General features: G+C 44.8%; 2 protein-coding genes across 2 annotated transcripts; both read right to left on the bottom strand.

Moving 5' to 3' along the window:
• Positions 1–24,660: 24,660 nt before the first annotated feature.
• On the bottom strand, positions 24,661–33,337 carry LOC311431032 (ovalbumin-like; the record flags this gene model as incomplete). The annotated part of the gene is made up of 8 exons (XM_084508152.1): positions 33,253–33,337; positions 29,422–29,606; positions 28,735–28,785; positions 28,032–28,160; positions 27,114–27,231; positions 25,992–26,134; positions 25,518–25,673; positions 24,661–25,056 (listed from the first exon to the last, which is right to left on the bottom strand). The coding sequence occupies exons 1-8, from the start codon at positions 33,272–33,274 to the stop codon at positions 24,661–24,663; spliced, it is 1,200 nt and encodes a 399-aa protein (XP_084364278.1). The 5' UTR covers positions 33,275–33,337.
• A 9,295-nt stretch (positions 33,338–42,632) lies between these two features.
• Positions 42,633–47,052, bottom strand: LOC311431035 (ovalbumin-related protein X-like; the record flags this gene model as incomplete). The annotated part of the gene is made up of 7 exons (XM_084508156.1): positions 42,633–43,034; positions 43,744–43,899; positions 44,116–44,258; positions 44,456–44,573; positions 45,330–45,458; positions 46,098–46,148; positions 46,885–47,052. 7 exons carry the CDS (start codon positions 47,050–47,052, stop codon positions 42,633–42,635), a joined length of 1,167 nt encoding a protein of 388 aa, XP_084364282.1.
• Positions 47,053–50,812: the final 3,760 nt, after the last annotated feature.

Raw genomic sequence — 50,812 nt, 5'->3', positions numbered from 1 at the left:
TTGAACCTGCTGATCCAAGCATCAGGCTCTACAGCCAGTGTGCATGCCACAATCCTGCTGTGTCCCACCCCATGGCCTGAGGTGTCAGTGCAAGTGTCTCCAGCATGGCTTAGTCACTCTCCTCTCAAAGCTCTTGGTCCTTGCAGCCCTTTCTTCTGCAGCAGCAGCAATGAAAGGAAAATGGGGTCCTGCTTGGAAAAGAAGCCCCTTCCAGCTGTGACTGGAGCCTTCCCACCCTGTTCCTGTGGCACTACCATCAGTGGGTGAGGGTGGCAGAGGCTTTCTTGGACAAACCCAGCCCTGCCAGAAGAGCCTTCAGGCAAGGTACAGGCACAGAGGAGGAGAAGTGGCTCGGAGGCAGTGTTTTACTCCACGCCCTGTTCTTCCCCAGCCTGAGTGTCTCTGGTGCTGCCCAGTGGCCACGTGCCACCAAAACCTATTCATTTCTGCACACTAGCCCTCTCGGGTGACAGAGAGGACAACCGACTGCTGCTACCATCAGCCACCAGTTTTGGAATTTGTTCTGGTCAGTGTGAACAGAATTTGCTCTGTTGTTGAGCAAATCTGAGCCGAGACAGCTCCTCGGGTAGCTCCTGGCAGCCCACGCCAGTCTCATCACCCCAGCCAAGAGCAGGGCAGCAGCAAACTGGACATAGTGCTCCAGACTAGCTCTCACAAGTCGTGCTTAGAAAGGCAAAGCAGTGCTTCCTTCCCTCCCCGTGCTTTTTTAGCTGATGCAGCCCCATACATGGTTAGTTTCAATAGCTGCAGGGGCACCCCACAGACTCTTGTTCGCCTCTCACCACCTAGCAGGACTTCTGCGGAGTTGCTTCCAGCCCGTGTGTCCGTGCTTATTCCTCTGCATAGGTGCTTCCTTCTCTGGTAAAAGCCCTTACTGCATTTGAAATACTACAAACGAGATGTGTTTGCTTAAACATGTTTTTATTGAGATTAAAGTAGTAACAGAGGACATACACAAGACCCATGACATGCGAATACAAGAAAAACAATTTGAATAGTAACATGCCATATTTGGTCACGATGATTGAGCCAAAAAAAGTTGAAGGAGAAATGTGAATTATAAGATTTCTATAAGGCATCTTAGAAAAGTGAGGAAGAGCCCTGCAGCACCAGGAGCACAAAGGAAAAGCAATTGCCTTGTCAGCATAGGAATGGTTGGTGACAATCGATAGTTTAATCTGAGAGCTCTCACGTGACTAATTCTGGAGGAGTCACCACAAAGCCTGGTCATGCTTCATTGGAAGGCTGCATTTTTCCCCCATAAGACTTCTGCTGGTAAATCAGGCTGTATTTTTCAGTGTGATTATTCCGATGATTCAGTACTACTACTGAAATGTAAGTTTGCACCAGGAACATCACTGTTCATGATTGTGCTTTCTTTGGGTGCAGCTTGCATTCCGCTAACCCTTCATCCATGATGCATAAAGGAAAGGCAAAGGGTGCACATTCTCATATTGTAATTTCTCCCTCCCCTGGTACACCTTCAGGTTTTTTGTTCTTGTCCTGTCACTTGGGGCTTGGGAGAAGAGAACGATCCCCACCTCTCTGGAGCCTCCTTTCAGCTTACTGTAGAGCACAGGAAGGTCTCCCCTGAGCCTCCTTTTCTCCAGGCTGAACAACCCCAGCTCCCTCAGCCGCTCCTCACCAGACTTGTTCTCTAAACCCTTAACAAGCTTCAGAGCCCTTCTCCGGACACGCTCCAGCACCTCGAGGTCTTCGCTGAACACAGTGCTCGAGGCGCGGCCTCACCAGAGCCGAGCACAGAGGGACAACCGCTTCCCTAGTCCTGATGGCCACTCTATGTCTGATACGAGCCAGGTGTATAGATATTTATATGCATGGATATACAGCACTAGTACATGTTCCTTGGAAAACCGGTCAAACTCTCTTCAAACCCTGTAAATTGATGATTTCCTCTAACTTGCACTGACGCTTCAGCTGGACCCTCTAAATCCCATTTTACTGCTTCTGCTTCCTAAGCAGGTGACAGAAACTCCTAACCGGAGAGCAGAGGAGTTGTAGTCCTGTATACAGAACCACAGAATCACAGAATTTCTAGGTTGGAAGAGACCTCAAGATCATCGAGTCCAACCTCTGAGGAAATATTTGCAAGTTTTGCAGATGCTTCCCTTGCTCAGCTGCCATCCCTATGTTAATCAATCACGCGATCTGGCAAGTCTGTGTCTTGCATCCCTTCAGCAACACAAAGATTTGGCTCCAGATCCAAAATGTCATGTAATTGGCAATTTTATTTATGGTAGCACTCCCCACCCCTCCCATCCCCTATTTTCCCTTCCCTCCACTCCCCTCCCCTATGCTCCCTGTCCCTACACACTCCTACGCTCCCCTCCCCTATACTACCCTACACTCCCCTTCGCTACAATCCCCTTAGCTCCCCTCCCTACCCTGTGCTCCCCTCCCTACCCTATGCTCCCCTCCCCTACGCTCCCCTCCCTTATGCTCCCCTACACTGCCCTCCCCTATCCTACCCTACACTCCCCTAAACTCCGCTCCACTACACTACCCTATACTCTCCTACGCTCCCCTCCCCTATACTATGCTACACTACCCTATCCTACCCTCCCCTAACCTCCCCTACACTATCTTCCCCTCCCCTCCCCTGCTCTACCCTACCCTCTCCTGCCCTCCCCTCCCTCCCCTCCCCTGCCCATCCCTGTCCCCGTCCCCATCCCCGTCCCCGTCCCCGTCCCCTGCCCGTCCCCGTCCCCTGCCCGTCCCCGTCCCCGTCCCCGTCCCCGTCCCCGTCCCCAACCCCATCCCCGTCCCCAACCCCCTCCCCTCCCCTCCCCTCCCTTCCTTTTATTCCCTCCCCTTCCCTCCCCTCTTGTCTTCTTCTCTCCTCTCTTCTTTCTTTCAGGTAGCTTCAAGTCGCTTCAGCCGTTCTCGTAGCTCCTATCCCTGGCTGATTCACGGGAACCCATCAGCAGCAACCAGAAGCGCTCCAGCTGCTGTGTCAGGAGGTGAGCAACAGTCTCCAAGTGGGAATTGCTGACTTCGTTCTGTGGCTCAGACAGGTGCCTTTCAGTTCCACCGTGGCCTGGACGTGTGCTCTTGCTGTGTCCCCACCTACAGCGCAGTTCTGCTTAGAAGCAGCAGCAGGGTTTGGAAGTAGTCCCACTCCTTCCCTTTTCAGTGGTTTAGCTTGGCTAGCCGGGTGGTGTCTGTCAATAGAAGACAACAACGAGCTTTGGGTTCGAAACAGCTAACTGAGTAGTTCCTTTCCACAAGGGCGAGGAATATTTACCCCTTCCTACTGGAGGCTGCAGTGTCAGAGATAATGACAGGTCCTTCAGAGAGCTTTGAAATATCCCTTGGGGATGCTGAGTCCAGAGGACCAGAGCAAACCTGTCTAAAGTACACCGTGGAATGACTCGGAATTACTTCCTAGCAGAAGCATGTGTCCGATACGGCTTCAGCTGGTTTCAGCGTTCTTCTTCACCTCATACCTAAATTAAGATGAGAGATCTCAGTGAAGATGGAAAGGTTGAGAACTAGAGAAATCCCTGATGTGCTTTGAGAACTTCTAAGAACTGAGTACTGAATCAATCCAATGTTGTAACATTAAGGATTGGTTAGAAAAGCAAACGTTAAAAACAAGGAAAGGGGAAGAACAAGTCAGCTTTCTTAAAGTATCTATTCTATTTAAGGTATCTTTAAAGAAGTAAATAAGTACTGAAATATATGTGCAGATAGAGCGAGAGAGAGAGAGAAATATACAGAAACCTAAGAAACTGCTGTGCAGGTTAGCTTCTTGCTCTCTTTTCTAAAAGTCACAGTGAATACAGCATCTGTGTGCATTACAAGCATTACCCTCAGTCCACCAGAGGTACACACGAGAGGACAGCCTGCAGGTTCCGGAGGCAAAGAAACTGCTCTGGCTGGCTGTGAAGAGCCAAGACAGAAGTTGCTGTCAGGGAAAAGATACACAGAGGGGATGAAAAAGACGGAGTGTGCTTCCGACCTTCACAACTTCTAAGCAAGCGGAGATGAGGTTGTGGAAGAACCAAATAAGCTGTTGATCTAGAAGCAGCCTGAAGATTGTCCTTAAGCAGGGCCTTGCATTCTCCATTTTTACAGCATTGCTTGCCTTCAAGTGCACGATCATGATTTTATTAACTTTCTACCTCTACAGAAATGCACCGGATTCTTTCACAAAACTTACGGGTGGTACTTGGAAATATTGGTCAGCATTCTCTATTTCCTTCTTCATCTCAATTCTCTTTTGGCCTGTGAAGCTTTCCAGATCAGAGGAGAAGATCCACGGTAATACGGAGTTTTAGATACTGCAAAGGAAATGAAGAATCTTACTGACAACTCTTGTCAACCTCACCTGCAACCATCACAGAAAAGAATACCGAAAGAGCACCGCTTTATCATGGGAAGCATAAATTGGAGCATAGGTGTCCTATAGCTGAAGCGAGGTGAAGCAGGTTCCACACAAGGTGAAGGAGCACACCCATAAGCATTTCCATAAAGCTGTGTTTTCAAACAAAGGGTTTAAAGACTTAGATTTTCTTACAAGTGAAGAATGAAAAAATAAAAAGAAAGAAAATTACCAGGACATACCGTTTTCCTCTAGCTTGCTTTGCTTCCTTCAGAATCTGAGTCTGGAGTGACAATCAGGGAGCAGCATTGTGCAGAAATGCCAAAGCCTCCCCAGCTTGCTGTAGCTTCATCAACAAGGGCTTTGATACTGCTGCCTCCTCAGCAACATCAGCAATTTCCGAGGAAAGCCGGTGGCCATCAGGTCAAATAGGACTGGGAAATCCCTCTTGCCACAACTTCACACTCACACCAGAGTTGGCAGGCAGGCCGATGGACAGAGAAGCGTCTGGAAGAGTGTTAGAAAACAGACTTTAGAACAGATTTCCGTCAACCCAGGAAAAATTACTTGCTCATCCCTTCAAGCTGAACTCTGAGTAGTAGAAGTAGGGGATCCCAAGCCGCATTCCTGACATCTATGCTGCAAAGTCATCCAATGTGACATGTTACTGTACCAGCCTGTTACGAACAGAAACAGGACTTTGAGGTCATGCTGTTTGATTCGAATTAAGCTCAAAGAGTTAGTCCTTTGACGTGTTTTTGTCTGCAAGTGTTTTCAGTGTTTCCCAGACAATGTCTCCAGCAAGCTAGCTGCTTGCTTCATTTGTTCTGTTCTGTTCCGTTCTGGTTTGTTTTGTTTTCTCAGGAAGGTTTCTTAGAGAAATGAGATTAAAGTGATCATATTGTATGTCCATCCCTCCCTCCCTCCCCTTCGCTTGTCCAGAGCTTTTACCTCGTCCACCAGCTTGCATGAACTCGGTCATAGGCGCAGTTGTGTCCAAGCCATTCTGTTCCTAGACGTGTTATGAGAACAGACAGCTCAGTAGTGGGGAGAGGACGTGCTGCTGTCTGCAGTGTGACCTCAGCGCTTACCAAACAGTAGGGAATACACAGAGAAGGGCGTTAGCAGAACTTCAAGCACCAGATACGTTTTATGTGGAAACCGTATCTCCCAAGATAACCCTGGACACAACTCCATAATCAAAATGGATTCATTTCTTGGTTCATTCAACTCTTAGGTTTTAGTTTTAAAACATTTCTGTCTTGGCTTAAAGCACTCTTCCAATCTCTATTTCCAGTTACTATGATTTCCTGAAATAGCGAATCCCACTTTTTCCTTTTACAATCTCACAGTCTCTTCTTTTTGACCTCTCCCCAAGAAACTTAGCACTGCTCTCTTCATACTTGACAACTAGATATGGAGCTGTATCAAGCAGAAGGAAGGTTCCTTCACACCTTCCGCTTCTTACGGTATCTGGGCTCTTACCTGTACTCTTACTCGCCCTTCCTACATTAGCACAAAGACAGCTGTTTTGGAGATCTGATGTCTTGTTTTCCAGAAGCTGTCCTGAATCACCTTTACGAGAGCTGTCCCACGCTGTGAGCATAAGTCTTGCAGTCTGGCCAGATATTTGCCTTCTAAGTCAATAACCAGATCTGTTACAAAGTTAAGAACATGTAATTAATGGAAAGGAAATCCTTTTATTTGGATCCCAGTTCACTTTTGTGGGTTTTTTTTTTTTTTTTTTTTTGATTTGTTTTATTTTGTTTCTGTTTTTGTTTGTTTGTTTGTTTATTTCTAGACCAACAATGAATTGTGGAGAACCAGCAAAACTCAGGTGACAAATGAAATGAAAAATGTTAAGGTCAGGCAGCTTGCCCACTGCCATTGCTACCCTGAAAGCAGATGGAGTGCATCTTCATACACCACAGGCTGAGACACTACTCGACAGGCCAGCCCATGTGATGAAGTCCATTGCTGTCCTGAATTTGAACGTGACAGGGGGACTCTTAAGCCTCTTGTTTATGCTTTAGTACTTGCGGTCTATGGGAGGACCACAGCACACTCTTCTCTGTCTACCCTTATTTGTTGATCGTCTGTAGGAAGGAGAGAACGTGCAGAGGCCCTCACCCGTACATTGGGTCTGTTCTCACTCTGTGCAGCTCCATCATTGAGCAAAGTACCAAACTTGAGGCTTCTGTAAGGACTTTACACAAACTACAGAATACTAAAATGAGGCATTCACAACAAAACCACATTTTTTTCCTCAGCCAAGCATCACTTACAGAAGGGCATGGGCCCTCTCTGTGCGCCTCAAGGGGAGATCCACAAGTCCTCACGTGGTTTCATCGCATCCAGCACCCTTCTCTGTCCCTCCCAGCTAAACGTGCACAGAGGCAGCTGTTCCCAAAGTGCTGTGGTGACGTGATTCAGTTCTGTTTCTGAAGTCATCACCGCAGGCGCCTCGCAATGACAGCACAACACTCTCAGTTGCTAATGCGTATGTCTCAGAAACAGCTGGAGAAGTACCACTGTGCCCAAACTGACTTTAATTAGAGTAGTTCCGAAATTATTCTCTGGACCCATACATCTGTGGAAGGTGTGTGATCAATCTTTTCCTTGAGAAAGGACTACAGACAAAAAGAGCTTGATTCTGATACGTTGCCCGTACTTGTAGAGCAGCTCACCTTTTATTTCCATGTAAGAAAAAAGAAGGTGAAATCAACAATTCCCTTCCTCTGCTTTGGGAATAGGAAAGAACCCCAATTCTCCAGGAAGCCTGAAAAAGGAAACTGTGCATTTCTTTGTTAAACACCTTGTTTAATTCCTTTAAAGAAATCTTTCCCAGGACTTTGCAACTGCGGTGGTCTGAATCGGGTGGGCAGCCGAGTTCCACCACGGCCGCTCTCTCACTCCCCCTCCTCAAAGACAAAGGGGGAGAAAATACGATTCAAAGGGCTCAAGGGCTGAGATAAGGACGGGGAGATCGCTCAACAGTTATCGTGACGGGCAAAGCAGACTCAGCAGAGTGACCCTCAGGGTCCCTCCCTGCCCCTGCTCCCCATGGGGTCCCTCCCACGGCATGCCGTCCTTCCCCAGCTGATCCCACACGGGCTGCCCACAGGCAGCAGCTCCTCAAGCGCTGCTCCCACACGGCTCCGTCCCACGGGGTCCATCCATCCATCCCCCAGGAGCAAACTGCTCCAGCACGGGTCCCCCACGGCTGGGCGGCAGCTCCCCCCAGACCCCCTGCTCCTGCGGGGGCTCTCCATGGGCCGCAGCCTCCTCCAGGCCACATCCAGCTGCTCCACCGGGGGCTCCTCCACCCACGGGGGGGCTGCAGCGTGGAGATCTGCTCCATGGGGGACCCATGGGCTGCAGGGGGACAGCCTGCTCCACCGGGGGCCTCTCCCTGCACAGCCCGCAGGGGAACTGCTGCTGCCTGCCTGCAGCACCTCCTGCCCTCCTGCTGCACTCACCTGGGGGGGCTGCAGGGCTGCTTCTCCTCTCTTTCTCCCTGTGAAGCAGCTTTTTTTTTGTTATTTTTTTTCTCCTTTCTTAAATATGCTCTCACAGAGGAACAAACGACATAGTTTCTTGGCTTGGCTCTGGCCAGCAGTGGAGCCCTTATCTAACATGGGGCAGCTTCTAGATTCTTCTCACAGAAGCCACCCCTATGGCCCCCTGCTACCAAAACCTTGCCACGGAAACCCACCAGAGCAAGTCTTTCGGTGAAGAAATTTTTCGTAATAACCAACCGAAACGTCCCCGGTACAACTTCAGGTTTTTTGTTCTTGTCCTGTCACTTGGGGCTTGGGAGAAGAGAACGATCCCCACCTCTCTGGAGCCTCCTTTCAGCTTACTGTAGAGCACAGGAAGGTCTCCCCTGAGCCTCCTTTTCTCCAGGCTGAACAACCCCAGCTCCCTCAGCCGCTCCTCACCAGACTTGTTCTCTAAACCCTTAACAAGCTTCAGAGCCCTTCTCCGGACACGCTCCAGCACCTCGAGGTCTTCGCTGAACACAGTGCTCGAGGCGCGGCCTCACCAGAGCCGAGCACAGAGGGACAACCGCTTCCCTAGTCCTGATGGCCACTCTATGTCTGATACGAGCCAGGTGTATAGATATTTATATGCATGGATATACAGCACTAGTACATGTTCCTTGGAAAACCGGTCAAACTCTCTTCAAACCCTGTAAATTGATGATTTCCTCTAACTTGCACTGACGCTTCAGCTGGACCCTCTAAATCCCATTTTACTGCTTCTGCTTCCTAAGCAGGTGACAGAAACTCCTAACCGGAGAGCAGAGGAGTTGTAGTCCTGTATACAGAACCACAGAATCACAGAATTTCTAGGTTGGAAGAGACCTCAAGATCATCGAGTCCAACCTCTGAGGAAATATTTGCAAGTTTTGCAGATGCTTCCCTTGCTCAGCTGCCATCCCTATGTTAATCAATCACGCGATCTGGCAAGTCTGTGTCTTGCATCCCTTCAGCAACACAAAGATTTGGCTCCAGATCCAAAATGTCATGTAATTGGCAATTTTATTTATGGTAGCACTCCCCACCCCTCCCATCCCCTATTTTCCCTTCCCTCCACTCCCCTCCCCTATGCTCCCTGTCCCTACACACTCCTACGCTCCCCTCCCCTATACTACCCTACACTCCCCTTCGCTACAATCCCCTTAGCTCCCCTCCCTACCCTGTGCTCCCCTCCCTACCCTATGCTCCCCTCCCCTACGCTCCCCTCCCTTATGCTCCCCTACACTGCCCTCCCCTATCCTACCCTACACTCCCCTAAACTCCGCTCCACTACACTACCCTATACTCTCCTACGCTCCCCTCCCCTATACTATGCTACACTACCCTATCCTACCCTCCCCTAACCTCCCCTACACTATCTTCCCCTCCCCTCCCCTGCTCTACCCTACCCTCTCCTGCCCTCCCCTCCCTCCCCTCCCCTGCCCATCCCTGTCCCCGTCCCCATCCCCGTCCCCGTCCCCGTCCCCTGCCCGTCCCCGTCCCCGTCCCCTGCCCGTCCCCGTCCCCGTCCCCTTCCCCGTCCCCGTCCCCAACCCCATCCCCGTCCCCAACCCCCTCCCCTCCCCTCCCCTCCCCTCCCCTCCCCGTCCCCAACCCCCTCCCCTCCCCTCCCCTCCCTTCCTTTTATTCCCTCCCCTTCCCTCCCCTCTTGTCTTCTTCTCTCCTCTCTTCTTTCTTTCAGGTAGCTTCAAGTCGCTTCAGCCGTTCTCGTAGCTCCTATCCCTGGCTGATTCACGGGAACCCATCAGCAGCAACCAGAAGCGCTCCAGCTGCTGTGTCAGGAGGTGAGCAACAGTCTCCAAGTGGGAATTGCTGACTTCGTTCTGTGGCTCAGACAGGTGCCTTTCAGTTCCACCGTGGCCTGGACGTGTGCTCTTGCTGTGTCCCCACCTACAGCGCAGTTCTGCTTAGAAGCAGCAGCAGGGTTTGGAAGTAGTCCCACTCCTTCCCTTTTCAGTGGTTTAGCTTGGCTAGCCGGGTGGTGTCTGTCAATAGAAGACAACAACGAGCTTTGGGTTCGAAACAGCTAACTGAGTAGTTCCTTTCCACAAGGGCGAGGAATATTTACCCCTTCCTACTGGAGGCTGCAGTGTCAGAGATAATGACAGGTCCTTCAGAGAGCTTTGAAATATCCCTTGGGGATGCTGAGTCCAGAGGACCAGAGCAAACCTGTCTAAAGTACACCGTGGAATGACTCGGAATTACTTCCTAGCAGAAGCATGTGTCCGATACGGCTTCAGCTGGTTTCAGCGTTCTTCTTCACCTCATACCTAAATTAAGATGAGAGATCTCAGTGAAGATGGAAAGGTTGAGAACTAGAGAAATCCCTGATGTGCTTTGAGAACTTCTAAGAACTGAGTACTGAATCAATCCAATGTTGTAACATTAAGGATTGGTTAGAAAAGCAAACGTTAAAAACAAGGAAAGGGGAAGAACAAGTCAGCTTTCTTAAAGTATCTATTCTATTTAAGGTATCTTTAAAGAAGTAAATAAGTACTGAAATATATGTGCAGATAGAGCGAGAGAGAGAGAGAAATATACAGAAACCTAAGAAACTGCTGTGCAGGTTAGCTTCTTGCTCTCTTTTCTAAAAGTCACAGTGAATACAGCATCTGTGTGCATTACAAGCATTACCCTCAGTCCACCAGAGGTACACACGAGAGGACAGCCTGCAGGTTGCGGAGGCAAAGAAACTGCTCTGGCTGGCTGTGAAGAGCCAAGACAGAAGTTGCTGTCAGGGAAAAGACACACAGAGGGGATGAAAAAGACGGAGTGTGCTTCCGACCTTCACAACTTCTAAGCAAGCGGAGATGAGGTTGTGGAAGAACCAAATAAGCTGTTGATCTAGAAGCAGCCTGAAGATTGTCCTTAAGCAGGGCCTTGCATTCTCCATTTTTACAGCATTGCTTGCCTTCAAGTGCACAATCATGATTTTATTAACTTTCTACCTCTACAGAAATGCACCGGATTCTTTCACAAAACTTACGGGTGGTACTTGGAAATATTGGTCAGCATTCTCTATTTCCTTCTTCATCTCAATTCTCTTTTGGCCTGTGAAGCTTTCCAGATCAGAGGAGAAGATCCACGGTAATACGGAGTTTTAGATACTGCAAAGGAAATGAAGAATCTTACTGACAACTCTTGTCAACCTCACCTGCAACCATCACAGAAAAGAATACCGAAAGAGCACCGCTTTATCATGGGAAGCATAAATTGGAGCATAGGTGTCCTATAGCTGAAGCGAGGTGAAGCAGGTTCCACACAAGGTGAAGGAGCACACCCATAAGCATTTCCATAAAGCTGTGTTTTCAAACAAAGGGTTTAAAGACTTAGATTTTCTTACAAGTGAAGAACGAAAAAATAAAAAGAAAGAAAATTACCAGGACATACCGTTTTCCTCTAGCTTGCTTTGCTTCCTTCAGAATCTGAGTCTGGAGTGACAATCAGGGAGCAGCATTGTGCAGAAATGCCAAAGCCTCCCCAGCTTGCTGTAGCTTCATCAACAAGGGCTTTGATACTGCTGCCTCCTCAGCAACATCAGCAATTTCCGAGGAAAGCTGGTGTCCATCAGGTCAAATAGGAATGGGAAATCCCTCTTGCCACAACTTCACACTCACACCAGAGTTGGCAGGCAGGCCGATGGACAGAGAAGCGTCTGGAAGAGTGTTAGAAAACAGACTTTAGAACAGATTTCTGTCAACCCAGGAAAAATTACTTGCTCATCCCTTCAAGCTGAACTCTGAGTAGTAGAAGTAGGGGATCCCAAGCCGCATTCCTGACATCTATGCTGCAAAGTCATCCAATGTGACATGTTACTGTACCAGCCTGTTACGAACAGAAACAGGACTTTGAGGTCATGCTGTTTGATTCGAATTAAGCTCAAAGAGTTAGTCCTTTGACGTGTTTTTGTCTGCAAGTGTTTTCAGTGTTTCCCAGACAATGTCTCCAGCAAGCTAGCTGCTTGCTTCATTTGTTCTGTTCTGTTCCGTTCTGGTTTGTTTTGTTTTCTCAGGAAGGTTTCTTAGAGAAATGAGATTAAAGTGATCATATTGTATGTCCATCCCTCCCTCCCTCCCCTTCGCTTGTCCAGAGCTTTTACCTCGTCCACCAGCTTGCATGAACTCGGTCACAGGCGCAGTTGTGTCCAAGCCATTCTGTTCCTAGACGTGTTATGAGAACAGACAGCTCAGTAGTGGGGAGAGGACGTGCTGCTGTCTGCAGTGTGACCTCAGCGCTTACCAAACAGTAGGGAATACACAGAGAAGGGCGTTAGCAGAACTTCAAGCACCAGATACGTTTTATGTGGAAACCGTATCTCCCAAGATAACCCTGGACACAACTCCATAATCAAAATGGATTCATTTCTTGGTTCATTCAACTCTTAGGTTTTAGTTTTAAAACATTTCTGTCTTGGCTTAAAGCACTCTTCCAATCTCTATTTCCAGTTACTATGATTTCCTGAAATAGCGAATCCCACTTTTTCCTTTTACAATCTCACAGTCTCTTCTTTTTGACCTCTCCCCAAGAAACTTAGCACTGCTCTCTTCATACTTGACAACTAGATATGGAGCTGTGTCAGCCAGAAGGAAGTTTCCTTCACACTTTCTGCTTCTTACGGTATCTGGGCTCTTACCTTTACTCTTACTTGCCCTTCCTACATTAGCACAAAGACAGCTGTTTTGGAGATCTGATGTCTTGTTTTCCAGAAACTGCCCTGAATCACCTTTACGAGAGCTGTCCCACGCTGTGAGCATAAGTCTTGCAGTCTGGCCAGATATTTGCCTTCTAAGTCAATAACCAGATCTGTTACAAAGTTAAGAACATGTAATTAATGGAAAGGAAATCCTTTTATTTGGATCCCAGTTCACTTTTGTGTTTTTTTTTTTGTTTTGTTTTGTTTTGTTTTGTTTTGTTTTGTTTTTTTGTTTTGTTTTGTTTTGTTTTGTTTTCTAGACCAAGAATGAATTGTGGAGAACCAGCAAAACTCAGGTGACAAATGAAATGAAAAATGTTAAGGTCAGGCAGCTTGCCCACTGCCATTGCTGCCCTGAAAGCAGATGGAGTGCATCTTCATACATCACAGCCTGAGACACTACTCGAGAGGCCAGCCCATGTGATGAAGTCCATTGCTGTCCTGAATTTGAACGTGACAGGGGGACTCTTAAGCCTCTTGTTTATGCTTTAGTACTTGCGGTCTATGGGAGGACCACAGCACACTCTTCTCTGTCTACCCTTATTTGTTGATCGTCTGTAGGAAGAAGAGAACGTGCAGAGGCCCTCACCCGTACGTTGGGTCTGTTCTCACTCTGCGCAGCTCCATCATTGAGCAAAGTACCAAACTTGAGGCTTCTGTAAGGTCTTTACACAATCTACAGAATACTACAATGAAGCATTCACAACAAAACCACATTTTTTTCCTCAGCCAAGCATCAAAACACTTACAGAAGGGCATGGTCCCTCTCTGTGCACCTCAAGGGGAGATCCACAAATCCTCACGTGGTTTCATCACATCCAGCACCCTTCTCTGTCCCTCCCAGCTAAACGTGCACAGAGGCAGCTGCTCCCAAAGTGCAGTGGTGACATGATTCAGTTCTGTTTCTGAAGTCATCACCGCAGGCGCCTCGCAATGACAGCACAACACTCTCTGTTGCTAATGCGTATGTCTCAGAAACAGCTGGAGAAGTACCACTATAGCCAAACTGACTTTAATTAGAGTAGTTCAAACATTATTCTCTGGACCCCTACATCTGTGGAAGGTGTGTGATCAATCTTTTCCTTGAGAAAGGACTACAGACAAAAAGAGCTTGATTCTGATACGTTGCCCGTACTTGTAGAGCAGTTCACCTTTTATTTCCATGTAAGAAAAAAGAAGGCGAAATCAACAATTCCCTTCCTCTGAGCTGGGAATAGGAAAGAACCCCAGTTCTCCAGGAAGCCTTAAAAAGGAAACTCTGCATTTCTTTGTTAAAACCTTGTTTAATTTCTTTAAAGAAATCTTTTCCAGTCCTTTGCAACTGCGATGATTTGAATCGGGTGGGCAGCCGAGTTCCACCACGGCCGCTCTCTCACTCCCCCTCCTCAAAGGCAAAGGGGGAGAAAATACGATGCAAAGGGCTCAAGGGCTGAGATAAGGACGGGGAGATCGCTCAACAGTTATCGTGACGGGCAAAGCAGACTCAGCAGAGTGACCCTCAGGGTCCCTCCTTGCCCCTGCTCCCCATGGGGTCCCTCCCACGGCATGCCGTCCTTCCCCAGCTGATCCCACACGGGCTGCCCACAGGCAGCAGCTCCTCAAGCACTGCTCCCACATGGCTCCGTCCCACGGGGTCCATCCATCCATCCCCCAGGAGCAAACTGCTCCAGCACGGGTCCCCCACGGCTGGGCGGCAGCTCCCCCCAGAACCCCTGCTCCTGCGGGGGCTCTCCATGGGCCGCAGCCTCCTCCAGGCCACATCCAGCTGCTCCACCGGGGGCTCCTCCACCCACGGGGGGGCTGCAGCGTGGAGATCTGCTCCATGGGGGACCCATGGGCTGCAGGGGGACAGCCTGCTCCACCGGGGGCCTCTCCCTGCACAGCCCACAGGGGAACTGCTGCTGCCTGCCTGCAGCACCTCCTGCCCTCCTGCTGCACTCACCTGGGGGGCTGCAGGGCTGCTTCTCTGACATCTTCGTTCCCTCTCTCCTAGCTGCTGAGCAGTGCTTTTTAGCCTTTTCACCTACACAGTTCTGTGCTTTCACAAGTAATGCTCAGTCTAAACTTATTTTCTAGCTGGGAAATGCCTCTGGAAAACAATGAGAAATGAATTTCTCATTGGGAATTTCCTGTGGAAATGTTCAAACAGTTTAGTAGGCAATCAGAGCAAACAATTTAGTACAAACACATGCTCTTTTGCTGTTTTGAACCTGCTGATCCAAGCATCAGGCTCTACAGCCAGTGTGCATGCCACAATCCTGCTGTGTCCCACCCCATGGCCTGAGGTGTCAGTGCAAGTGTCTCCAGCATGGCTTAGTCACTCTCCTCTCAAAGCTCTTGGTCCTTGCAGCCCTTTCTTCTGCAGCAGCAGCAATGAAAGGAAAATGGGGTCCTGCTTGGAAAAGAAGCCCCTTCCAGCTGTGACTGGAGCCTTCCCACCCTGTTCCTGTGGCACTACCATCAGTGGGTGAGGGTGGCAGAGGCTTTCTTGGACAAACCCAGCCCTGCCAGAAGAGCCTTCAGGCAAGGTACAGGCACAGAGGAGGAGAAGTGGCTCGGAGGCAGTGTTTTACTCCACGCCCTGTTCTTCCCCAGCCTGAGTGTCTCTGGTGCTGCCCAGTGGCCACGTGCCACCAAAACCTATTCATTTCTGCACACTAGCCCTCTCGGGTGACAGAGAGGACAACCGACTGCTGCTACCATCAGCCACCAGTTTTGGAATTTGTTCTGGTCAGTGTGAACAGAATTTGCTCTGTTGTTGAGCAAATCTGAGCCGAGACAGCTCCTCGGGTAGCTCCTGGCAGCCCACGCCAGTCTCATCACCCCAGCCAAGAGCAGGGCAGCAGCAAACTGGACATAGTGCTCCAGACCAGCTCTCACAAGTCGTGCTTAGAAAGGCAAAGCAGTGCTTCCTTCCCTCCCCGTGCTTTTTTAGCTGATGCAGCCCCATACATGGTTAGTTTCAATAGCTGCAGGGGCACCCCACAGACTCTTGTTCGCCTCTCACCACCTAGCAGGACTTCTGCGGAGTTGCTTCCAGCCCGTGTGTCCGTGCTTATTCCTCTGCATAGGTGCTTCCTTCTCTGGTAAAAGCCCTTACTGCATTTGAAATACTACAAACGAGATGTGTTTGCTTAAACATGTTTTTATTGAGATTAAAGTAGTAACAGAGGACATACACAAGACCCATGACATGCGAATACAAGAAAAACAATTTGAATAGTAACATGCCATATTTGGTCACGATGATTGAGCCAAAAAAAGTTGAAGGAGAAATGTGAATTATAAGATTTCTATAAGGCATCTTAGAAAAGTGAGGAAGAGCCCTGCAGCACCAGGAGCACAAAGGAAAAGCAATTGCCTTGTCAGCATAGGAATGGTTGGTGACAATCGATAGTTTAATCTGAGAGCTCTCACGTGACTAATTCTGGAGGAGTCACCACAAAGCCTGGTCATGCTTCATTGGAAGGCTGCATTTTTCCCCCATAAGACTTCTGCTGGTAAATCAGGCTGTATTTTTCAGTGTGATTATTCCGATGATTCAGTACTACTACTGAAATGTAAGTTTGCACCAGGAACATCACTGTTCATGATTGTGCTTTCTTTGGGTGCAGCTTGCATTCCGCTAACCCTTCATCCATGATGCATAAAGGAAAGGCAAAGGGTGCACATTCTCATATTGTAATTTCTCCCTCCCCTGGTACACCTTCAGGTTTTTTGTTCTTGTCCTGTCACTTGGGGCTTGGGAGAAGAGAACGATCCCCAGCTCTCTGGAGCCTCCTTTCAGCTTACTGTAGAGCACAGGAAGGTCTCCCCTGAGCCTCCTTTTCTCCAGGCTGAACAACCCATGCTCCCTCAGCCGCTCCTCACCAGACTTGTTCTCTAAACCCTTAACAAGCTTCAGAGCCCTTCTCCGGACACGCTCCAGCACCTCGAGGTCTTCGCTGAACACAGTGCTCGAGGCGCGGCCTCACCAGAGCCGAGCACAGAGGGACAACCGCTTCCCTAGTCCTGATGGCCACTCTATGTCTGATACGAGCCAGGTGTATAGATATTTATATGCATGGATATACAGCACTAGTACATGTTCCTTGGAAAACCGGTCAAACTCTCTTCAAACCCTGTAAATTGATGATTTCCTCTAACTTGCACTGACACTTCAGCTGGACCCTCTAAATCCCATTTTACTGCTTCTGCTTCCTAAGCAGGTGACAGAAACTCCTAACCGGAGAGCAGAGGAGTTGTAGTCCTGTATACAGAACCACAGAATCACAGAATTTCTAGGTTGGAAGAGACCTCAAGATCATCGAGTCCAACCTCTGAGGAAATATTTGCAAGTTTTGCAGATGCTTCCCTTGCTCAGCTGCCATCCCTATGTTAATCAATCACGCGATCTGGCAAGTCTGTGTCTTGCATCCCTTCAGCAACACAAAGATTTGGCTCCAGATCCAAAATGTCATGTAATTGGCAATTTTATTTATGGTAGCACTCCCCACCCCTCCCATCCCCTATTTTCCCTTCCCTCCACTCCCCTCCCCTATGCTCCCTGTCCCTACACACTCCTACGCTCCCCTCCCCTATACTACCCTACACTCCCCTTCGCTACAATCCCCTTAGCTCCCCTCCCTACCCTGTGCTCCCCTCCCTACCCTATGCTCCCCTCCCCTACGCTCCCCTCCCTTATGCTCCCCTACACTGCCCTCCCCTATCCTACCCTACACTCCCCTAAACTCCGCTCCACTACACTACCCTATACTCTCCTACGCTCCCCTCCCCTATACTATGCTACACTACCCTATTCTACCCTCCCCTAACCTCCCCTACACTATCTTCCCCTCCCCTCCCCTGCTCTACCCTACCCTCTCCTGCCCTCCCCTCCCTCCCCTCCCCTGCCCATCCCTGTCCCCGTCCCCATCCCCGTCCCCGTCCCCGTCCCGTCCCCGTCCCCGTCCCCGTCCCCTGCCCGTCCCCGTCCCCGTCCCCGTCCCCAACCCCATCCCCGTCCCCAACCCCGTCCCCGTCCCCAACCCCATCCCCGTCCCCGTCCCCAACCCCCTCCCCTCCCCTCCCCTCCCCTCCCCTCCCCTCCCCTCCCCTCCCCTCCCCTCCCCTCCCCTCCCCTCCCCTCCCCTCCCCTCCCCTCCCCTCCCCTCCCCTCCCCTCCCTTCCTTTTATTCCCTCCCCTTCCCTCCCCTCTTGTCTTCTTCTCTCCTCTCTTCTTTCTTTCAGGTAGCTTCAAGTCGCTTCAGCCGTTCTCGTAGCTCCTATCCCTGGCTGATTCACGGGAACCCATCAGCAGCAACCAGAAGCGCTCCAGCTGCTGTGTCAGGAGGTGAGCAACAGTCTCCAAGTGGGAATTGCTGACTTCGTTCTGTGGCTCAGACAGGTGCCTTTCAGTTCCACCGTGGCCTGGACGTGTGCTCTTGCTGTGTCCCCACCTACAGCGCAGTTCTGCTTAGAAGCAGCAGCAGGGTTTGGAAGTAGTCCCACTCCTTCCCTTTTCAGTGGTTTAGCTTGGCTAGCCGGGTGGTGTCTGTCAATAGAAGACAACAACGAGCTTTGGGTTCGAAACAGCTAACTGAGTAGTTCCTTTCCACAAGGGCGAGGAATATTTACCCCTTCCTACTGGAGGCTGCAGTGTCAGAGATAATGACAGGTCCTTCAGAGAGCTTTGAAATATCCCTTGGGGATGCTGAGTCCAGAGGACCAGAGCAAACCTGTCTAAAGTACACCGTGGAATGACTCGGAATTACTTCCTAGCAGAAGCATGTGTCCGATACGGCTTCAGCTGGTTTCAGTGTTCTTCTTCACCTCATACCTAAATTAAGATGAGAGATCTCAGTGAAGATGGAAAGGTTGAGAACTAGAGAAATCCCTGATGTGCTTTGAGAACTTCTAAGAACTGAGTACTGAATCAATCCAATGTTGTAACATTAAGGATTGGTTAGAAAAGCAAACGTTAAAAACAAGGAGAGGGGAAGAACAAGTCAGCTTTCTTAAAGTATCTATTCTATTTAAGGTATCTTTAAAGAAGTAAATAAGTACTGAAATATATGTGCAGATAGAGCGAGAGAGAGAGAGAAATATACAGAAACCTAAGAAACTGCTGTGCAGGTTAGCTTCTTGCTCTCTTTTCTAAAAGTCACAGTGAATACAGCATCTGTGTGCATTACAAGCATTACCCTCAGTCCACCAGAGGTACACACGAGAGGACAGCCTGCAGGTTGCGGAGGCAAAGAAACTGCTCTGGCTGGCTGTGAAGAGCCAAGACAGAAGTTGCTGTCAGGGAAAAGACACACAGAGGGGATGAAAAAGACGGAGTGTGCTTCCGACCTTCACAACTTCTAAGCAAGCGGAGATGAGGTTGTGGAAGAACCAAATAAGCTGTTGATCTAGAAGCAGCCTGAAGATTGTCCTTAAGCAGGGCCTTGCATTCTCCATTTTTACAGCATTGCTTGCCTTCAAGTGCACAATCATGATTTTATTAACTTTCTACCTCTACAGAAATGCACCGGATTCTTTCACAAAACTTACGGGTGGTACTTGGAAATATTGGTCAGCATTCTCTATTTCCTTCTTCATCTCAATTCTCTTTTGGCCTGTGAAGCTTTCCAGATCAGAGGAGAAGATCCACGGTAATACGGAGTTTTAGATACTGCAAAGGAAATGAGGAATCTTACTGACAACTCTTGTCAACCTCACCTGCAACCATCACAGAAAAGAATACCGAAAGAGCACCGCTTTATCATGGGAAGCATAAATTGGAGCATAGGTGTCCTATAGCTGAAGCGAGGTGAAGCAGGTTCCACACAAGGTGAAGGAGCACACCCATAAGCATTTCCATAAAGCTGTGTTTTCAAACAAAGGGTTTAAAGACTTAGATTTTCTTACAAGTGAAGAACGAAAAAATAAAAAGAAAGAAAATTACCAGGACATACCGTTTTCCTCTAGCTTGCTTTGCTTCCTTCAGAATCTGAGTCTGGAGTGACAATCAGGGAGCAGCATTGTGCAGAAATGCCAAAGCCTCCCCAGCTTGCTGTAGCTTCATCAACAAGGGCTTTGATACTGCTGCCTCCTCAGCAACATCAGCAATTTCCGAGGAAAGCTGGTGTCCATCAGGTCAAATAGGAACGGGAAATCCCTCTTGCCACAACTTCACACTCACACCAGAGTTGGCAGGCAGGCCGATGGACAGAGAAGCGTCTGGAAGAGTGTTAGAAAACAGACTTTAGAACAGATTTCTGTCAACCCAGGAAAAATTACTTTCTCATCCCTTCAAGCTGAACTCTGAGTAGTAGAAGTAGGGGATCCCAAGCCGCATTCCTGACATCTATGCTGCAAAGTCATCCAATGTGACATGTTACTGTACCAGCCTGTTACGAACAGAAACAGGACTTTGAGGTCATGCTGTTTGATTCGAATTAAGCTCAAAGAGTTAGTCCTTTGACGTGTTTTTGTCTGCAAGTGTTTTCACTCTTTCCCAGACAATGTCTCCAGCAAGCTAGCTGCTTGCTTCATTTGTTCTGTTCTGTTCCGTTCTGGTTTGTTTTGTTTTCTCAGGAAGGTTTCTTAGAGAAATGAGATTAAAGTGATCATATTGTATGTCCATCCCTCCCTCCCTCCCCTTCGCTTGTCCAGAGCTTTTACCTCGTCCACCAGCTTGCATGAACTCGGTCATAGGCGCAGTTGTGTCCAAGCCATTCTGTTCCTAGACGTGTTATGAGAACAGACAGCTCAGTAGTGGGGAGAGGACGTGCTGCTGTCTGCAGTGTGACCTCAGCGCTTACCAAACAGTAGGGAATACACAGAGAAGGGCGTTAGCAGAACTTCAAGCACCAGATACGTTTTATGTGGAAACCGTATCTCCCAAGATAACCCTGGACACAACTCCATAATCAAAATGGATTCATTTCTTGGTTCATTCAGCTCTTAGGTTTTAGTTTTAAAACATTTCTGTCTTGGCTTAAAGCACTCTTCCAATCTCTATTTCCAGTTACTATGATTTCCTGAAATAGCAAATCCCACTTTTTCCTTTTACAATCTCACAGTCTCTTCTTTTTGACCTCTCCCCAAGAAACTTAGCACTGCTCTCTTCATACTTGACAACTAGATATGGAGCTGTGTCAGCCAGAAGGAAGTTTCCTTCACACCTTCCGCTTCTTACGGTATCTGGGCTCTTACCTGTACTCTTACTCGCCCTTCCTACATTAGCACAAAGACAGCTGTTTTGGAGATCTGATGTCTTGTTTTCCAGAAGCTGCCCTGAATCACCTTTACGAGAGCTGTCCCACGCTGTGAGCATAAGTCTTGCAGTCTGGCCAGATATTTGCCTTCTAAGTCAATAACCAGATCTGTTACAAAGTTAAGAACATGTAATTAATGGAAAGGAAATCCTTTTATTTGGATCCCAGTTCACTTTTGTCTGTTTTTTTTTTTTTTTTTTTTTTGTTTTGTTTTGTTTTGTTTTGTTTTGTTTTCTAGACCAAGAATGAATTGTGGAGAACCAGCAAAGCTCAGGTGACAAATGAAATGAAAAATGTTAAGGTCAGGCAGCTTGCCCACTGCCATTGCTGCCCTGAAAGCAGATGGAGTGCATCTTCATACACCACAGCCTGAGACACTACTCGACAGGCCAGCCCATGTGATGAAGTCCATTGCTGCCCTGAATTTGAACGTGACAGGGGGACTCTTAAGCCTCTTGTTTATGCTTTAGTACTTGCGGTCTATGGGAGGACCACAGCACACTCTTCTCTGTCTACCCTTATTTGTTGATCGTCTGTAGGAAGAAGAGAACGTGCAGAGGCCCTCACCCGTACGTTGGGTCTGTTCTCACTCTGCGCAGCTCCATCATTGAGCAAAGTACCAAACTTGAGGCTTCTGTAAGGTCTTTACACAATCTACAGAATACTACAATGAAGCATTCACAACAAAACCACATTTTTTTCCTCAGCCAAGCATCAAAACACTTACAGAAGGGCATGGTCCCTCTCTGTGCACCTCAAGGGGAGATCCACAAATCCTCACGTGGTTTCATCACATCCAGCACCCTTCTCTGTCCCTCCCAGCTAAACGTGCACAGAGGCAGCTGCTCCCAAAGTGCAGTGGTGACATGATTCAGTTCTGTTTCTGAAGTCATCACCGCAGGCGCCTCGCAATGACAGCACAACACTCTCAGTTGCTAATGCGTATGTCTCAGAAACAGCTGGAGAAGTACCACTATGGCCAAACTGACTTTAATTAGAGTAGTTCAAACATTATTCTCTGGACCCCTACATCTGTGGAAGGTGTGTGATCAATCTTTTCCTTGAGAAAGGACTACAGACAAAAAGAGCTTGATTCTGATACGTTGCCCGTACTTGTAGAGCAGTTCACCTTTTATTTCCATGTAAGAAAAAAGAAGGCGAAATCAACAATTCCCTTCCTCTGAGCTGGGAATAGGAAAGAACCCCAGTTCTCCAGGAAGCCTTAAAAAGGAAACTCTGCATTTCTTTGTTAAAACCTTGTTTAATTTCTTTAAAGAAATCTTTTCCAGTCCTTTGCAACTGCGATGATTTGAATCGGGTGGGCAGCCGAGTTCCACCACGGCCGCTCTCTCACTCCCCCTCCTCAAAGGCAAAGGGGGAGAAAATACGATGCAAAGGGCTCAAGGGCTGAGATAAGGACGGGGAGATCGCTCAACAGTTATCGTGACGGGCAAAGCAGACTCAGCAGAGTGACCCTCAGGGTCCCTCCCTGCCCCTGCTCCCCATGGGGTCCCTCCCACGGCATGCCGTCCTTCCCCAGCTGATCCCACACGGGCTGCCCACAGGCAGCAGCTCCTCAAGCACTGCTCCCACACGGCTCCGTCCCACGGGGTCCATCCATCCATCCCCCAGGAGCAAACTGCTCCAGCACGGGTCCCCCACGGCTGGGCGGCAGCTCCCCCCAGACCCCCTGCTCCTGCGGGGGCTCTCCATGGGCCGCAGCCTCCTCCAGGCCACATCCACCTGCTCCACCGGGGGCTCCTCCACCCACGGGGGGGCTGCAGCGTGGAGATCTGCTCCATGGGGGACCCATGGGCTGCAGGGGGACAGCCTGCTCCACCAGGGGCCTCTCCCTGCACAGCCCACAGGGGAACTGCTGCCTGCCTGCCTGCAGCACCTCCTGCCCTCCTGCTGCACTCACCTGGGGGGCTGCAGGGCTGCTTCTCTGACATCTTCGTTCCCTCTCTCCTAGCTGCTGAGCAGTGCTTTTTAGCCTTTTCACCTACACAGTTCTGTGCTTTCACAAGTAATGCTCAGTCTAAACTTATTTTCTAGCTGGGAAATGCCTCTGGAAAACAATGAGAAATGAATTTCTCATTGGGAATTTCCTGTGGAAATGTTCAAACAGTTTAGTAGGCAATCAGAGCAAACAATTTAGTACAAACACATGCTCTTTTGCTGTTTTGAACCTGCTGATCCAAGCATCAGGCTCTACAGCCAGTGTGCATGCCACAATCCTGCTGTGTCCCACCCCATGGCCTGAGGTGTCAGTGCAAGTGTCTCCAGCATGGCTTAGTCACTCTCCTCTCAAAGCTCTTGGTCCTTGCAGCCCTTTCTTCTGCAGCAGCAGCAATGAAAGGAAAATGGGGTCCTGCTTGGAAAAGAAGCCCCTTCCAGCTGTGACTGGAGCCTTCCCACCCTGTTCCTGTGGCACTACCATCAGTGGGTGAGGGTGGCAGAGGCTTTCTTGGACAAACCCAGCCCTGCCAGAAGAGCCTTCAGGCAAGGTACAGGCACAGAGGAGGAGAAGTGGCTCGGAGGCAGTGTTTTACTCCACGCCCTGTTCTTCCCCAGCCTGAGTGTCTCTGGTGCTGCCCAGTGGCCACGTGCCACCAAAACCTATTCATTTCTGCACACTAGCCCTCTCGGGTGACAGAGAGGACAACCGACTGCTGCTACCATCAGCCACCAGTTTTGGAATTTGTTCTGGTCAGTGTGAACAGAATTTGCTCTGTTGTTGAGCAAATCTGAGCCGAGACAGCTCCTCGGGTAGCTCCTGGCAGCCCACGCCAGTCTCATCACCCCAGCCAAGAGCAGGGCAGCAGCAAACTGGACATAGTGCTCCAGACCAGCTCTCACAAGTCGTGCTTAGAAAGGCAAAGCAGTGCTTCCTTCCCTCCCCGTGCTTTTTTAGCTGATGCAGCCCCATACATGGTTAGTTTCAATAGCTGCAGGGGCACCCCACAGACTCTTGTTCGCCTCTCACCACCTAGCAGGACTTCTGCGGAGTTGCTTCCAGCCCGTGTGTCCGTGCTTATTCCTCTGCATAGGTGCTTCCTTCTCTGGTAAAAGCCCTTACTGCATTTGAAATACTACAAACGAGATGTGTTTGCTTAAACATGTTTTTATTGAGATTAAAGTAGTAACAGAGGACATACACAAGACCCATGACATGCGAATACAAGAAAAACAATTTGAATAGTAACATGCCATATTTGGTCACGATGATTGAGCCAAAAAAAGTTGAAGGAGAAATGTGAATTATAAGATTTCTATAAGGCATCTTAGAAAAGTGAGGAAGAGCCCTGCAGCACCAGGAGCACAAAGGAAAAGCAATTGCCTTGTCAGCATAGGAATGGTTGGTGACAATCGATAGTTTAATCTGAGAGCTCTCACGTGACTAATTCTGGAGGAGTCACCACAAAGCCTGGTCATGCTTCATTGGAAGGCTGCATTTTTCCCCCATAAGACTTCTGCTGGTAAATCAGGCTGTATTTTTCAGTGTGATTATTCCGATGATTCAGTACTACTACTGAAATGTTAGTTTGCACCCGGAACATCTCTGTTCATGATTGTGCTTTCTTTGGGTGCAGCTTGCATTCCGCTAACCCTTCATCCATGATGCATAAAGGAAAGGCAAAGAGTGCACATTCTCATATTGTAATTTCTCTCAGATTTATGTTGTTGTTTTTTTTTTGTTTGTTTGTTTGTTTTTATATGGCTGTGACAGAAAATATACCTTTCTTTTTTACTCTTGGTACTACAGTGCTTTGGGTCTTGCTGTAAGGGGCAGAAACTCTTTCAACTTTCTTTTCTTTAAGGGGAAATCCATCTGCCAAAGAAGAGAATGCTGTTGGTTGGGTTGTGCTTGATGAAGAAGAGGAATGGGTGGTCAGCCCTAAATTCTTCGGAGACGCTTGTAACATCCATCCCAGCCTCTGCTGAGCCTACCACATCTCTGCCGGCTTCAAAGATTTCCACACATGCTGCATGGACAGCCTCAGACATCTTTAAGCTTACTGTTGAAGAGATGCCAGACATATTGGCTGATGAGCTGAACAGGTCGGTCATACCCAAGGCCATGAAGACAGATGTGAGGTTATATTTCTCCTCCATCTTCATGCGGGGGAGGTACACTTTCATCCTCCTCTCTTCCATCATAGTAGAACTGGTCCATTCTGTAAGTTTTTCAAAGCTGATTGTAGATTCGAGCTGCAAGGAGAGAAGAGAATGACGTCCATGGGATGACATCTTCCTTCACAGCAGTACAGTACCATTTACCATTGTGGGGTTCTTTGTCTTTTAAACTGACTGCTCTTGGCATGGTGCTTTTCCTAGGCATGTAAAGATGAATGGATCTAGGAGACCAAAGTATAGTATGACTCTGCTCTGTCCTATTTTCTCTTTCTTTAATAGACTCACTGCCATTTCTATATCAATCATTAGAACCAGTAAAGCTAACATGAACTTCCAAAGAAGCTCCTCAATGTGAAGGAATAGAGATATAAGGCCTCTGGAGCTCACGTCACTGTAGTAACAGCTGCTTAGCTGAGAGAATCATTTCTTCTGTGGCCAACATTTAACCTGTTAAGTAGTTTCTTAAGCAATCCATGCTCAGCACAAACTATTTCATTGTGTTTATGATTTTCTGAACCCAGCTGCTAGGGCCATACCTGCTCCAGGCCAGAGACTTCATCAGGCAACAGCACCCACATGCTCATCATTCCACTGGCAAATGGAAGCTCCAGGATCTTCATTTTCTCAGAAGTCACCATGGCCACTTTAAATGAACCAACCTGGTACATCATCTGGACGGGTTTGCTCTCTTGCTGCAGAACCAAAAAAGAGAATATAGTTTTAACAAAGATTATTCCTAGATGGTAGAAATATCTAGTTATGGTTAAAATGACTGATTGCTCTAGTCCAGAATGACTTTTTCAAAGGAAAGTTGGTATATCAAGTTTTTTTCTTAGAAGCTTTATAGTTTCAGAAATAATGTGAAGAGAGACATTAGGGAAAACTCCCTGTGATTAACAAAGACCAGTAGACAAATGAGCAGATATTTTAATGTAGTGTCTGAATAACAAGGTGACTACTCTCTTCACAAATTATAGGTGACATCTTTAAGGTGAGGCATGCCCATGTACCTCGGTCATTCTGAAAGGCATGGCTTGAGTGTCTTCATCCTTAAATGCTTTCTCCCACATTCCTTTGAAGTAAATGGCATTAACCAGGACCATTGTAGTCTGGGAATCCACAGAGCTTGGCTGAAGGATATTTTTGATGATTCCTTTAAGAATGAACGAGAAAAGAGAATTGTATAATACATTGACAATCACAATGTTAAATACAGGTTGTAGAATTTGTGGGGAAGAGGGTGTATTGGCAAGGACATTGTTTTGTTTCTGCAACTATAATCTTGTACTTCCAAGGTTGACTTGCTCGCTGGTGTTGACAATAGCTGCTTTTCTCTCTGTAAAGAGTCACAGTAAGAGCTGTAGGACCCAGAAATTTATGTGTTACAAAATAACTAAATCTGTAAAATTTATGCTAAGGAGAAGAACCACTAGAACCTCTTTTATCTGCGGATAGTCCCCACCCTGAACAGTACCAGTAAACATTACTTGCTTCAAACCAAAGTTGAAAGGAGATTTTACATAAAGAATATAACAGGAGAGGAAAACAGAATTTTATTCTGTTTTCTTCTGATATTTTGCTCCTATTTGTTCTGCAGTCCTCATGCAAGCTTTAGTAAGCTCCTCATGTAGTCCTCTTCCACCAGTAACTTAATAATCGCCTGATTTTTTCCTTCAAAGTATGACACCACACCAGAAGTTGCATGGTTGTCAATGTTTTCACCTCATTAGAAATTGAATTCATTTAGAATCCACTGTCTTTTATCTGTGTTTAAAGCAAGGGGAAAATAATGCTTTAAGGAGGTGAGGAAGAGACTAGAAAAAAATGGAGAAGCATTAGGGCAGAAATCATGATACACCTCCCTTCATACACCTCCCTATCATTCCTTAACTCTGGTTTTACATTGCCTTTACCTGTTAAGATTTCTTAAGTGCCTTTTGACTGCATGCCCTACTTAACAAGTACACAGCATCTCTGGGAAGCCTGAAGGAAAACATACTGGCTGAGGGAAATCAGCAAGAACAAAAGGAGAGGTTTTGTACTTATCTCTCAAGACTTAAGTGCTCTCCTATGCTGTTCAAATATGTTGGCAGAAGGGAAAATACCTATGCTGACATTTTGCTTGCCCTTACCATTTGTTTGACTTTCAACCCAGGAATTGATGAGCTCTCTGGCTTGATCTGCAGCTGTTTGGAAGCTGATAGACTCCAAGCCCCCTTTATACAGTTCCTTCACACATTGCAAGTATTCCTGTTAAGGAAGAGTATGCAGTTTTCAGATCACAATTTCAAAACAGTTTGCAAATGTGAAGTGCAAGACTGAAATTAACAGATGTGAATAATATACTAGTGTAAAATGCTATTCTGTACTATAAATTACTACATATTATGCCTTATAGTATAGAGTAATATGCTGTAGCTGTATTGATTAGCCTTAATAAGCAGTCACAGCAATAAGACATGATTCTACCTCATAAACATTCTAATATTTGGCATATACTGCTTCAAGCAACAGTATATGCTCAATTTTTTCAAGTCTTTTCCAGCACTGAGTTGGATCTGAAAATGTTGATTCATTTCAGTCGAAGTATGCTTGTTGTCAGTTTTTATTTTGAAAATGTTTTCCTTTAATTTCCAAATGAAATGCTTCTTTCAATTGGAAAATCGGAATATTTTGGTCTGAACGTGTCCTATGGAATATTTAGAGAACCTGAAGTTATTTCCATGTTTGTTTTACAATCTGAAATAATAGTTGGATTTAACTCTTTCCAACAAAAATTATCTTTACTGATATTACTGATATTACCTTTACTTATACCATGACACGGTTGGATCATGACTGTACTTTGCACAAACATTCTTTTGTCTAGGCACATATTCTCTGTAGATTGTAGAGGTTTAGGGCTGTGATATAAAGAAGTCATGAATACTGCCTTCCATATGCAAGAAAACTTCTTTAGCAGAGCCTAGACTTCTGACAGTGCTTTAGCATTACAGAACAGTAGGGCTTTGACATGGAAAAGTCTCGGATCAGATTTTAGAGCAACTCACCGGCAGGATTGCGTATGTCTCTTCGGCATAAAGTCTACTGGCGAAGCTGAGCGAAAAATTGTCACTTGGTTTGGTGATTTGGGTGAGTATGTCTCTAAGTGAAGAGTGGACGCTTACAGATGTGCCACACTGAATACAAATAAAAAGAAAAGGGATGTTATTCTAGTTTTAGTGCTTTGTAGGTTTTGAATAGTGTATGACAAGAGTAAAGTAGTTCAGATATTTCTGCTTACAAAACAAGTTTGTTCCATCTTTCTTGCTCCTAATAACTATACTGGTGTAGTCCTTTTCTAGTATATACACATTTTGTGCTGTTTTTCTTCCATAATTTCCTCATACTTCTCTCTACAGGACTCTTAACTGCCCTCTGCAATAATCTAGCTCCAGCAGATCATGTAGTCTTTCCATCTTTCCCAACCAGACCCATTTAATCACCATCATCCAACTACCTTGCCTAAGCATGCAAGTATCCACAATTTTGTGTATTTGCTCAGTATTTTGGTCCTGGATTTTATCTTCTGTTTGTTCTGAATCCCCTGTTACCTCCCTTCTTTCTCGATTTGTACAAACAAAGAATTCCCCCAACTGCTGGATGCAGAGCACTAGATGCTCATCAGAAAGGGCTTGGAACTGAGAAATCTACCTACTCTATCTAGAGATTTATTTACTAGACATAGAGAAGGAGATGAATTTTTTTCTTCACCTGAGCTTCCATACTCTCTCCAAATCCAGGGAGTTTATCGAAGTGAACAACCTGTAATTGAAAATAATAGTAGCTGAAATAACAGGTATAACAAAAAAGGTTATGCAACTGAGATTAACACATGACGTTTGAAATATAGCTGTTGGGTAACTGGGTGTCTATATGACTAAAAGGGTCAATCTAGCTGTACCATCTCTGAATATCTGTTCATAATATTGTCTGCTTTGATGATCTCTTTTTTTTTCCCACAGTAGACATACGGAAATCAGCTCCGTTACATGCTGTTATTAAGACTAAATTTCTTCCAGGTAACAATTCAACCTTCCTCTATGAAGGAAGTGAGAGCTGTAGGAAATACGTGATACATTTTGCAAACTTGAGATGGGTTTTGGCTCTTTCTGGAGATTTTATCTAGTTTCCTTGCTCTAAGCAAAGAGCCACTGGAATACCATGTTCTTTTGGAGAATCCTACTTTTAACAATGATAAAATTCAAACTAAAATACGGTTTCAAGATTTCTGGCTGGTGCATTTGTTTAACACTCTGGGAGTTGGAGGTGATGACAGCTTTAGATAACTCTGGTTACGGATTTTTGATCTATGCAAGTTCCAGGGCACATTATCACATAATTAACTGCTATGGCTCCATTGAGCGGGACAAAGGTTTTCATCCTTAACTGTAGTCTCACCTTATCTATCTGGGCCCTGGTGTTGTCTCTTGCACCTAGGTAGACCATGGCCAGAGCTGAAATGATGCTCAAGGGGGAGTAGAAGATGTTCTCATTGACATGCTGGACTTTCAGCTCCCTGAAGACATCAAAACAAAATTCCGTGCTTGCTGCACCGATGGAGCCCATTGTGAAATCCCTGTTGTCTAGAGCAAACAGCAGAAGCACAATGACAATGTAATGATGGAATGCTATGCAAACACAGTGCAATGCACGATTTGATTTTCTGTGGTGATCTACCCCTTTAAAGTACCAGTAGTTTTTAGGCCATTAAATAAAACAACAAATAGTTTTAAAGTCTTTCATTGTTAACATGCCTATTGCAATACCCACCTCTCCTGCACGTTCAAAACTGTATTCATAAATCTATTTCTTTTTGCATTTGCATTCAGTTGCCTTTTTAGCAGTAAATTTTCTCAGAAGTCTTAGTTCCATATATAGTTTCTGTTTACCTTTTAAAAGCAGTCAAACAACAATTGTTTGTACATATTTTCATTCAGTGAAAGATAGAATTTCTCTGATCAAAACAAGAAAATATGACCTGTTTGATAGACTTGCAAAGCTGGAACTTCAAAGTGCAAATTTCAGTAGGTTCGGACAGATAAATGTGAAAGCAGAGGCTCACTGTTTTTATATTCTAAAAATAAATGAGTGCAGAAAAATATCTACTTGTTCCATTGTACCTACTGCCAGTGGATATTTAAAGGCTTGCATTCCTACTCTTGTTTCTATAATGGAAGAATAGATAGGGAACATTGTTTGTCTAAGGTCGTCTAGTCTAGGAGAGAGACTGATGCACATAATTCATATATATGAATATTCAATTCCACCCTATCGTGCTTTCAGACATACTTGAAAGAAGCAAGCTATATGTATATATCCTCTACTATAACCTTTCTGAGGAGTTAAATTTTGTTAGCAACATTCAGACAGAAGAGGAATGCAGACATGATAAATTAGCAACTATAATACAGCACTGTCAAATGAATATTTGTATAAAGCAGTAGGATCTTTATATTTGTTTCTGTCTTGAACTACTATAAAGTGCCAGGCTGTACAAGTCCTGTATAGCCAGCATGCTTATATAAAGATCATGCTTTTGAGGTCAGCATGAACCTAGTTTTCTTCCTGTAATTTATAGAAATTGCTAAAGTTATTTGTCTTTCAGAATCCAGCCTCTTATATAGGTGCTAATGCTGGAGCCTGAAGTTTGTCTTTGTCATATTAAACCCCACCAAGGTTTTTAGTGACCATGCATGTGAATAAACACACACGTCCACATATTTCTCTCACTTTCCTTTCTGTATACAAATTAACATTTATAGATTATTGTAAGAATATAAGTTTATACACCTACACTAAAATAACCCTAAAAATTCACTGAATGCCACAGTGTTGCTCTCTGTGCATTCTGTTGAACTGGAAGTCAATCAAGCAAACTGCAAAAAATAAAATTTAAAAGATACTGAACAATACAACAAGGTGCTCTGAAATAAAAACATATTTTAAGTGCAAAGAATAACTGTTTTAGAAGTCTCCTGAAAACCAACACATAGTTTTTACACATAATAAAACAGAACAGAATACATACACACAGGTGAGAAGTTTTTGTAGAGAATATCATGCAAATATCCTGACCTTAAAGATACCAAGCATAAGACAATAATTATTATTTTTTTAAGTTTAGGTACAAGCAAGAGCAAATATAGTGGAAAGGTAAATTTTCCTAGAGAAGCGCTTACCGTTTGAGCTTCAGAACCAAAGGTAATACAGCTTTCCAGCTGTATGTTGAGAGACTGGCTGAGCCCTGGAGAATTTATACAGTCTGAATTTGGACCCACCCGCTGGTGCCTTTCAGAAGTTTGACCTTTGACACCATAAAATCATTTGATGGAATTGGGTCAGATTTACTTTCAATGGGTCCATTCTGGATTGAAGGGAGAGCAAATATTAGTTTCTTATTCTGGGTAACAAAGTGTTTTCTGCCAGTTCTGCTAATCCATCAGGACTGTTGAGTAGGACAGAAGACTGGGAAATACTGGTCACCTTCCTTTAAGTCTTAGTTACAACTAGGTACCTGGATGTTAATGAAAACAAGAAAAAGAAAAAAAGTAAAAGTGAAAAACTTTGCAATGGAAAACATAATTAGCAATTATTAGTTAACCTGCTTGTTATTAGGTTATAGTAACAGAACAGAACTCTATTTCAGTTGGTCTTTCTTGAATGTACAACACACATTTGAGCCATACTAGACAGGAGATAAGTGAGAACAGGACTTAGCCTAATTTTCTCCTAACAAAACGAAATGAAGTAGTGTGCATGTGAGAAAACCAACTGAGATGAGAATGAAAAGCAGACACATTTTCTTTGGAGAGTTGGAATATTTAGAAAAAGATATTTTGATGGGTGTGAAGGCCTTATAAACAATTTTTATTCTCAGGGAGTAATAGAAAAATATAGCTCCATAGAAAGCAAAAAGTATTCAATTCCAAATGTGTTTACGGTATGCATTTCTCATGTTTCTCATGAATAACTTAATGGCTTGGCAGATGACGGAAGAAGTGTAAAATTTAGCTAAAGGAGTGTTCATGGTCCAAGGGACAATCATAATATACAATAGCAAATATATTTCAGTTATAGAAGCTATTGTCTTCTAAATAATAGAAGACAAACAGTAAAGAAACCATTCTGACCTCTGAAAAGCATTGTGTGATTTAAAAAGAGAAAAAAAAAAAAGTTAGTACAACATAATTCATCAGAATGTATGTGGGGATTGCTGTAATCTCTGTTAAGGAGAAGAGTTAGGTTCCTATACCACTAGCAAAAGTTTAGACCATGCAGTTTTCTTTTCTTTAGTCTGCTTCCTTTTGTCAAAATAAACATACTGTAGAAATCTACATTTTCTTTGCCAAGTCTGAGGACTTAAGCAAGAAAAGATTTTAGTGGAAATGTTATTTTTTGCTAGATATCTACAAGTGCCATCTGAAGCTTTTGTTTCATTTAGTTTGTAAGCAAGACTGCTGCTTCTATTTAAGCCCCTAAGAAAGTCTAAAACCCTTGTCTGTTTTTTCTAATGATAGACCTGCTTCTTAAAGTGTTAACTCTAACTATAAAATATGTATTAGTCTGCTGATAGAGAAAGGAGATTGGGAATAAGTCTCCCCAGATGCACTTTTAATCCAAAATCTCCTCCATCTGGTGTCAATCAAACACCAATAATGAATTGTGTATAGGTATCCTGCTACCATATACCCTACTCTTGCTATGTGTTTCTTAATAGAAAGACATAGACCAAGTAGCCCTGTCACAATAAAACATCCTGGTGAAATAACAAGGAAAAGAGGGTCTGTTTTGTCTCTTACTGAGGCAAGGAACTCAGTAAGGCTGATGCTGGAGAGGACATCCATCTTCAAAAAGATGCTTCCACATTCTTGGAGATACTGGGACAGTGCTACCATAGTTGAGAAGAATGGCTGAAGATCTCCTGAAGAAGGAGGCAGTAAAGAGGCCGTTTTAGTGGGAAAATTTCTTTCTGTTCGGAGGCATGTCATGTAGATATATCCAGAGAAGCAGGCAGCTAAGCCAGTACCTTAGCTGCCAGCTCACCATCCACTGTGTTCAAAGGGAGATCAGCTGTAAGAATTAACAAGCCTTGTGAGACAAGGAGGATAAAGTGCTTTTTAATGAAAACTCTCTAGGAGAAGCTCTATTCTTGACTGAGTTGTCAGGCAGGATCCTTAATAACTTCTGTTTAGAGAAGTTTCTGCTACAGAAAAGGAACCAGGTACCTACCATGGCCAGAACTGTCATCCATTTTGTCTGAGCAAACAGCAGATCAGGTCAGAAAGGGTGAGGTGTTTCCAAAGTAATGCTGGTGTATATAATAAACTGTATGTATTTATATATTTATTTATAATACGTAAAAGTTTTATGAATAAAAAATGGTATGAATAAATGTGTTTATTAAGGCTTTGCCATAACTTGTCTTAAGAGTAGTGAATAACAGGGTGCTGTTTACCCAACGGTTTGGTATACTGGGAGCCAGGGCACTGAACGCAAGTAGGCACATTCACTCTTTCGTATCCAATAGCAGAGAGGGTACAGAACTTCATTTCTGTAGCTCAGGAGGTTGTATTGGGTCTGTGTAGCAAGTTTTTGAGAGTGGGAGGGCTGCCTCTATGAGCAGAGACCAGAAGCTGCCCCTACTTAGACAAGTGCAACTCCCATTCCCCACTCCTATGTGCCATGCAGGGAGAGGAGATAGAAGAAGCCAGTGGTGGGAGGACGGCACTCTGTTATCAATAGGCAATCAATAATATTAATCTTCCTTATGCTGAGTCTGCTTTGTCCATGACAGTAACTGGTGAGTGATCTCCCTGTCCTTATCTCAACCCCCAAACTTTTTTCATTATTTTTTCTCCTTGTGTCCTTCTGAGGAGAGAGAGTGAAAGAGTGTGGTGGTGCTTAGCTTCCCATTGTCGCTAAACCACCACAGAGGTGAGGTGATACCCCAAGCATCAGTAAAGGCAGAAGTGATTTCCAGTACTAGGTGTCCAAATGAAAAATTGGCACATAGTAAAATACTGGGACATATGCCTGGACAGTGAGTGTCAGAAGAAGTATATCAGACCTTGCTTTCCTTTTAAGCTATGTGTCCACAAAATTCTGGTCATCGGGAGGCCTTCAAAGCTGAAGATTAGAAGTCTGAAGAGGACATATCAAAGTGGGCAGATGTGTCTACAGCTAATAAGGTGGTGTCTCATATTGTTCATACTGAACCTCAGATCTGTACCACTGTTTTAGCTTCCTATCCTTTTTCTGTTCAGGACCACTTGGTGTTCACAGGTATTTATATTTCCACATATTTGTCTTCCATTTCTTCATATAAGACTTGGCCTGTACATTTGACTCAGTCAAATCTTCCTTCAAACTGTCCCTGAAGCCTCTTTCTTAGATAACCATGATTCCCCTAAGGAAGAACTTAAAAAGTTCTGCCTTGATAGTGGGTGAGAAAGATACTCTACACGTATTCCCAGATGTCTGTTTTGGTTTGCTGTGCTCAAACTGATAGTTAAGTTTGGAAGGCCAGTTGACAGAAGGCCAGTTACAAGCAGCAAAAACTGTCCATGAGCAAATGAAGATAGTGATCAGAACAGGCCATCAGCATAGCATTACCAACACACAACGGGTCTTGCATAGTCTTCTTGGCATGTGGTCTAGAGAGAGTAAGCAAACCTCATAGCAGTTGGAAGGCTACCTGGGGCAGCTGGCAATGGTTTGCCATGTCCAGCACAGCTGTGCAAAGCAGTACAAATAGTTTTGTCACACATCCTTCCCTGACAATGCTTGTACCAAGTAAAAGGTCATCTAAGGCTCTGCTGCCCCTTCCACTGCCAAGCATTTCATTGTGGACCTGTCCCTAAACCAACAGACTCTTGAGTAAGTAAGCCTTGGACACCTGGAAGTATAAAAGACACTTTCTATGCAAATGCAGAGGAAGTCCAGGTCAGCTCACAGATCAAAGCCTCCTATCCAATCACAAAAACCTATGCAGAACTTGAGATTTTGTTCTCTTTGCTACTGAAATTTTGCCAGCAGGCAGAAACATGTTAATTTATTTATTATTTTTTTTTTTGTCTTCATCCCACATTATGAATATGGAAACTGCCTTTCCATGAGGGACAGAAGCAGCCATTCACAGAGGGAAATCATCTTGTCCAGATTACAGATGACTGTCTAAGTGGTTGCCATTGCAAATCTTGGTGCTGTAGCTATCAATGATGGTTTCTCTTTCAGTTGTTCTGTGGGATTATGTTGTTTCTCCAAACCACAGAAAATGACGTGTCTTCTAATTTTCCTTTGAACAGGAAGTCTCCAGCAAGAGATGGGGAGAAAATACAATGAAAAAGCTTTTCTGAGTTGAGATAAGGACTGGGAGATCACTCACCATGGACAAAACAGACTCAGGATAAGGGAGATTAATATTATTTATTACCTATTGGTAACAGACTAGAGCAGTAAGAACTAAAAGCAAACTACAAGCAACTTCCCCTCATTCACAGATTCACAGAATCATTTAGGCTGGAAGAGACCTCCAAGATCACCAAGTCCAACCTCTGACCTAAAGCTAACAAGTCCTCCACTACCATATCACTAAGCTTTACATCTAAAAGTCTTTTAAAGACCTCCAGGGATGGTGACTCAACCAGTTCCCTGGGCAGCCCATTCCAATGCCTAACAACCCTTTCAGTAAAGAAGGTCTTCCTAATATCCAACCTAAACCTCCCCTGGCACAACTTTATCCCATTCCCCCTTGTCCTGTCACTGGGCACCTGGGAGAACAGACCAATCCCGATCATAGAAGGAGATCAGGTTCGTCAAGCAGGACCTTCCTTTCATAAACCCATGCTGACTGGGCCTGATCGCCTGCTTGCCCTGCAAGTGCCGCGTGATGACACTTAGGATAATCTGCTCCATGAGCTTCCCCAGCACCGAAATCAGACTGACAGGCCTATAGGATTCATGGGACCACCCCCCAGCCCTTGTAGACTGGCATCACGTTTGCTAACCACCAGTCAACTGGGACCTCCCCTGATAGCCAGGTCTGCTGATAAATGATGGAAAGCGGCTTGGTCAGCTCTTCCGCCAGTTCTCTCAATACCCTTGGTACCCACCTTCTACCTCCTCCCTCTGTGTGGCACAGAGGAGTGGGGAATGGGGCTTGAAGTTAGTCCATAATGCTTCATTCCTGGCACTCCTTCCTCACTCTCTTCCCCTGCTCCTGCATGTGGTCCCTCCCACAGGAGGCCATTCTTCCCAAACTGATCCTGTGGGGGCTTCCCACAGACTGCACTTCTTTGAGAACTGCTCCAATATGGGTCTGTACTACAGGGTCCATCCTTCAGGAGTGGACTGCTCCAGCGTGGGTTCCCCAAGAGCAGCAGCTCTCACCAAACCTCATATTCCACCCTGTACTCCTCTCCATGGTCTGCAGCCTCCTTCAGGCCAGATCCACCTTCTCCACCGTGGGCTCCTCCATGGGCTGCAATGTGGAGATCTGCTCCATGTGGTACACCACGGGATACAGAGGAACAGCCTGCTCCGCCAGGGACCGGTCCATGGGCTGTGGGGGATCTTCTGCTCTGGTGCCTGGAGCACGTCTTGCACTTCTTCTGCACTGGCCTTGGGGTCTGCAGGGATTTTCCTCTCACATTTGCCCACACCTCTCTCCCAGATGCTGTGGTGCAGCAGGTTTTTTTCCTTTCTTAAATGTGCATTCACAGTGACACAACCAGCATCACTTACTGGCTCAGCTCTGGCCAGTGGCACATTCCTTTTGGAGCCAGCAGGAGCTGGCTCTAATCTAACATGGGGCAGCTTCTGATCTCTTCTCACTTCTGATCTCTTCTCACAAAGGCCACACATGCAGCCTCCCTGCTTCCAGAATCCTGCCACGGGAATGTAATGCAACCAGACAGATCCATTGTGACAGGGCAGGGCTGAGGAAATAAGCAGGGAAATAAGTCTGCAAGCTGGGATCAACAGGCCCCACGGACAAGCAGGACAGGGATGTGGGGGTCTGGACACCAGTCCTGCTACCACCTTACTGTGTCAGGGGCTGCCTGACAGGACCGGGGAGGCTGAAGTGGGGTTCTGGGCCATGGGCAGGGGGCAGAACTGACTTTTTGGGTAAAGGATACCCTCTGGGAGGTCAGCACCAGAAGGAGTTGTCAGTGCCCTCAGGGCTCAGACACATCATCCTCCCTTCTCTCTGAGCAAGGTGCATCCTCCCTCCTCACAGAGACCTGTGCCCAGGAGGGGCATAGTGTAGAGTGATGCTTTGTTTGTGGGTGTTAGCAGGTTATTTAAGGGGACATAGAGCCAAAGCAGAGACAGCAAGCTGTACGGGGACATGGCATGAGTGGCCTTGGACTGAGTGAGGGAGTCATGCTGTCCTGTGGGGCCCTGCTGGCTGTGGAAAGGAGGACCTGGCAGGGTGGAAGGGGGCTTAATTAGGATCCTGGGCTGAGTAAAGGGTGAGTGCTGTGGGGATGTCACAGCCCACAGCTAGGCCAGTCCCACAGGAAATTTTATAGGAATAAGGCCCTGTATGGCCAGAGACAAATCCTCAGAACTCAGCACAGGGCTCAGAGAGGGAGCAGTGATGGCTAGCTTCTCCCCAGGGCACAACAAGCCAGGAGGCAACAGGGATCACACAGCCAGCAGGGCAGAAGGCTCACCAGACAGGGCCCAGTCCCACAAAACCTCAGCAAGATCTAGAAAAGAACGGTTGGAGCTAGCTCAGAGAACATGGCCAGCTTCAACCATGAGTCCAAATTATAAGGCAGTATCATGGAACTGGGGCACATCCAAAGTCAAGCCAAGAAGTCCATTCACAGATCAGAGTTAGGATTGAATCCAGTGATGACTGGCAGGTTCTTACTGGCAAGCCATGGCCCAGGTCACACTAGGAGTCCTTGGCCAGCTATTGGCACAGCTGTGTTTGAACTGCAGACTAGTAAACACTGTACTAGAACATCTAACGTAACACAGGGAAGAACCAAAGGCCCAGGGCAGAGTTTAAGTCATAGAATCCTTTAGGTTGGAAAAGACCTCCAAGACCATCAAGTCCGACTGTTAACCTAGCGCTGCCAACTCTACCACCAAACCATGTCCCTATGTACCACATGTATATGTCTTTTAAATACCTCTGGGGATGGTGATTCAACTACTTCCCAGGGGAGTCTGTTCCAATGCTTCACGCTGCTAGCTCATATTCAGCTACCTATTGACAAATACCCCCAGGTCCTTTTCCTCCGGACAGCTTTCCACTCTTCCACCAGCCTGTAGCACTCTGTGGGGTTGTTGTGCCCCGAGTGCAGGACTCAAAACTCAGGCTTGTTGAACCTCATACAACTGGCCTCAGCCCAGTGATCCAGCCTGTCTGGATTCCTCTGTAGGGCCTTACTGCTCTCAAGCAGGTCAACACTCCTACCCAACACTCTCACCCATCATCTGCAAACTTACTGAGGATGCACATGATCCCCTCACCCAGATCAGATAGAGCTCCTGGGTGCATAGGTATGGGTAAAGGCTCCACGTGTGACAGGACAGCCATTAAAGGCTTGTTAGTGCACGCAGGGCTTTGTCACCCATTCAGGAACAAAGGAGATGATACTGGAGACATGGCAAGAGCTTGGGGCTGAGGTCCATCAGGAGGCAGGCCTGGAGACAGGCACACCTAGAGTGTACCTGAGGCAGGAGCCTAAGGACTAAGGCTCAGAAGTGGGCTTCTGTTGTAGGCAACGGTCTTGACTGGGGGAGTTTCACCTAATTTCTTGCTATTTAGCATAATTTTAATTTCTAATTCAGGAATGGACCCCAAAAAATTATCAATGCAACAAGCGATGAAATCGACATTCAAACCTTTCTTCGCCCTTCTTCACAGTCAACTTCAGTTCATCACCTTTCCTTCCTTGCTTCCTAGGTTTTACCCACCTTCTTGCACTCTCTTCAGTGAAGCAATGTAAGATGTTGGGGTTAGTATATAATCTTTTCTGTCTGCCAGTAGTTGCTGGTTACTTGTTTATACAGTTTTTCAGTGGCGTCCCTACCCCAGTGTCAGTCACCTGCAGGCTGCTGTCCCTCCAGGGTGTCACTGGCCTAACATGTGTTGCCCATGGCCACAGTGCCTCAGAGGTATGTCTGTCCTCTGTCATGGAGTACCTCCTCCCAAGAGTGTGTCTCTACCTGTGCTCCCAACATCTCCTTCCACGTGTCTCCTCTGTTTTGTTTCTCCAAAATCATCTCACATTTCTCCGCATGTGTCCCCTTTTTCTGACTCTTCAGTCTTCCTTTTTTGTGTCTCTTCATGTCTCCTGTCCCTGGCAGCTACCACCTTTCCTTAGCTATGTTTGAGCAGAGATGCCATATGCTTTTCTGACTGGCAGGGAGTTATTTTCATGAGTTACAGAGACACCTGCTACCGGCTGTGACTGGCCCAGGGCAGTCCATGGCCTCCTCTCACAAAGATCACTTAGTACAGGGTGCATACGTCACAGTCTATGTTCCCCTCACTTGGAAGAAGCATTTAAACTGCACCTTTTGATTGTGCTTCTTGCCCAAGCTACCTTGCATGTCTGTGCCTGGCCATGAACCTCGCTGAGCTGGACTCTGTAATGTACCACTGCAAGAGTTCCTTTTGGGTACCAGTAGGAAAGACACTCAGACTTCATAAGGTATTGATTAAAATACTTTTAGATGAGATTAAACTACTTCTAGCTAACACTTTCAGCTAAGGTGAGGAAAAATGGAGATAGTACAGATAACTTCACATCCCTTCAGATGCTGGAACTCTAAGCTTTGCAGCACTGGAGGAACCTTTAGTCAGGGCACAGCACATTGTGCAGATCCCATTGATAGAAAGGTTCACTGTCACTGTAAAGAGACAGGGGTTTTTTTAGGGTGTTCTTAGAAGTAAGCAACATTGTTGATCATTTCTACTGCTGAGCAAGAATGTATTTTGGATGGACACATGCTGTTTCACTTCAGGATGAAGACAAAGATATTCCAGTAGCATCATCAACAGGTGCCAGTCTGGGGACATCTACAGGATCCTCCATTATGATTAGTAGGCTAAAAGTTTATCCTGCAGCCACATGATACTTTCAGCAGAGTATATGCCTGGAGGACAAGCAATGAGGGCAGCATAACACAGCATAGTATAGCACAGGTCTGTGCTTGATCAGGTCAACTTTTATGTGAGCCTCTAACTCTTAAGCATATAACACTTCAGGTTAGGACCACTACAGACCCTGACCCATGGTCTTAACCTTCTGGCTTGATCTTTGACCTACCTCACCATTACAGACTTGATTGGGGATCCCTGACTTGTGGTTGTAGTGTCTCTATGCTTTCTCAAGTATCTTTTGGGAGCCCAGAAGAGCTTTCTCACTTGAGTTCAAGGTGTTCTCTGAGTGCCCTTCTTCTGGTGACTATGACTAGAGCATACTGCCTGCAAAGTCTTGATTTCACCTGTGGATTTGGTTTGCTTACAAGAAGACAGTGAAACGTGCAGAGATGTGGAATGTTCATGGATGGTCTCCAAATGATTTTGTGATGGTCCCTTCTCTAAATGATGTGAGAAGGAAAGGTACACTCAGTCCACAGAGTGCTTCTCATGAGACATTACAAGGAGTGTGATTGCACCTGGCTATTTTCATTCCATTTAGTACTGCATATCTAAAACAACACAGCAAGGAGAGAAAATGGGGTGTTGTGGCACTTGCTGTGCCAGCTCCTTTACAGGATGTCCTGCTGGCCCAGACCAGCAAAGCACAGGTATAGTTCTGGGCCCAGACATTGATACAATGGATAGATTTCTTTCATCTTTTCTGAATCTGTATTTTTACCTCGTTTTAGCCTCAAGAGAGAGAGAGGAAGTTTTCTCTTTCATAATTCTCTCTTCTATATTATTCTACTCTGACGCTCACAGGCTTGTCATCTTAAAATGCCCCTGGACTTTCATCAAATAATACCTCTGACTTCTCCCAAGAAAATCACTTGGTTCCAAGCACAGTTCCACTGATCTACATTTTCAATATACAGACCAATATACAGACCAGAATCACCCACTTGCACAAAAATGAAAATAAGAACAAAATTGGAACCTATATTAAGCACCCAAAAATAGCTTTCAACGGATGTCTGTCTTTCAGAAGTTTGATAAACATTACTTTGTATCCATAATGACACCTAATGGGCCATTTTTAAAACAACAGCCAAATGCTTCTGTTTCACAGTGAGGGTATTAGGTGGACCGTGTCTTGAAAATCTCTCTTGGGTGTAGTTTTATGAAGCCACTTATCATTTCTGTCATGATGTTCTTTTCCAGGACAATATTTTATGAGTCTTGATTTTTTTGTTTGGTTGTTTTTTGTTTGGAATATAGCAAAAATGTGTTGTCTGCAGTTATAAGTGAAGAAAAACATAATGTACAAATTAAAACTTAAGAATTCATATCTCTTGAGATACCTTTTGCTTGTTTGTTTGCTTGTTTGTTTTGCTTTAATACTTGTGTTAACCATAGCTAATCCTTTATGACTGTCTTGGGAAGACCAATAATTACAATTCTCCCATAGACTTTGCTAGTGGTTATAAAAATGTGTTTTCCTGCTACTTTTCTCATGATTTTTAAGTTGTATCTTGCAGGCATCTCCTTGATATATTTATTGACACCCTTATGGACTTTCTGTAAAAATTATGCAGAAATAAAATGGTAAATTCAAAGAATTTAGTTACCTGATGTGCTATCTGGAGAGAAGCTCAAAGTAAGACTAGGAGCTGTAGGATTTACCTTGCTTAAGCTCAAAATTAGAAAAGTACCACTCTAAACTACTTCCGTCAATAATCATTACCCACTATAACACATTTTTCAAGTTGTGTGGTGCAGTAACCCAAAATAGGTAATGACATGCTTAGTTTGCAAAGCTTTTATTAGAATAAATAGAAGGACAACCCACGTACATTCAAAAAATCAATGATATGTTACTGAAATGAAAAAGGACAATAATATCAATCAGGAAGATGTTTTGGTTGGAGATTATTTAAGAAGAAATGGTAGACTGTCTGTATGCTCCCTCAGAAAAAGTGGCATGGCCTTACAGTATGTGCAGCACAAAGAAACCCAAATGCTGGAAGAAGAATGATCTGCTGAAGTTCAGAATTTCATCTGAAAGTTGTCCAGGCATCAATTCAAGGATGGTTGCCCAGCAAGTTCAACAGAAAGGACAAGGATTATACTGCAAGCAGTGTTTATTTCTCAAAGCTCCTATAGAGAAATCAGATCTCAGTAACAATGGCAGGATTTCTCACAAAAAGTCAAAACACTGGCCCTGTTTCCCAAGTTAGTCAAGGACATTGGGAAATCTTCCTAAGTTACCTGCTGAAATTTTCATTCAGCTCTGGATGTAAGTCCTGAATCCAAGCTGATCAGAAATATCTGCACATAAAGATCTGAAAATTCACATGCTTCTTCAAGAATATCTCCCTAGATATTAAAGGCTTTCCACTTTGATAAAATATTGAGATGAAATTATCCTACCATACTACAGTAAAAGGGTTCAAATTCTGAGGGAGGGGAAGGCATGTGTTATTTCCAACTCTTTCTCTTGTTAGGGGGAACAATATCTACCAAAGACGAGAATAGTGTTGGTTGGGTTGTGTTTGATCAAGAAGAGGAATGGGTGATCAGCCCTAAACTCTTCGAACTCAGGGGAAGTCTTGATGTCTCCCATCACCCCTGTTGAGCCTGCCACCTCTGTGCCTTCTTCATTGACTACCATGTACGCCCCATGCACAGCCTCAGACATCTTCAGGCTCTCTGCGGAAGAGATACCAGACAGGTTGGCTGAAGGGCTGAACAGGTCAGTCATTCCCAAGGCCATGAAAACAGATGTGAGGTTATATTTCTCCTCCATCTTCATGTGAGGGAGGTACACTTTCACTCTCCTCTCTTCCATCATAGTAGGACTGGTCCACTGTGCGAGTTTTTCAAAGCTGATTGTGTTCTCAATCTACAAAAAAAAAAAAAAAAAAAAAAAAAGCAGAAAGTGAGATGCCTAAGGTAAGAGTACAATGGACATTATAGCTGTTTTAATACCATTTGATGCTATTTTTTTCATTTATTTTGTGTACAAAATAGAACTGACAATCTTAAATGTATTTGTTTGTCCTGTATGCTTCCTCCTGACTATTGGCTAAATGACATCATTTTGTGTAAAAGCAGTTCTTGAAAATATTAAATCAGATATATGACCATTTGAAGATTTATACAGCTAACCTTTCAGTGAGACAAGATCTTTTATAATATCCCTCACGTTTACAAAAATCCAATTCTAAATCTAATCCTTTCACTGTTTTATGAAAAAATCTGGTAATGATTATTAACAGGACAAATGGTCCCTATGACTTGTTAACAGCGTTTGAGCTCTACTTTATCAGTGGAAATTGAAATCTTTCTCAAAAATAAATATATGTTAAAAAAAAATCCTGATAGCACACCTGTCTCTGGTACTTGGTGGAGATCACTGCATATCCCAACATCCCCTTCTGCAGGGCTACAGCAGCACTGCACTCTGTTTTACCAGATTGAGTCTCAGGCCCCTGCTAGCACCTGGGCAGCTGGTGTGCTCCCCTCATGGTGTCAGAGGACAGCACAAGCTCTGATGGCAGCCAGCTGCCACTGCACTGATAACTCCTGTGCTTCCCCTGACAGGGCCATACCTGCTCCAGGCCAGAAACCTCATCAGGCAACAGCACCAACATGCTCAGCTCTCCGCTGGCGTACGGAAGCTCCAGGATCTTCATTTTCTCTGCAGCTACCATGGCCACCTTAAACGTGCTGTTCTGAATCATCATTTGCACAGGCTTGCTGTCTTGCTGCAAAACAGAAGAAGCATAAGATGATGTGAGCAGGGAGCAATTTTCTCTTTAATTGAGTGCAAGCCTTCAAAGGATGTGGCTCGATCCTCAGGCCGTGTCTCCATTTCATCTCTTGATGGCCGATGGCCGCAGTGCGTGGGGCCTGTGGCACGCAGCCTGCTGGCCGTGCGAGCTGACAGCTGTCCTGGCCACAGGCTGTGCCTGTGCCCCTACCTTTGTCGTGCTGAAGGGCATTTCCTGAGTGTCTTCTTCCTTGAAGGCTCTCTTCCACGTGCCTTTGAAGTATATGGCATTAACAAGGACCAGCGCAGTATTGAGATCAACGGAGCTTGATACCAGGAAGTCTTGGATGCGTCCTGTAAGAAGGAAGCAAGGCAGAGAGTGCTGAGACACACCTCTGGTTTTCATGGGTGCTCTGGGGGATTTTGCTTTCATAGCATCAGTCAACCTGGTGTTGCTTGATCTGCTTTTTCTCATTATGAGGAGAGGAAGACAAGGGTCTAGATTATGGTAGGTATGGGCAAACATCCACTACCACTTCTTTAGTCATTACCATTTGTCTCTTTATCCACCCAGGAATTAATGAGCTGTCTTGCGTCTTCTGTAGCTGTTTTGAAGTCAACTTCTTCCAGCCCTGCCTTATAGAATTTCTTTGCACAATTTAAGTATTCCTGTAAAGAGAAGAATTGCATTTGTCAGACTGTTAAGAACTTTAAAGCATATGAATGCGAAATGCAAAATTATTAAATGAAGCAGAATCATTGGTTAAAAGAAATACGAACTTCTATCACATGCTTGAGCATGTCAATCAGCTGTCTTCCTGTAACTGAATCTTGAAGCTGGACAAGAAAGGCTACTTCACATATTTAGACTTGGTACTTTTAGGTTTCTAGGTTCAAATTTTGAAATATTTTCTTCATTTTACCATTACACTTCCAGTTCAGTGAGCATTATTAAGGACAGATGATATTTGTTTCCTTCTCTTTGTGCCTGCTTTTTCTTTTGAATTCTGTGTCTGTACATTCCTATTTTTGATTTCAAAACCAAAGCTTTCTTTCACTGGGAATATTTTATATCTGGCTTTGAAAAAAATGATAAAAATATTTTTGACAGTTTTGGTCTTTGTTCTTTCACATCACGTATTCTAGATTCCTCCCTTGAAGGCTGCATTTTTCATTAAAAGGCATTTTTAATGAATAAACAGCAATATGGATTACTCCCTGTAGCTGTTGCAGCATGGGCACATATTTTGCCATTATACCATTGCCTGGCCTCCCCCAAAAAGCTACAGAAAGGTTTGGACTGTTCCTGGGGCCAGAACCAATTCCCCTCGTGGCTAACAGCAACCTCTTCATCAACAGCCAGCAGACTACTGTTGGTGGTGCTTCCCCAGGGGGGATCTTGCTGAAGGTTGTACCACAACTCACCGGAAGAACTGGGTATGTTTTCTCAAGGTAGAGCCTGTCAGCGATCTTGAGTACATACGTAGCATTTGGCATGGCGATGCCTGAGAGAAGATCCTTGAATGAGTCGTGGATGTGTTCAGAAGGGCCACACTGAGGGGATGACATGTAGACAAGGCAATACATCATGTTAGTTTCTTACCTAGAAAATCAGACCCTGAGGGACCATCCCCACCAGTAGTAACAGCCTTCTGGAGCTGTCCCCTTTGTGACAGCAGCTGCCATGATGGTGGTGCACTGAACTGACAAATACACCTTTCTCAAGGTAAATCCCCTGAAACACACTTTTTGCAAGAGTGCTGTCGTTTCCCTGTCACTGAGTCTTCTGGGCTGTTCCTGCTCACCATCTTCTTGCCCTGCTTTGGAGACTCTCCGCTGCAGTCTGCCTGCCATACACTGGCTCCAGGTGCTGAGCCCCTTCCACATGCTGTCCTCCAGCACTACTTGCAGGCATATACATGCTCCCCTGCATAGGAAGGCATCCTGGTGCCCAAAGCATCCTGCCCCATCCTGTCACTTGTTCTGGTGCAACTTGTGCAACCTTCCTTCTTTCCCTGGCTTTAAACATGAGTTACAGGTGTAACGAGTTACCTCCCTCCACAGACCTGCTTGGTTTGAGAGAATTTCTGTCATTTTTGACATGATCTGAAACTGCCTGGAGCAGCGCAGAGTAATTCTCATTCTGTCCGGAGGAGAAAATAGGGCAGAAAGGGAGATAACCTATTTCTTTACCTGGGAGTCAGTGGTGCCTCCCATTCCTGTGATGTTATCAAAGTGAAGAGCCTGGAAGAGAAAATGTCAGTAGGAGAAATGACAAGCATGACCAAAAATGTTATGCATTTAAAATTTACACATGATGTTTGAGGTAGGCCTGTTGGCTCAGAAAACAAAAACAGAAACAGACAAAAAATGCTGACTGAGAACATAGATGAACTGAAAAGTTACAAGTGATCTTGTAACTGGTTTATACCTCAAGTAGACTTCTGAGAAATTGTGAGTATCACCCTTTTCTTAAGTAACAATTTTTTCAGTGAACATCTAGAAATTAACTTAGTTGCATATTATTTCTCATTTTATTTCTCATTTCATATTATATATATTTATATATAATATTACTTCTCTTCCTTTATCTTTTTTTATACCAATAGAAAACCAACCAACCAAGCAAACAAACAACAACAACAACTAGAAAAAAAAACACATAATTTGGAAGATGTCAGAATTTAGAAAAAAATAATATAGTAAAATTTCCTGACCGGTGATCCATTTAGTTACTGTCCTTGATATTTCTTTTTTCTTAGTTGAAACTAATCACCACCTATATTGAAAATACACACACACATCTTTTAGAATGTTCTCCAGCTTTAAATAATCTCCAATCTCCATTTTGTGACTAGCTTATTTCTGGTGCATTAAAATTTGAGAACCTCATCAGTGGATAATATATTTCAGTGATGTTACTTAGAAGGATCAACAAGCAGAAGTAGAGGCCACTTTACACCCCAAGTAAGTAACTTACCTTCTCCATCTGAGATTCAGTGTTACCTCTTGCTCCCAGGTAGACCATGGCCAGAGCTGAAATGATGCTCAGGGGAGAATAGCAGATGTTCTCGTTGGCATGGTGGACTTTCAGCTCCCTGAATACATCAAAACAGAATTCTGCACTTGCTGCGCTGATGGAGCCCATTGTGAAATCTCTGTTGTCTAAAGCAAACAGAAACAGTCTGACTTACTACATTGAAATAAAATATGAATTGCGATGCAAGAAAGTCAATGCACTTGAACCCCCATACATGGTGCTCAACTTTTTTGAGTAAACAGAATACAGTGGTGTGTATTTAAAAGGCAGGTGTGCGATCAAAATGCTGGATAGCTACCAGTTATGTGTAGACTGGTGATTCTTTTGACTTGAGTCCTCCTCTGTACATGTATACTATATTGTTGAAAATATTGCAAAGTCTATTAGTCACCTTGAAAGAAGCACACTGATAATCTTTTCGTATTTTGTAGGGGAAAAATGACACAGAGCTTTGTTTTCAGACTCTTCATTCATGTGAGACTCCAACCAGGTTCTTCACTACAGTTTTTAATGTCACTTTTAAAATCAATGGGTTCTAACACCGGTTACTTCATCAGAGGTCTCAAAAGTTAGCATCATTATTTTTTCTTTTTTCTCCTTTTTTTTTTTTTTTTTTTTTTTTTTTTTTTTTATAAAAGCCACCTTTTAATTAAAAAGGGCTTGTTTAGTCTGTGTTTAGCTTGCAGATTGTTCACATCTGCAGTGTTTAAACATTTTCTCTGCCTTTTTTCTGACACTATTCTAAAATTGTCCCTGCAACAGCAACACTGTAAAGCCTAATGCAGCAGTAGGGTGTTTATACCATCTATATCTTTCCATATATTGTCACAAGCAGAACCTTTTAAGGTGAAATTTCTCCATGTGCTGGGAAAATCCAGGATACTCTGCCAAATGCATCACTCTCCATGTGGAATCAGCATATTCATGTGACAGTCATCCCTTAATTTGGGATAATTTGACGAACAGCATATCCAGCTGTTCCCCTGGATGCATATTCCATCTCACCTTTAAACCACTTGTGTAGGTGATGTAAAGCATATTTTTGGATTATTTACTAGTTCCACAAGGTATTATATTTTAGGTTTTAAGCTCCATTTATGGTCTTGTTGAAGGAATATATTCTTGAAGCAAATAATAGGTCTTTTTTAGTTTCAGAAAATGTAAAATTTAAAGATAACACTGAGTTGCAGTGTGCTGTTGCCACCTTGATTGAGCTGCGTTCCTTAACTTCATTCAGAGAACATGTTCATTAATCCCTGCAACTGAGCTCTGATTCCATTTTCTTGAATTAAAACAAATTCAATATTGTATATCAATTCTAAATTAGAAAGGGATAGAGGAAAAGGGCAGAAAGACTGTTTTAACATAGCACCAGATTTTCAATATGAAAGTGTTAGGAAACAAAGCTTTACTTCATACAAACAAATACTTTGACTTTATGCATATTAGACTGTGAAACAGTACAGTAATGCAGCACAAGGTGAGATGAGTTTTTTGCAGAAGCCACCCCTTAAATGGTATGTTTCTTCAACTGATCTGGAAGATCACAAACATGAAGCTCCATCAATCTTTTTCTAAGTTATAAGATCATTTTTAAAAATTGCAGGCTAGAACATAAATCATAATTGAAAGAAATGCTTACCTTATCAGCTTCGCCTGTGATGGTAAAAGCACAGCTTCTCAGCTGCACTTGGGACGGACTTGTTGAACTCCTTGAATTATATCCTGTGTAATTTCATGACACGCCCCATGCTGCCCATTCTGTGTTTGCCAAATCAAGTGATGGATGGAGCTCAATGTCAGGCACACAGTTTTACTGAGAGTATGCCCATTATTTGTAATAATAATCCCTAAATGAAAGCCTAAAATCTCCAGAATGAAAGATTCCCTTAATAGCATGTAGCACCTTTCAGAAAATGATAGAGCATATTGAAAAGACTGGAGCAAAAATAATGGTAAAAGCTGTTCATTGAAATTTAAATACTGAGTATGATTAGGTTACAGAAGCAAATAGCATGGCATAGCTAGTGAAAACAAAGCAAACCCAAACCAAAACAAACAAAAAACGTGTGAAATTAAATCATACACAATGTCTCTAAGGAATTCTGAGTTACTTTCCTTATCTTTCCTCTGTAAGGAGTACTGGCAGGCCAGATCCCTCTCAGAGTCACCATTCTGTGAACATAAAAAAAATGCAGCTCATGCAGGACTGCTTGCTGTGGTATGCCCACACTACACTTACTGCAAGTTTTCTCTCTTTGGTGTTGGCTGGACAGACCATCACTATCATTAGTCTTCCTTCCCCCAGACAGTCACAGACATCGCATTTCACAGAGCCAAGTTTCATCCTAGAGCAGTCTAGCTCAGGGAACTTACCCAGAGATAAGCTCTGTGCAGATTGTCAGTGGAACTATAAGTGGAAACTATAAGTGTATTGTATAAATGTAAATTAATTTTGAAAGCAGTATTCAGAGTATCTGCATTGGGAAGATTTAGAGAGCTGAAGAAGTATGTGTTGTGGCAAGAGGGGTTGATCAGGGAAGAGTCTTTTGTTGCTTTTTAAATTCAGACATTAGGAAATTCAGACCCCAGTCAGATGCTGCAAGAGAAGAATTTGAACTCATTGCTAAAATTTCAAAGAGTGATTTAAGATGAGTTGTTCTTTTCCTTCTCCACAGGTCACAGCACCAGATGCTAGGTTCTAAAAGTGCCTTTTGTAAATACATAGACCATTCTTTCAGATCTTCCACCAGTAACTTCATGGCACATCAGGTGAAACATTCGTGGTCTGCAGGACAGTCATTATATACAATAGTGAGAATAATGCAATCTCATAATTCCTTTGAAATAAAAGAATGAACAGACAACAAAAAAATTACTTTGACCTCTCTGTATGCCATGTGATTTTACAACAGAAATCCAAAGTCAATACACAAAATGCCTCTGAAATTGTCTAGAACAAATTATGTTTTCTGCAGAGAAGAGGTGGACCTCTTAACCCTTTCAGTTGTCTGTGCAAGTGGAAAGACTCTGAACAGTCCATATGTCTCCGCTTAATCCAGTCCTTATTAGTCTTGTTCAGCCAAAGATGCTAGAGCAATAATAGTAGTGAAGACCTCAATCTTGTCTGGTGCATGTAAGTACAGCTAATACTGTACACAGCACTGTCTATAGCTTAGGCCAATCTGCTACAGCCATTGCTACTCAGTGGCAGTACTTTTGAGTCTATTTTAAGCCTATTTTAAAGAGAATGAGCTATTTCCTTGCTTCAACAGTACTTAAAACAGTCACCACTGTTGTGAGCTCCATTTAGATGAAGATGGTATCACTATGCTGGTGAAAAGACAGGTCAAGTGGGTGAATGCGTCTGTGTATGGTAAACACATTAAATCACACAATTCGGAGTGCTCCTGCTGCAAGGTGTTCCTGTGGCTGCTACCCCTTCTGCCTTTCCTGCTTAAGAATGCTTTGTTTCTGTTCAAGCAGGCTTTAACACTCACTGCCACTATCCATTATGGTATACTTTATAGCTCAGATATCAAAAGATATCCAATATGTTGTACCCTGTCACTTCTAATTTTTGAGTATGCCTTGAACCTTTTTCCTTGACTATCAAATTGTCTAGCAGTATGCTCCAGCTCACCATACAAGAGCCACCTTATCGTTTCTGCACCATCTGCCCGAATCACGTTTGGCTCATCATAGACAGCCTGTAACTCAGGATCTACAAAGATACCCGGTGAGTCACTACAATATATGAGTCACTGCTACTACATGAGTTAAATATACTCATTGATGAGAGGAATTTTTTGTCTTATGATAAAGAAGGGGCAAGAAATTTCTCCAGAAGCATGTTATTGCACATCCC

This window comes from Aythya ferina (genome assembly GCF_964211825.1).
Source record: "Aythya ferina genome assembly, chromosome: 2".
Lineage (NCBI taxonomy): Eukaryota > Metazoa > Chordata > Aves > Anseriformes > Anatidae > Aythya > Aythya ferina.
The sequence above is the reverse complement of the archived record's forward strand: the minus strand, read 5'-3'. Positions and strand labels throughout refer to the sequence as shown.